The 72,089-nt window shown below is 44.5% G+C and overlaps 1 protein-coding gene and 1 pseudogene across 1 annotated transcript; one reads left to right on the forward strand and one right to left on the reverse strand.

The window, feature by feature from the left end:
* Window positions 1-10,688: 10,688 nt before the first annotated feature.
* dipk2ab (divergent protein kinase domain 2Ab) lies at window positions 10,689-40,107 on the reverse strand. The gene is made up of 4 exons (XM_034108798.1): window positions 39,472-40,107; window positions 29,323-30,163; window positions 16,372-16,675; window positions 10,689-12,761 (listed from the first exon to the last, which is right to left on the reverse strand). The coding sequence occupies exons 2-4, from the start codon at window positions 29,974-29,976 to the stop codon at window positions 12,415-12,417; spliced, it is 1,305 nt and encodes a 434-aa protein (XP_033964689.1). The 5' UTR covers window positions 29,977-30,163; window positions 39,472-40,107; the 3' UTR covers window positions 10,689-12,414.
* Window positions 40,108-44,148: 4,041 nt separating this feature from the next.
* The window catches only part of LOC117465590 (sodium/hydrogen exchanger 7-like), a 47,855-nt pseudogene continuing 19,914 nt past the window's right edge, over window positions 44,149-72,089 (forward strand).

A 72,089-nucleotide genomic window follows, 5' to 3' on the forward strand; every position in this document is an offset into this window, starting at 1 on the left:
ACTCAAATATCTGTACTTTCTACTTCTCTCATGTTGAACACAAATACCTGTACTTTCTACTTCTCTCATTTCCCAAACAGCTGGTTCCTTTAGTCTGAATGTGTGTTTGGTGCGTGATCATTATTCTTTAGAGTCACTGCGTGCCTATTGGTTGGAACACGATCCGTGTATCCATCACTTCCTGGTCTTCTCTAAAGAAGAGGGACCAATGGAAACGTTGTCATGTTGCCGTTGTTCACATGGAAACATTCATTAGCTAACAATGACATTATTGTTCTATTGATATAAAGGGAGGTCAGGTACTCTTTAAAGCAGCTTCTAGCTATGGGTACTTTTTACTGAAGTACACTTCAAAGCCTCTTTACTATTACTTGAGTAAAGAAGTTTAGTCAGTACTTCTACTTTCACCAGAGTATTGTTAAACACGAGTATCTGTACTTCTACTTGAGTAAAGGATGTGTGTACTTTTGCCATCTCTGCTGATAGTCTTGTCATCCAGCCTCTGACTCAGAAGCATGTCACCACAATCAGTTCAAGTGTCACCTCATATCATCTCCAACTTGCTAAATGCTTATTACATCTCGTCTGAGTCACAGCGCACCATATGGTGAATGCTAAGATTTTGAATTAAAAAAAAAACTGCATCCCAGCCTCGCTCTGAGAAACACATTGAAATAGAGCCTCCATTCTGAACAGATGTGCACATCACAATGTGATTCATCGGGCCAGAATTGGCATTCTCTGCTACATCCCGACCGCCGCTGCTCGTACACTGGTCTGCGTGCACGCCGGATAATATGCTGTCTTTAGCTGGGATGAATACAAGCCCAGATAAGAGAGTCTGCTGAATAAATGATGTTTATAATCATAGCCCAGGGTGTCAGCTAATATGCCCGGGGAGACGAGCGTGGGGGATGAAGAGTTTCAAATCATCTGTCCACGCAAGCCCCTCCAAGGCAGATGATAATGGGGCTAAACTGCAGCACGGGTGGGTAATGGGATTGTGTGCATGCTGCTGTCCTGCTGGATAAGCTCCCCTGATAGCCCCACTGACCTCTTCCCTGACTCACAGAGGGAGGCAGATACACGTGTTTAGGTTGAATACAGGAGACAAAAGGGCAACTGTAGGTGGGCCGGCGGGGAAGGTGAAGAGGAGGTGTGTGCATTTCCCCGGGCGGAAAGTATAGGGGAAGAACAAATACAAATAAGGGAGGACGGGTTATATTTCCTGTGAATAGATTTGTCAGATATATGTCTAAAGTTCAAGGAGGACTCGTGTTCGAGCAACTACAGGAAGAAGTAGGCTGAAATATTCCAGCAGAATAACCATTTAAACTGTGTAATAAAAGCTAGTTTCAACCCGTGACCCGTGTTCCTCTTTCTGGAGGCAGTTTGTGTGCGCTGGTCCATGTTGCAACTGTTATCCAGACAGTTCCTCTTGACATATTGAGCAATTTTCAGATTTGGACACGGAAGATTTGTCCTCTGTTTGCTGCCTTGCTTTGAAAACTGCAAACTGCTGATTGCTAGATATCTTCTCTGGCTGACATATAAGCATTCGACTGAATATGACGCACCTTTGAAATTAATTCAAAGATGAACCGAAAAGGTCATAAAGTGAAGACTGCCAATGTGTGTGTATGTATATGAAGCTTTTATTTTTATCATAATCATCAAATTCTGCCCAAAGCTTTGATGATAAGTCGCTGACTCGCTCCAGCAGAGAAGCGTTCACACCCCGGTAATAAAGATTCCTGATCGGCACTTTGAAGGGAAACTGTGACGGAGGTGTGGCTCGTTCTGAGCGCCCTTGGCCTTTACTGACAAGATTGCTTTCACACATTGCAGTTTTTCACATAAATTCTGTCTTTGACTGACTTTTAGCACCTTCCGATGTCAAAATGTAGATCTGCGGAAACCGGTGAAACACGCTACAGCGGCCCAAAACACGTCCATTATGAGAAACGCGCTGCATTAACGAAACTCTGCAAGAAGCTCGAAACATAACGGAGACCAGGGGACACTAAAAAGTGATGCACACAGCTGGGAGACCAGGGGACACTAAAAAGTGATGCACACAGCTGGGAGACCAGGGGACACTAAAAAGTGATGCACACAGCTGGGAGACCAGGGGACACTGAAGAGTGACGCACACAGCTGGGAGACCAGGGGACACTAAAGAGTGACGCACACAGCTGGGAGACCAGGGGACATTAAAGAGTGATGCACACAGCTGGGAGACCAGGGGACACTAAAAAGTGATGCACACAGCTGGGAGACCAGGGGACACTAAAAAGTGATGCACACAGCTGAGACACCAGGGGACACTGAAGAGTGACGCACACAGCTGGGAGACCAGGGGACACTAAAGAGTGACGCACACAACTGGGAGACCAGGGGACACTAAAAAGTGACGCACAAAGCTGAGAGACCAGGGGATACTGAAGAGTGGCGCACACAGCTGAGAGACCAGGGGATAGATACTGAAGAGTGGCACACACAGCTGGGAGACCAGGGACACTGAAGAGTGACGCACACAGCTGGGAGACCAGGGACACTAAAGAGTGACGCACACAGCTGGGAGACCAGGGACACTAAAGAGTGACGCACACAGCTGAGAGACCAGGGGATAGATACTGAAGAGTGGCACACACAGCTGGGAGACCAGGGACACTGAAGAGTGACGCACACAGCTGGGAGACCAGGGGACACTAAAGAGTGACGCACGGCACACAGCTGGGAGACCAGGGGACACTAAAAAGTGGCGCACATAGCTGGGAGACCAGGGACACTGAAGAGTGACGCACACAACTGGGAGACCAGGGGATACTGAAGAGTGGCACACACAGCTGGGAGACCAGGGGACACTAAAGAGTGACGCACGGCACATAGCTGGGAGACCAGGGGACACTGAAGAGTGACGCACACAGCTGGGAGACCAGGGGACACTAAAGAGTGACGCACACAGCTGGGAGACCAGGGGACATTAAAGAGTGATGCACACAGCTGGGAGACCAGGGGACACTGAAGAGTGACGCACATAGCTGGGAGACCAGGGGACACTAAAGAGTGACGCACACAGCTGGGAGGCCAGGGGTCACTAAAAAGTGACGCACACAACTGGGAGACCAGGGGACATTAACTAGGGACGCACACAGCTGGGAGACCAGGGGACACTAAAAAGTGACGCACACAGATGGGAGACCAGGGGACACTAAAAAGTGACGCACACAGCTGGGAGACCAGGGGACACTAAAGAGTGACGCACACAGCTGGGAGACCAGGGGACACTGAAGAGTGCCGCACACAGCTGGGAGACCAGGGGACATTAAAGAGTGATGCACACAGCTGGGAGACCAGGGGACACTGAAGAGTGACGCACACAGCTGGGAGGCCAGGGGACACTAAAGAGTGACGCACATAGCTGGGAGACCAGGGGACACTAAAGAGTGACGCACACAGCTGGGAGGCCAGGGGACACTAAAGAGTGACGCACAGAGATGGGAGACCAGGGGACACTAAAAAGTGACGCACACAGGTGGGAGACCAGGGGTCACTAAAAAGTGACGAACACAACTGGGAGACCAGGGGACACTGAAGAGTGACGCACACAGCTGGGAGACCAGGGGACACTAAAAAGTGACGCACACAGCTGGGAGACCAGGGGACACTAAAAAGTGACGCACACAGCTGGGAGACCAGGGGACACTAAAAAGTGACGCACACAGCTGGGACGGAGTGCTTGGTGACGTTCAGAATTATAAAGCTGAACAACTGGCCGTTTCTCAATCTCGAGGATACTGGCTTGGTAGTCGCGTACTTCCAAGTCACTTCCTTCAGAAACGAAGCAAGTATGCTTCTAAGCCACGGCTTCGGAAAACGAAGACGAATGGAACAGGCTAACAAGTGTGCCACTCTCTCTAACGGTTTCAACATAAACTGTACCGAAAGTAAATACCTCACGATGTCTATCTAGTTATGAACTTGCTTTACTTTCACGGAACACAGTTTTGGTGATAACAAACAAATGTGACAAAGTAACATATTTACCAACACATGTTCTACGTCACTACATGCTCAACACAGTCTCACGGCATTTCGTGTTATAGTCACAAAATTAATCTATTGATTCGTTGATCTATTGACCAACACGATTTTCACTTTTTTTCACATCACACAGAACGATTTTAAAAGCAATGCAAATAATAACAAATTACAAGGACATTTTTTTTTTTTTTTTTTTAAAACAGATTTCAGTATTCTGAGGCCCTTTGCCCCATTTCTTTTCCTCGCGGACGGCAACAAAACATTATACATTATACAATTTAAAATTATACAATTTAAAATAAAAGGGTTAGGGCTTCTGGTCTTCCAAGACCCGACCGGACAAAAAGACGTGGTGCAGGCACGAAATATACTACCAATAAAATACATTGCTTTTAAAATCATTCTGTGAGACACGAAAAAAATGGGAAAATCGTGTCGGTGAACACGAATCAATCGATTAAATCAATTTCGTGACTATAACACAAAATGCCGTGAGACTGGGTTGACATACTTACATTTCAATGTGTGCTGCGTCGGTTCAGCAATTCTCCACAAGGGTTTTTGAAATTGGTCCGTGCGCAAAGCATTGTGGGGATTTTAAGGACGCGAAGTCTACCCATATGCAGCCTCGACATTTCCCCCAAACCAAGAACGCGGCCTCGGTGGAATTTCAAGTATGCTGGACATTGGAACGGTCCTGCACCACTTGATGACGTAGCATCCTTGAAATAGGCTTGGAAGGCAGTATCCTCGAGATTGAGAAACGGACACTGTCTGTTGTTGGAAACTCTGTTGTATGGGCTTATTTTAACAATGTGATCACATGACACCGATGCAGATCTGCTGTAAACTAGCTAGCTACCTGGTTTCCGTTGTGTTTTGAGCTTCTTGCAGCGCTTTTAGTAAACCCTGCACATGTGTTGTCAAGTTGGTGAAGATGTTTCTTCATCTGCATGCGTCACATTTGTGTTTTTATATATTTCTGAAGCTGCAGCATGTTTCTCCTAGGTGGAATGTTTTGGGCCGTTGTAGCTTATTTTCACTTGTCGGCAGATCACACTAAAACCAGATTACCTAAACATTCAAACAACCTTTTAGTTCCTGTCAGGCATACTACTTTCAAACTTCACCCGTGGATTTCTGTGCTGGCTTGAAGTGTGCGACAGCTTTAAGAAGCAAAAAAGACTCTTTAAAACCAGCTGCGCGGTATCTGAATGAGGCATAATAGATGTGAGAGTGACATAACCATGTTGAAGGGATGTAAGCAGCCTGACAGGAACATTGCTTCGAGCAACTCCTGTGTTGCATTAGTGATGGCTTTCCAGGAGGCGCTCACAAAGAGTCTTCAGAGCGACTCCTGAGCATGGATGTGTACAGGGCCGCCCCTCCCTACAGACCAATCACGCAGGCTGCATGGGGCCCCGCCTTGCGCAGGGGCCCCCGCCCAGAGGGCCTCAGTTGCTGTGCTCAGTTCTCCTCGCACCCCCCGCGAGAGTGAGGCCCATTCCCAAACCGCCCCCTACACCCTACCCCTCCGTTTGCGCGTTCACGCGGAGGGTCCGCCATATTGAGGGCTGTTCCAAAGCAACGTGTGTGGAGGGGGAGTGGGCTATCAAGCCCTCAAACAGCGAGTCTGCAGCGGTGCTGACTGGAGACCGGTCTCTACCTGACCGGAGTCACGCTGTGTGTGTCCGTCAGGAAACACGCTGCTTACAAGTAGTTCCAGCAAACATCCACTGATAAACTGCGATGTTAACAACCTCATGATAACCTCATATGTTTTTAACTTAGGATCATATTTGTGTTTAGTCGAGAAAAAGGTAAATGTGTGCATTTTATTATAAAGTTGTGTATATTTACAGACCGTTGCAAAAACTAAGAAGCTTATAAACATCAGGTTTAAAACTAAAAGAGCTTTGAAACACAATGAAAGATGTTTGGAGTTTTATTTGAGTTATTAATTTACTTTTTTTGTCTAAGAGATGCTGATTTGAAACCGTTGTTAGATACAGTTACGGCATTTCCTGTTTCTGCCGGAGAGAGGGGAGGCCGTCCCAAAGCTTGCTGCTGTGTTTACTCCCTCCATCTGACAGGAGGAGCCTCGTTGAGCTGCGAGTGCGGCTACAGACGGAGTGGTTTGGGATTGGGCCTGAGAGTGAGAGGTTACAAGGGGAGCACGCCTGTAACCCGACACCGTTGCAATGAATCAACATCTGACCAATCACGGCTTTGTTACGGCCACTAGTGCAGGTGAAGAGATGTCGGTGAAAAGACAGTTTCAGTCCGGCGCAAGCAAGAGGGGGAAAAAACAAAACATGAAGAAACTAGAGTATCACTCGAAGGTGGGTTATTGTATGAGTCAAATGTACAACTTGCGAATGTTTTATAAGTCAAATTGCCATCAGCTGCAATTCACGACATGAAGGAGGCAGTCTCTGCATAGCATATAGGCTAATGGAGATGCAGTTATTTCCAGCATTCTTTATTTACCATTCATTCAAGTATGTTATGCCTTGTATCTGCTAATGTCCAGGAGGAAGAGTGATAAACTGTCTGTCTAAAAAACATGGAGCATTTTTATGTAAATGTTCACATGTCATGGTGATGCTCAGCCTCTCCCCTTAACTCCTAACAGTCATCATCATGTCAACCACAACACAGAGAAATACTGATAGAACTGTGTGGGAACTACATTTGAATACAGATTTAAGAAATATCAGTTTTTGAGCATGTCATAAGCATGTTTTGTCTTGACTATATTATAATAAAATAATATAGTATTTATATTATTGAATTGATTATGATTATTAGTATTAGTAGTTTATTTGTATTAATTATATTTTAATCTTTTTGAGGCTAGTATTTGGCAGGAAATGCAGACGTATTCACCTGTAAACGCATACTGAACGACATACATGCACATTCACCATTGACCTCACTGTATAAAAAAAGTAACTGTGTTGATAATAATAATAAACAGGAATTATATTTGCAAAGTAGCATACTTTGTTTCCAAAAAATGTGTTTCACTCCTGTCGGTTGTGGGGGGGGGGGGGGGCCCCCTCATCACACAATGTCGCTTCGGGCCCCAAATTGGCCTGGGGCGGCCCTGGATATATAAGCTCTCCTGAGCCGCAGCCAAACCCGGAAAAGCCCCAAAACAACAGGCCATGTGCACAAGGCCTCGACACCGCCTCCTGTTGTTATTCTTCATAACCCGCCCTCAACCCGGGGCAAATCTATTTCCCCCCTTCACAAAAATATATAGGTCATTCCGGTTCTAAAAATGGCTGCCTCTCCCTGGGGCTTGCCAGAGCATGAAATAGACTTTACACCACGTTAGCCAAGCAACGGCAAACCAGGAAACGTTCCCTTTTTTTGGGGTGGTTGCTCATTTTTCATCCCCCTTTTGTTGTTGTAATCTAACATATGGCGCTTCTCTCACTCTCCCAGTTTATGACCTGAATAAGATATCAGCAGTTTGCCAGGTTTGGAATATGACAGGCGAGGCAAAAGCAATGTAGAGATTTAGATAATATGGTTTCGGGAACACTTCACACTGGTTCCCACCTCTGTCTTCCAGACTTCCCTCCACGCTGATAAGCAGGAATTCGGGGGTGGATTTCAAAAACGCTTCGGATTTGCAAAGTGCATGCTGATATGGCGAAGGCAGTCACATGATGATAGACAGCACAATTACTTCCTACCTGTTTAAAATGCTGCCTGTCCCCTCAACCAGTCGCAGATTAATTGCAAAATCCACTCTTACTTTGGGTAGTGGCTCCAGAACACAATATGCAAAAATAAGCTGCTCTTTCCTCCATTGTGGTTTTTGACAACACAATTTATGGAGGCATGCTCACTTGCAGCAAATTGGATAATGCAGTGAGGAAATTTGCTGTTGATTTTAAACACATTTCCAGATGCTCTTTCCTCCACAACCATATCATTTAAGTTTTTAATTTCTCCTACCACCCTATGTCCAATGCATAAATTCCCTGGTGACCGTCCCTTGAAATGGCCTCATGTTTATTTAAACTCAGAAGGCGGCGGTTGAAGCGCCCGCTGCCCCGTTCCCTTTATTTCTGCGGTGTTTTTCTTTTAGCCAGCAAACCTCGGAGCCATTCATCAGCCGGGCTAAGTGTAGCTACAACGCAGAAAGGGCTTCACCACAAGGAGTGTGACATCAGCACAAACCAGCGGGCGTGTCAAAGAGAAGCACAATTACAGAGGAAGGGAAGAGGTGGAGAAACGGTCAAGAACGGGGATAAGGCAAAACGATATAAAGGGGCAGGGTCAGTCGTGTAGCTTCTAATTGTGGTTGTGGCTCGAGGACTACTTTGTTCCACCAAAGGCTTTCATGTTACCAGCAAGACCGACGGACAGACGAGCTACTGAATTAGCAAAGATCACTAGAAAATACCAAGCACACACACACAGGGAAGTTTAGTGAAGGAGGCCCTCTGCAACTTGTTTGGGGGTTTCCCAGTGTGTTAGAAAGGTTTAATGGTCTGTAAGGGTGAAATAAAAAAGTTCCTGAACATAATGACATCACTATGGGACACTCACGCTGCTATTGGCTAGCACTTGATATTTGTATGTACGTGACAGAGACGGCCAGCTAACCAATCAGAGCAGACTGGGCTCTGGTTTCAGACAGAGGGTTAAAAGAGGTGCTGCAGCACAGGCAGTATGAGAACAATAAAGAGCTTTTTGAAAATTAAAGCATGGAGACATGTAGAGACACTACATACTGATATACACCTGAACATCAGCAGGAGAGGACTCTTTAAAGTAGAGACACTACATACTGATATACACCTGAACATCAGCAGGAGAGGACTCTTTAAAGTAGAGACACTACATACTGATATACACCTGAACATCAGCAGGAGAGGACTCTTTAAAGTAGAGACACTACATACTGATATACACCTGAACATCAGCAGCAGAGGACTCTTTAAAGTAGAGACACTACATACTGATATACACCTGAACATCAGCAGGAGAGGACTCTTTAAAGTAGAGACACTACACACTGATATACACCTGAACATCAGCAGGAGAGGACTCTTTAAAGTAGAGACACTACATACTGATATACACCTGAACATCAGCAGGAGAGGACTCTTTAAAGTAGAGACCCTACATACTGATATACACCTGAACATCAGCAGCAGAGGACTCTTTAAAGTAGAGACACTACATACTGATATACACCTGAACATCAGCAGGAGAGGACTCTTTAAAGTAGAGACACTACGTACTGATATACACCTGGACATCAGCAGGAGAGGACTCTTTAAAGTAGAGACACTACATACTGATATACACCTGAACATCAGCAGGAGAGGACTCTTTAAAGTAGAGACACTACGTACTGATATACACCTGAACACCAGCAGGAGAGGACTCTTTAAAGTAGAGACACTACATACTGATATACACCTGAACATCAGCAGGAGAGGACTCTTTAAAGTAGAGACACTACATACTGATATACACCTGAACATCAGCAGGAGAGGACTCTTTAAAGTAGAGACACTACATACTGATATACACCTGAACATCAGCAGCAGAGGACTCTTTAAAGTAGAGACACTACATACTGATATACACCTGAACATCAGCAGGAGAGGACTCTTTAAAGTAGAGACACTACACACTGATATACACCTGAACATCAGCAGGAGAGGACTCTTTAAAGTAGAGACACTACATACTGATATACACCTGAACATCAGCAGGAGAGGACTCTTTAAAGTAGAGACCCTACATACTGATATACACCTGAACATCAGCAGCAGAGGACTCTTTAAAGTAGAGACACTACATACTGATATACACCTGAACATCAGCAGGAGAGGACTCTTTAAAGTAGAGACACTACATACTGATATACACCTGAACATCAGCAGGAGAGGACTCTTTAAAGTAGAGACACTACATACTGATATACACCTGAACATCAGCAGGAGAGGACTCTTTAAAGTAGAGACACTACATACTGATATACACCTGAACATCAGCAGGATAGGACTCTTTAAAGTAGAGACGCTACATACTGATTTACACCTGAACATCAGCAGGAGAGGACTCTTTAAAGTAGAGACACTACATACTGATATACACCTGAACATCAGCAGGAGAGGACTCTTTAAAGTAGAGACACTACATACTGATATACACCTGAACATCAGCAGGAGAGGACTCTTTAAAGTAGAGACACTACATACTGATATACACTCTTTAGTGTTTATGTTGTGTATTTTATAATGAAAAAAAAATCGAATTGTCACAAAACATCTCACACTGCCAGTAAACCAGTTATAAAATCATCTCCCAAATGGATAAAAGAGAAGGATCCTAGTTGAGTGGAGAGCACAACAAAGGAAGCCCGGGCTTGGATCCAAATGAGAGGAAAGATGAAGATGTGAAAAGATCAAACCCGAGATGAGGAATGAGAAAAAAGGGAGAGGAATTGGCGAAAGCTGACATCCAGCTGAGCCTCACTGAATCAAATTGCCGAGGCGATGTCGACTCGAGGCAAAAATCGCCTGCAACTTACTCGGGGAAATAATGAGAAGAATCAAGAAAGAGCCCACACACAGAGTAAGTGTATATATCTATATATATCTTCATTTATTTTAATATTTAAACCCACTAAAAGTTGTCAATACAACTTTTGAATGAAAGGCACAGGAAAAAATCAGACACTGCTGATATAATACTCAAAGAAAACAAAGAAAGTACAGTACAAAAGTGGACAGTTAGTTACGCACGTACAAATCCCTCCAGGTCCTCCATTCAGAGGGAATATCTCCGACACATCAAAAGGGGGGGGGGGGGGGCCGAACTTGTCCTTATTGCTTTTCCTCATCGACAAGTTTAACGTCAGCTCCCAGGGTTTCGCAAATTGCAAAAAAGCAACCGCTGTGCTTTCCAGTTTCCCCCGAACATGGTACTCATGGTTACTTGATTATCTTTCGACCGAGCGACACCCAACCGGGCCTGAGTCACGACATCTAGAACAGATGAAATACGAAACACACCAAGCCGACGAGAGTTTTCTTTAAGACCTCTCGTACTCCGTTACCAAACAAGCCTGGATTTGTGATTTAATTCGTTGAGTGTAAAATCATCCAAAACCGCTAAGTGAGATTTCTGGGCTGCGACATTTTAAAAGCGCAGGTCAGAAGCCGTTTCTGGAGCAGCGAATCATTTGGCATCCTTTTTTAACATCGACTCGATGGAGGTGAGTGCGCTCAACACCGGCGGGCGGCGTGTGACGGTGGGATTCAGTTATCAATTAAACACGTGTAAGGAGAACTCGACGCTGCTTTGCTTTTATTGTGTTTTCTGGACCTCTTAAGAATCACTTCCTTTCCCTCTTTCATTAAGATGTTTTTAGCAGAAAGAAAAAGCATCCATCATTAGGGACGTCGACAAAGCAGAGGGGACGTCTTTGAAATCAGCCTGCCATCTTTTATAGGATTGTGTACACGTTGCTTTGGACAGCTCTACTGGGGAACAACTGGAGGGAGAGGTGCCGTCTCTGTACTGCTCAGGTTCTTAATATTACATATAGCCTCTTTGGTATAGGCACATCTGCATCAAGGGACCACCGTCCACTATTTCCCTTCCGTTTCCTATGTGCAGCTGTCTCGCTCTTCCTCTTGGAAAGGAACAAAAGAACACTCAAAAAGATGATTGCCAACTGGAACCTGGAATCAAGTGATTGATTGGAGCAGCAGGAAATTAGACTTATATAGCCGTCGAGGGTTTTCTTTTGCTCCTGCATGAAAAACCAACCCCCCCCCCACCCCGACCCCCTGCCTCTCCTCTCGACCTGCCGCCTGACAGCAGGAGATTCATGCTGCTCCGCCTCCCCTGCAGCAGAAATGTTGACGCACCAGTATGCTTAAGCTCAGCCCTGAATAAAATAAAGAGATCCTGGGTGCGAAATAAAACAGACTCAATGTTATAAAACAGCAGTTCAGGGGGGGGATGTGGTCGGTGCGACGTCGCTGCCCTTGTTGCTAGGATACTCTGGTTTGCGGTAGCTCGAGTCCAATGTAGCGTGAGTACCAGAGCCCCTTTCCCCCGACCCACGGATGGCAGCCCACCCTGGGAGAGGAGAGGTCGCCTCACCCCCTCTCTGCCCTGGTTCTGAAGAGGCCACGCTCCTCTTCACCACAGTCAGGGGAAAGCTTAATCTGCTTTTCACGTTTGGATTCTTACACTTCCTGATGCAAGACCCTCCGACTGCACAAAGGGGAGCGACTGACATCACGTAGGGGAACCGGGAGCGTGAGAGTTCGGAGATGAAGAGCACAGTCTCTCTGGGGCGAACGCCGACTACGTTCATTACCTGGCCGTGACGGAGGAGGACGAGGCGGCCAGCTGGGTGAGGTACTCCCGCAGCTCTTTGGCCGCCTGGAAGCGTCCGTATCGCTTTTTGGGTCTGGTGCACTCGTCCAGCAGGCTCTCCAGCTGTCCGTCTTTGGCTATGTGGGCGGGGGGGTCGTGGAGGAGACCCCCCGTGGTGCCGCGCCACGTAGCGTAGCGCGACAGCAGGTTCTGGCACACGGCGTAGTAGTTGTGGTCCACGGTGACCCGGGTGCAGAGCGAGTCTTTGGAGAAGGACAGGCAGGCCTCGCGGTCGCACTCCTCGAAGCGACTCTCGTACCACACGTCGAAGTTCTCCGGCTTATCTGCGAGGGGGCGGGAGAGGAGGGTCGATTAAAACAATGATCAAAATGAATGTCCTGGTTCTAACACGGAGCACATGGGACATATAACCAACCTTCCACTTCTCAGAGATCATCTTTCTTTAACGGTTATTAAAATGTCAAACGTCAAGAATGCACCCTATTGTTGGACAGCATATGATTAGTAACTATTCTAGTAAAGGTTTGTGCAAATTATTAGCCAAGAAATCAACGTGACTAGAAGGGTAAGGTGCCATATTCGACAACCCAAGGGCGCTAACGGGAAATTATTTCCTCCCCACACGCAGCCAAACAACTCATCTGCACTTTTATTTGACAGAAATTAACCACTTTCCAGATTTATGGGGCAAATAAAGATTCTTTCTCAATCTCATTTCCCCCAGCTGTTCCTCTTTCGGGATTGTGCCGTTCGGTTCGTGCATTAAAACGCAGATCGATAGTGTTGTCGGGCGGCAGAGGAGGGGGCGGGGCCCAGAGGACGCAGAGACGTAATCAGCGTCTGTAATGCACTTTCCCTCCGGCTCATCAACTCAAACACCCAGCGCGGCCCTGTTAGCACGGGGCCCCCGAAGAGGAGGGGCCCGTCAACCTCAATCAGTGGAGGCGATGGAGATGGATCTGAGTGCGTGTGCATGAACACGAGCGCACACACACACACACACACACACACACGCAAATAGAGACGTTAGCGTGGCAGCAGCAAGGTGAGGTGAAAGCAATTAATGTTTCAGAGCCGGCCATGCATCAAACCGCAGCACTGATTGACAGATGGCATCGGGGGAACACACACACACACACACACACACACACGGGAAGGTTCAAACTCAAGGACACACACACACACACACACACACAGGGAGGGGAAGGTTCAACCTCAAGGACGACGATGAGCACATCAGAAAAAGTACTTTCAACGGCAAGCTGTCTGAGGTCTGTGTACTCGCACCCCGATCCCCTCTGCTCGGCTCTCACAGCTGACCTGAGACCTGTGAGCGGGGGCCACCTCGCCTCTCGCCTCCCGCACCTTCCCTGTTAAGCAGCGCGGGTCAGAGTCGCATACGTTCACCTCGCCCTTCTTCTCCCGTCGGCGGCGAGGAGGGACACCGGTCTGAAACGCTCGTCCGCGCGGCCTTACTTGCATTCAGGAGTACGGGCATGTTCGAGTGCTTTATTGAACGTGGGAGAAAGAAAGAAGAGCGAGTGTGTGAAGTGTGCGTGTGTGTGTGTGTGTGTGTGTGTGTGTGTTACATTATACAGCATGTGTCTCACTGGGGGTGAACCCGTCCTCAAACACTATAAACCCAATGACGGGGGATGGTTCTTCCGCTCCACTGGACTGAGCACACACAACTTGGAGACACAGTTTCATCTCGCTGCATCCATGTGAAGGCCCCGGACAAGAGGGGTGTGTGTTCCGTGTGTCTCTGCGTGTTTGCAGATCAATTGGCCTCGGTTACGACTGATGAGATCACACACACTTTAACGCGCCTTCAATCTCGGCCTCTAATTGTAAGGGATTGGATTTTCTGCTTGTGGAGCCTCGGGGGTTACGGCGCCTGTTTCCTGTCCGACACGCAGCCTCTTAATATTCATCATTACCACCCGCTCCTTTGGTGCTGGACACACACACACACACACACACACACACACACACACACACACACACACACACACACACACACACACACACACACACACACACACACACACACACACACACACACACACACACACACCACACACACACACACACACACACACACACACACACACACACACACACACACACACACACACACACACACACACACACACACCACACACACACACACACACACACACACACACACACACACACACCACACACACACACACACACACACACACACACACACACACACACACACACACACACACACACACACACACACACACACACACACACACGTTATGAGGTTATTCTGAGAGGGAAACTAGGGCAGCAGAGATGGCTTGTTATCCGAACGTTGCTTTGATTGGGACGCGTGTCGGAGGGGTTGCTGGAGGAGTGTATTCTTAGAAGAAGAGGGAGAATTTGAGCATGTGTACATTTGCACACGGCCTTTCAGTCCCCTGAGACCTTTCCTCGAAGCTTGCATCATAAAGTGCAGTCGATGGTAGAGACATGAGGTCAACATGTGGTCAGTGTCTGAATCAAAGCCAGGCTTTGGAGGAACAACGACTGCACGGGAAGACAAGGGAAGAACCGGTGGTGTCAAGTTATACATTTACTCAAGTACTGTACTACAGATCTCCATTTTCTGCTACTGTGTACTTCTACTCCTCTACAGTTCAGAGGTACATGGTGTACTTTTCCTCCACTCCATGTATTAATACCTTTAGTTACTTCACAGATGTGAAGGATGTGAAATATAATCAAGTGTTAACTTGAGTTCCACCTGGAGTAAATCCACCAGCTACCCTGCAGTCTACAAAGTACTTCAGACTAGCTGCACCTCCACCAGCTTTGAGAACACTTTCATGATCAATCATTATAAAACATATCAGATATATTATTCTGAAATGGACCAATCTGCACAACGACTACTTTCACTGTCTTTCACTATATTTAGATGAGAATACTTTCTACTTTCACTTGAGGAACATTTTGAATGCAGGACTTTTACTGTAAAAGAGTATTCCTACACTCTGGTACTTCTACTTGTACTGAACTACAATACCTGAGTACTTCTACTTGTACTCAAGTACAAGATCTGAGTACTTCTACTTTAACTCAAGTACAAGATCTGAGTACTTCTACTTTTACTCAAGTACAAGATTTGAGTACTTCTACTTTTACTCAAGTACAAGATCTGAGTACTTCTTCCACCTCTGCTACAGTAATTTGTAGGGGTGTCCTGAATATCCTTTTTCGGGCTCCGGTAGTAATCAGCGGCGAACCACTTCAACACGAGTATTTCGGTTTATTCACGGAATTCATTTTGTTGTTCTACAGTATTGTTGTTTTATAGTTATTTGGTAATGTATATAACCCAATTTGTGTTCTTTGAAATGGAAAAGGATATCGCATTGTGTTCGTTACTTGCGTTGCAGTTGTATATGTCTTAAGTGTAATTTGGCTTGGCTTTCTATTTTGTACGGACATGCTTTCATTTTGAAGGAGAGGTAGCGCTGTTGACAGGAAGTTGTTGTTGCTATGGAAACAACGTGACGGAGATTAACGGAGAAAAAGTAAAATCTACATATAAAGACGGAGAAAGTAAACGAAAACGTTTATGGTTACGTGTGAGCACCCCCCGAAGAGGCACAAGCTCTTACGTTGATATTGGAGATCTCAATCAATTTAATTTGGCTGCCGCAACTCGAATAGTACTCCAACGAACGAATATTCGGGTACAGCCCTAGCAATTTGTATAAGATGTAGTTTTAGTGTAATGTAAACACTGTCCTGGAAAAGGGAGCATTTCCTTCCTCTCCAGCTAAAGGTGTAACCCACATGGCATTGTCATAGCAACAGGGGAAATAAGGAATCGCCGGCAGACACATGGATGTAAACACCCACACATACAGCACAGGAGGTGTCGGTACTCACTCTGCTTGATCAGCCTTTTGTCTGCCACCAGAACGTTCTCCGCGTCCACGACGATGACCTTCCCGTCGCGCGGGCCGACCGCAAAGTTATCGAAGCTGACGTCGAGCAGGTAGAGGGCGAACTCAAAGTCGTTGTTGGTGAGCTGCTCGGCGATGTCCATGAGCTGACGCGCCAAGTCCACCCTCTTCTCCCAGGGCGCGTTGTAGAAGCTCCACAGCTCCTCGCCCACGTAGTTGACGGCGACCATGCGCCCACACGCTCCCAGGTACTTGGCGAACGGCCACCCTTCGTCTGAGGGGAAGCTCTGCGGGGGGAGAATGTTGTTTTTAGAAACAGATAAAAGACATGAAGTACGAGGACCTTCGCAGTGTCAGAAAACATTTGTTTGACTTGCACAGTATCTAAATAAAGAGATGGAAAGGAAAAGAAACCCCAGACATCAAACACTGCGAGCTGCGGGCAGCCGGGGGGGACGTTCGAAACACAACGCTAAGCACAACCAAAGCATCCCATGAATCCGAGCCAGCACAGGTTATAAGGGATTAGATTTAATAAAAGAAAAGAGCCAGTTTGTGTTTAACCGGTTAAAACCGATTAATAATACCCAGGTAGTGGCATCACCGCTGCAGAGCCTAATCTCTCTCATGTTTTTAAGCTCAAATATAGGCAGCCATTATGTGCCAAGTCGAATGGAAAACTTACGAGTTGGCTGTGAGGCAGCTGCGTTGCTAAGGGACTGCTTTCTGTATGTCTGCTGCTTCCCTCCCTCTCATGAGCTCAGGTGACTCACGCCCGCCATACATCACTTTCTTTTCCTGCCGCTCCAAACCCCCCGTTCTGGCAGCCCACGAGCGATAAGCTCCCATCTTTTACAATAAACCCCCCCGCCATAGGCCCCCTATCTCTCTCCACAAACACCCGGCCATATGCTAGCCCGCAAGTTCTATGTGACAAATCTCTCCTCGGCTGCTGTTCCTGACAGGCAGCCGCCGCACAGACAGAATCGGGACTTCATGTTTCACGGTACCCACCCTCCCCTTCCGAAAACTCGGGTTGCATCGGAGATAAGGCAGCGAACGCGCCGTGTCACTGCAGGTAAGGTGTGAACTCCTATGACTGCCGAGTCTCACTTTACACATGGAGGTAATTCAATACTTCGCCAGCCTTCAATTCATGTCCAGAGGGGGGGTTTAAATATGCATGGCTGCCCTAACTCCCTTTAAATTTTAATGCAATACAAATTATTTAAAAACATACATTCTAACCCACCCGCTGGCCAACCGGCTGCTGTATCTCAAAGAAACCAGCTGGACCTCTGCCACATACAGGCGGTGGTGCAAAATGTGACAAAGAAATCACCGCGGATATGCTGCGAAATGAAATTAGAGCCACGTTGATTCGTGTTTGGACATTTCCTCTCAAACCACGCTGCTCTTAAGCTTCTTCATTACATCTCTTGACTGGGATTTAATTTTCTGAGTGCCAGAGTTGGGAGAAGTACTCAGATCTTGAAATGTACTTCGTTACTTTACTGCTTGAACACCAAAGCAGAGGACCCCACCTGTGCCATCGAACACCGAAACCCAATTAAGGCGTGGCAAGGGGCCTTCGATGGACAACACCCTTGGGAAACAATACTTTCACACTGCGTCTATACCATAGGTGGCTCTTAGATGCCCCACCAAGAGAAGGGGGAGGGACAATTATAAGTTACAGTCTTGGCTGAGCCCATTTCCCTGAGGTGACCCAATCAATTGCAGGCCAGACAAAAGTCTTTCCAGGAAGCGCTGCCATCTTCCAGAAGCCCGCCCGCCCGTCTGTCTGTCACACTTACGCTTGGCAATGACTCACCTCAACCTCCTTGGAAAAACCTCTCGTCTAATAGCATACCTCTACATTTTCTGATATAGCAAACTCGACAGGAAGGGGAATCTGAGGAAGCAGATATGTCTCGGGAAATAATAATGTTTAAAGGAGAATGGTGGGCTGACTGACTGCACTCCCAGATACTGAGCGTACGTACGTGTATCCTGCCAATGGGCATTCCTACACAGGAGATTTTAGGATTAGTGAATTAACAGGCTAAATATCTAAAATGGCTTTCTCGTTTTTTTTTTAAGTATACACAGATTAGGCTGGATCAGCCGGATCCCTATTAGGCCCGCTTCCCTTTGACCCAGATTCAAACCTTCGGATCGCTTTATGTTCTGGGCCAATCCAAGCGGCTCTCGGTCTTGTTGACAAAACGTAGCCTATTTGTAAAAAATAAAAAGCCATCCTCTCTCTCCCTCTCTCTCTCTCTCTCTCCCTCTCCCTCTCTCTCTCTCCCTCTCCCTCTCCCCTGGATGGGTAAATATGTTGGGAGAGGAGAAGCGAAAAGAGAACGACAAACAGAAGAGACAAACAAGACTGTCTTTCACTTCCTCGCTCCAGTGGACAGAAGGAATAAACCCGCAAAGACCTGCCTGCTAAACACATCTCTCTCTTTGTTGTCAGGTCGCTGCCTGAATGGGAGGAAAAGTCGAGAGACGGCAGATGGGGGCGGGAGGGGAAGGACGAATGCCCCGAGGCTACTTTCAGACACTGTCAACGGCTGTTATGAGAACGCCTTCATGTCTGTCCGGCCCTCGTCCGCGGCCCTTAACAAATATGTCGCTCATTCTCCGCCTCAATTAGCGAGGTCTTGACAACTCGTACCTATTTTTATGAGCCTCCTATATTTAATACGTCTAAAAAGTGAGCGCTATTTAACAGGCAGACAGTGTCCAAAATGATGTGTGGAGAAAACCTTCCTTTTTTAAAGATGTGTGTCCTCCTGAGCCCTACATGTTATGGCATGTCGTGTATTTTTATTGTATTTTTACTGTCTTTTTGTATTTCACATGACTTATTTATAATTTTCTTGCATCTGTTATCTGTGTGTGTTAATCTGTAAAGCACACCAATGTCGTGCTATTTAAATAAACTTTGATTTGACAGCGTAAGCAGGCACATGGAAGTGGGCATCTCGAGCAGCATTCGGATTTAAAACGGCCCAATGCAGAGCTTGATAAATACTCCACAAGTCCAACCAATCATTCTCCCTTAGTGCGCTTTAAACGGTTACTCCGCAGAAGCCATTAACGTCCGCAATGAGGCGTTGAGGCGGGGGGGCTGGGGGCGGAGGAAATAAATTGGAAAGCCCAGTCTCCATGCATGCGTGTGAGCTTGCATGTGTGTGAGCTTGCACGTGTGTGGCCTCGCAGGCAGGGCGTTTTGCAAGTCGTCTCTCTCCGTGTGATTCACAAATGCTGATGGTGCAAATCTGCCAAAGTCACATCTCGGCGACTTTTACGGCTTTAAAAAAGGTCTGATCACTTCTTGTTCCCGTCACTGGATAAAAAACCTTTCATCTCCAGCTTAGCAAAACCTTTGACTTATAGAACCTCATTTATTTTGTACGTTTTATGGCATTTCTCGCAGTGTTAGAGAAAGAGACGAGGAGAGCGAGAGTGGGAAAACAGGATAGTCATTACAGACGACCTTACGGTGACTTCCAGGTTCAAGTCCGACTAATCTAATCTTAAAGGTTGTGTCGGTGCACTAGAGTAGCCTTGACGGGTAGGGAGGGGCTGTTTCCCCCTCCCCCCCCCTCACTGTAAGAGAACAGACACACAGGCGTCCTCTCGGGGTGGGATTGGAGAGGGCTGAAATGAAACCGGCCCACAGACAAACGGGCAGCCTCTGGAGTGGAGGATGAAACGAACGGAGCGAGCGGCACAGGAACACACACCTGCGTCCTGACATCTGCTGACAAAGGCATGCCCTTCTACTCAGCCACTCGGGGGAGGGCGTGTGCGCGTGTGTGTGTGTGTGTGTGTGTGTGTGTGTGTGTGTGTGTGTGTGTGTGTGTGTGTGTGTGTGTGTGTGTGTGTGTGTGTGTGTGTGTGTGTGTGTGTGTGTGAGAGAGTTAAAAAGGGGCTCTTTGTGTGTCTGTGTGAAACTGTATCCAAGTGCACGTGAATGAGAACATGCAACGTGACCAGGGCTGATAACAACCTCCATTCAGTGGCCGAGTAAACACGAGCGGCTCCCAAGATATTGCCTTGGCTGGTCTGCGAAGAACACTGGACACACACACACACACACACACACACATTAGTAGTTTCCCACAGAGGTGTTTCGTGTGTGTGTGTGTGTGTGTGTGTGTGTGTGTGTGTGTCTCGTTAAAGCTTCGAGCAGGGTGTGGTGGAAAATTCTCAACATTTTCTGTCCTCTTCAAAATCCCACTGCATCACAGCAAACAAGTTGGGACGGGACTCGACACGAGTGCAGGGATCAGACGGTAGAAGTTGAGGAAGCGTGGCGGACAGATGCTACGCTCACTGAGACACAACAACAACAACAGCAGCACAGCAAAGAGAAAGCCGTTTAACCCCGATGCTGCAAAATGAACATGGCTGTTTATCAGAAGGGGCTGAGCGCTAAGAAGGACTCGCATCTGCTCCGCGAGGCTCGACACGCTGCTTTCTGTGCGGCTCTCCCGCTGACCTCGCGTGTCTGAGGACGGAGGCGAGCCGTCTGGCATTCTGCCGGCCATTTCAGTTTCACATCCAGTTGGTTAGTTTGCAGCGACAGCTCAGGCCCCACAGGGTAGCCGAGTCCAGCTCCTGGTTCCGGCACACATGGCGATCTCCCTTTCTGCCCGTATGCTGCCGTTTCTCCCGCTAACCCCGCGTTCTCTCCCTCGCTTTGCTCCACCCCCAGAAACCTGCAATACAGGGCCGTGATGCGGTCCGGTCCAGACACGCGGCATCTACGGCACGTGTGTCCGTCCTGGGAGAGGGATCCCTCCTCTGCTGCTCTCCCTGAGGTTTCTCCCATGGTCCCCTTTAAAAACTGTGGAAGTTTTTCCTTGTACGATGTGAGGGTCTAAGGACAGAGGGTCTAAGGACAGAGGGTCTAAGGACAGAGGGTGTCGTATTGTCATACTGATATTCTGTACACACTGTGAAGACCACATGTAACATTTGTGATATTGGGCTGTATAAATAAACATTGATTGATTGATTGATTGATTGACATGCAAGCCAGGAAATGCCTAGTCAGAGCAGTGTGTGTGTGTGTGTGTGTGTGTGTGTGTGTGTGTGTGTGTGTGTGTGTGTGTGTGTGTGTGTGTGTGTGTGTGTGTGTGTGGAAAGCAGAGAAGGGAGTGATGGAGACCGCTTGCATCTCAATCTGGAATAGGCCCGGCCCCTTTTAGCAGACATGTGGTTCAACGGGTGCAAAGTCAGTCAGTCAGTGGAGCTGGCAGCAGTCTTGGGAAAATCGTTGAATGAAGAAGACGGAGAGTAGAAAGGACTGCTGGTGTGTGTGTGTGTGTGTGTGTGTGTGTGTGTGTGTGTGTGTGTGTGTGTGTGTGTGTGTGTGTGTGTGTGTGTGTGTGTGTGTGTGTGTGTGTGTGTGTGGACATCTGGAGGTCACTTAGAATACCAAGACCATGCAGTGTTCCTCGATATGCATTCAGCTGAGCCACTGCTATATACAAATCTCCCCGAATGCATTAATCTGCACTTTCTACTTCTTCAAAAATGTGGAGCTGGCCATTTCAAATATGGCCAATACGTTAAGAGAGTATGGAACAGATGAAGGGCAGAAATATCATTAGTAATTTAATTAATTAATGTAATGTAGTGCGAGTCTTGAATAGGTTACGTTTTCTATTACGACTGGTTAATAATATTAAACATCTAATAAACATCTTTGGGACATCCATAATCTCCACTAGTTCTTGACACATGTTCATTAAACACATGACAGACATTTTAATACATTTCAACATGTGAATTGACTTCACTTGATTCATGTGTGGCACATTTTGACAGACTCGTGAATCGATGCACTTAGTACGTAGTTGTTAGTCAAAGCAGGATGAGGAAGCTGGATATTGTGTCGACTGTATGTGAAATGTGAAAATGCCAAGCAGGAGTTATTGGATTTCCTTCCTTAATGAAGTACTTTACTTCATGTACTTAATTATCGGACAGGATGACAGGATGTACGGGTGAGTCTGCAAAGAGAGGCGAGGGGAGGACAGCAGAGAGACGGAGGACTCTTGAAGCCCTTTTGTTAAACTTAATTCGACATCTACAACCGTGTGCAGATACTCGTCTAAAGCCGCGTCGTGTCAGCACACACACTAAGTATCGAAAACTAAACTTCAGCACCGGTGCTCCAACAATTCCCAGCGGTAAATACTGCCATGTGCAGCTCGGAAGAGCCTGCCCAGGACTCAGTGAGTCTGCATGCTGGGATAGAAATGGGTTAGCCAAGTCTTAGAGGGAGAACGAGAGCACAGACATGCTGCGGCACAGAGGTGGGAAGAAGTGGAGTGCAAATACTTCGTTACTGTACTTAAGTACATGTTTCTGGTATCAGTACTTTACTCCACTAATTATTTTTCTGACGACTTTCTACTTCTTACATGTTGAACACAAATACCTGTACTTTCTACTTCTTACATGTTGAACTCAAATACCTGTACTTTCTACTTCTTACATGTTGAACACAAATACCTGTACTTTCTACTTCTTACATGTTGAACTCAAATACCTGTACTTTCTACTTCTTACATGTTGAACTCAAATACCTGTACTTTCTACTTCTTACATGTTGAACTCAAATACCTGTACTTTCTACTTCTTACATGTTGAACACAAATACATGAACTTTCTACTTCTTACATGTTGAACTCAAATACCTGTACTTTCTACTTCTTACATGTTGAACTCAAATACCTGTACTTTCTACTTCTTACATGTTGAACACAAATACATGAACTTTCTACTTCTTACATGTTGAACACAAATACCTGTACTTTCTACTTCTTATATGTTGAACACAAATACCTGTACTTTCTACTTCTCACATGTTGAACACAAATACATGAACTTTCTACTTCTTACATGTTGAACTCAAATACCTGTACTTTCTACTTCTCACATGTTGAACTCAAATACCTGTACTTTCTACTTCTTACATGTTGAACTCAAATACCTGTACTTTCTACTTCTCACATGTTGAACACAAATACCTGTACTTTCTACTTCTCACATGTTGAACTCAAATACCTGTACTTTCTACTTCTTACATGTTGAACTCAAATACCTGTACTTTTACTGAAGTACACTTCAAAGCCTCTTTACTTTCACTTGAGTAAAGAAGTTTAGTCAGTACTTCTACCAGAGTATTTTTAAACACGAGTATCTGTACTTCTACTTGAGTAAAGGACGTGTGTACTTTTGCCATCTCTGCTACTACGAGCTAGCTGAAGCCCTTTGCCGACTTGAACTGGAGCCACATCATAAAGCCGCCCCACTGGAAGCGGAGGAATGCGTGGAGTCACGGTTGGCGGCGGTGTTGACTCAGTCTAGGTGGTATCGCCGCCCACATGGCAGGGGAGGAACCCGAGAGAAGCTTGGCCTCAGACCTGAAGGGCTGCGGGTTTGAGGCCTACATCAAGGGTGGTGTGTTTCAGAGCCCGTGCCAATTACGTTGGAGGAAGTCGAGGGGGGGGGGGGGGGTAGTGATCCTGCTGCCACTGACCCTGCACTCCAACCTCTCTGCAGAACACACACAACTTCCCCGACGAGCAGCCATTACAACCGAAAAGGTAACTTAATAAGCGGCGTGCGCCTATGACCAAAACCAGCGCCGTTAAATCCACTTTAAGATGCGTCGGCGGATCCCTGACCTCTCGTATTTTCTCTTAAGGTGCCTGACGCTTTAATGCAGTGGGCGATTTTATTACCGCAGACGAGCTGATGTGCTAAAAAGCATATTCTATTAAGCTCTCGGCTCCCGCGGGGGCTCGGCAGCACGGTGAAGAACGACTTGTTCCTGGTCCGTAGTGGAGTTTGGGTGGGTTAGGGTGGAACAGTAGGAAGCTGGGGGGGGGGGGGGGGGGGGAGACATCTAAAAAAGGAGCTCGGTATTGAGAGAGGGGGGGGGGGGTTCAGCCACAGGCATTTACCTAACCAAACACAGCTGTCGTGTGTGTGTGTGTGTGTGTGTGTGTGTGTGGAGAGCGGGAGAAAGGATTATGGTAACTAGCAGTCTGGCTCATTCAAACACCACAAGGCTCTGGTTTGTACACACACACACACACACACACACACACACACACACACACACACACACACACACACACACACACACACACACACACACACACACACACACACACACACACACACACACACACTCGCACAAACCCTCCTCCTCTCTCTCTCCCCTTTCCACCGGGGCCTCCGTCCAGCGAGGGAAGCCAAGAGAGGGGAGTCGGGCCCAGATAGCTCCCCGTCTTATCCTAACAGGATTCCGTCTGTACACAAAGGCCTATAAGAATAATGAAAGGGGGTTTGGGAGCACTTGACGCGGGGTTAAGCGGCGTACACAACCTCCTCTCTTCTGCGCCGAGAGCGTCCCAATCCCCCAGACCCAAAAACAAAGGGTCCTAATCACAGAGCAGCAACTTAAACACTACTTGCCGGTGGACCTCGGCCACCGAGCGGCCGCGGAGACACAAGGCCGCACTTAAGCCGGGATAGCACGCCGTGTCTGTGATTAGATGGAAATAAATAAACAGGCTTTGATCCTCTTTGCGAGGAGGCATGACGCAGAAAGTCAGGCCGTACGGCTGCAGAGCTCGTCTCCTGCACAGACGGTTTGAGACGTGAGCAGCCGTCGTCAGAACATGCCCAACAAGTTGTAGACACATATTTGCTTTTGTGTTGCAGATGTGTAAAAACGATTCTTTATTATATCATCCAGCCGCTTTCCTTTTCTTAATTAAACACGTCTTGACGCCCTCCATCCCCACTGGACTCCTAGCTAATGTAGCCTGGTTCTGTTTACGACTCGGTTAATTGTATTTCCCATTAAATATGAATGACGGTTCGGTCGGTCACGGTGGGGGAAAGTTACCACCGTAACTTTGTGCCAAGAACAATTGATAACATATACTTTGGCTCGGCTTCCCAGAGCGGATAAGCATCGTAATAGATTATGTAGAGCCTCATTAAATCAACAGCAAAGAGAGACGTCCCCCGTACATTTGAGAAACATTCAAACAAGCTGCTGGTGTGTTTGCTCACAGCACTGAATATGTACGCTCGCATTATGCTGCTGTCATCACACCGTAGAAAGGAACGGGAGAAAAGGTCATTCATCTCTGATTTAGCATCAGTGTCAGGACGTGTGTGTTCGGGGAGAGAACAGACGGTGTTACGTGAGAGGTGTGTGTCTTTGTGTCAGGTGAGGGTGCCGTTGTGAATAGATAGTTTCGATGCCAGCTTAGTGAACGCAGAAATGTTCAATACCCCAAAGTTCAATGATAGAAACGTATAGTACGAGTACAGAGAAACTGCTGCAGGCTAACTTGCATATGTTGGGCGATTTCCACAATAGCATGAATTACCATTATAGCCTATGGCAACAGTAGTTAAAAAGAAAATGGCTTGGCCGACTTGGACAACTATGGAGTGGTTTTTGGCGACATTTTCTGTGTTAAAAATGCAGTTTTAACCAGAAAATACTATTAGTTGTCCTCTGTGGGCTGATTTGTGTACATTTTGGGTCGATTTGGACGATGTAGGGAACATTGGATCGGACAGATTGCCTGTCTGTACATGTGTCCACTTTCTGGTTAAAACCGGCATTTTTTTATCCTGAAAATGTCCTCGATATATTGAGCATCCTCAATAACCTCCAAAATGGTCAAAATTGAATTAAGGTTACTTAACTGTGCAAAATGCCCAACATATGCACGTTAGCATCTGGCCGTTCCCACGTCCTAGGGACTAGGGTTGCCAGAAACTGACCATGATCAAAATCGATTATTCGGCAGTCCTGGCGAATAATAATCGATTATTCGACCCGCAGGCTTCCTCCAAGTTTACAGTAAAACAAACTGGTGGTGTGACCAATGGCCATTTACAATTATTAATACTATTACTATTATTAGCAGATATATATTTATATATATTTTGGTTTAAACTAAGCCAGAAAAAAAAAAATACATAAATAATAAAAAAAAAATATATAAATAAAATCGATTTTTAAAAATAATATTCGATTATGGAGACTGTAACGAATATTCGAATAATCGCTGGCATCCCTACTAGGGACCCATACTATAAATTTCTAACATAAAATCGTGGGGTTCTCATCATTTCTGGGTTCACTCTGCTGGCAACTAGACTGTGGGGTGAGGCGGTCGGTAATAAAAGGGGGGGCGGGCATCTGGAGATCTGAGTCTGGAGGAGATGACTGAGTTAACCTCGCAGGCCTGTCACATCCTATTCTCAGCTTCACTGAGCAAGACGGGGCGAAGGACCCAAAAGGTTTCGGCTCAGTCACATGCTCCTGGCAGGCTCGCCGAGCTTAATGATCTGGAAGGGAGGACTCGGCGAAATCGAACTAATTTAAAGTTGGGGGGCCAGATGCACTCCATCACACCCCACCATCACCTGATGAATCAGCCGAGGGGGAGAAGCCAAATCAGGTTGGAGCCGGGGGGAGATTAGGGGGATTTATTGCTCACTTCTCTTGCAAACAAAGTTACCGTCGAATGAGGTGAAATTAAAACGGCATCATGTCTGGTTGGAAAAGAGACAGACGCTTGCTTGACACGGGGAGATTCATCACGGTAACAGAAAGAGCTTTCCAGGCTAACTTCTCTTGTAAAACAACCGAATCGGAGGAGAAATAAGAGATACCAGACGAAGCTGCATACGGAGCCTCTCGTTGCACGAGGATGTTCTTGTTTGTCCGTCGTCATTCTGCCTTCCAAAGACAATATTCCCCAAAGTGGAATACAAAATCGTATTCCACGTGACACAGTAGTGGGGGTGGTGTGTGTGTGTGTGTGTGTGTGTACTGCAGAGCACACAGAAAACGCATTGTTGGACGGACCCACAACAACACAGCAGATTGTGTCCCACTGACAGAGGTCTGCTTTCTCATCGTGAAAACAGGGCCGACTTACGGCCTCTGAGGAAGGCTGGAAACAGAAGAGAGAGAGCAGCTCGCCGAGCAGACGGCACAGAGCGTTATTGACATGTTTTCGACTGTATGCAGCCAAAAGGAAGAGATGGGGGACGGAACCCAAAGCCACAGCGCTGGCAGCCAAACACACTAAGTAAATGTACTAAATATAGCACCTAGCGATACTGGTTTCTTCAGACGTGTTTAACTAGGAATCTGCGCTTGACAACAAGTTGAAATAAGGACTAATTTAATTGTTATACATTCTACCTCTCGGTTCAAGCATCACTCACGGCAAGGTGTTGTAGTACAGCACGTCTCCTGCTCAATCTCATTCATTCTTTATGCTCCACTGCTGCCCAGCCTCGTGGATAGGAGAGGGTCTCTCGGCAAATTGCATCCTCATAGTTCGAGTTCAGCGATGCCGATGAAGGCGCTCTGAATCTCTGAGCCGTCTGTCTTTACCTCTCCATCCCCCCTGACCTTGCTGCAAACACACACCCTCCGGTTGTTTCTCATACCCGCGGGTCACAAGTTCAGCGTGAGATCAACAATTCACGAGTCCCTGTAAACAAGCAAAGGCTAAGAGAGCCTGTGTGCGCATCGTTTGTTAGTGTGTGAGATAAAGACGAGGGTTAAAGGGGGGGAGGGGGATTCACCGAAGCCTCTGAACTGGGCATAATGGCATTCAAAATACTGATGGAATTATCCGGCTGGAGTTTGTGGAGCGCACGGGATAATATGGAAGAGAATGACTCAGACGGAAGAAAGGGAGAAGGGAGAAGGGAGAAGGGAAGGGGGAGGACACACGAGGCTAATCAGATTGTATAGATCGTCTGGACTAAAAGGCTGGTCGCGCCTTTTGTCCTCTGAATGCCTGGAGGTGCCGGCGCTATGTGTAAGAGGGGGGGGGGGGGGGGGTCGGAGGTCAGCATAGGGTATTGAATGTCGGCACAGGCCATGACCATTGTTGTTCTGACGCGGTCAATGTCAGGCTGAAATTGAAATTGATTGGCTGCTTGTAAACCAGAGAGAGAAAAGGGACACACACACACACACACACACACACACACACACACACACACACACACACACACACACACACACACACACACACACACACACACACACACACACACACACACACACACACACACACACACACACACACACACACACACACACACACACACACACACACACACACACACACACACACACACACACACACACACACACACACACACACACACACACACACACACACACACACAGTATGAAGAAATTAAAGGACTGTTAAAAACACGTGCTCAAAGTAAGCCGGATTTTGCCGATGTGTTTATGTGGATTCAAAAGTCGTGAATAATCTACAAAATGGAGGACACCGATCTGATCGGCGCGCCCGCCCCCCAGGTCGGGACCCACTGTTCTGCCACAAACCAAGAGAGTCCAGTGGATATCAAAATCAAAAACAACTTGGATCATTTACAGATGCATTCTTGAATTATTCAAAACCGCGCTACATGTAGTGTTAGATATGCAGCGAGACAACATCTCTCATCTTTCGGGAGGACACAGCTCCTCTACTCGAAGCAGAGGACGGTTCGTGCTCCAGATCGCGGCCGACATGTAGTCCTGATGCAGCCGGGAGTTTATGGGAGGGAGTAACCGCTGCCCTCAGATCTACGGAAGAGGAGGAAGAGGAGGAAGAGGAGGACTCCCACCCTGTAATTTACCGGGGGCTTTGAGGGGAGACGCCCTGACTCACTTTGTACTCATGGATACGCCATCGTCTCCGTAGCAAATCCAGGAGCCTTATCAACAACACCTGCGACCACAGATTAGCCGTCTGTATATATCTGCGACCCATAAGATATCGATTAGAGACGGTGTAATAAGGCGCCTTTAAGTTAAAACGGACGTTACCTGCAGTACGAGCGGCTCCGGGTTGAATGCCAAGGTCATGAGCAGCTGCATTCTCTCCGTGTCTTTGAGGTTCTTCAGCAGGAAGCTGCCTGAGTCTTTGGTCTCGGCGTACCTGCGGACCACCCTGTCCAGCAGCCTCTGAGAGGGGCAGTGCACCAGGTCGGACCAGCCCTCCACCACCTCGGGGGTGAGCAGGCGCACATCTCCGTTGATGCGGGCGAACTCGGTCTTGTACATGGCCTGGATCAGATCGCAGCGCGGTCGCCCCGTCGCTCTCTTGCAGATTTTCTGGTCTATCTCGGCGAGTTCTTGATTTGACCCGAGCCGCTTGAGCACCACTCGTCGAGTTCCCTCCCTGGGCTCCCCGTACTGAGCGAAATAAACATTCTTCACGTTGAAAACGTCCAGGAATCGCAGGCGACCCCACGTTTCGAAGGACACCTGGCCGTTCATGAACTTGCGGCACCAGCTCGTGCCAAAGCACGCGGGACACTTGTTGAGGTTGATGAAGCGTCTGTCGGTGAGCTCGTTCTTCTGGAAGGAGGCGAACAGGCTGTGGGTGTTCATCAGCAGGATGACGAACAGCCCCACGACCAGTAAGAGCTTCAGACAGCGGTACAGGCGGCCAACTTTGAGGGGCAGGAAGCGCAGCATGATGGGGGAGCTGTTCAGACGTCAGTGAGATAACTTCAAAGCCTCTCCGTCATGATGTAGCACGTTAGCTTCTAGATCGGCAGACCGGGGCGAGGTTGGCACAGCTGCCCCGTGCCAATCTCTGGCAGAGGCAAGCGAGTCATGTTCTCCCTCCCTGGTACTCGTGTGCGACCTCCAGCCAGCGGGCCTGAAACCGAGAAGAGAAAAGGAGAAGGAAACTCATTACATGGGAAAAAAAAAATCCAAAAACCCCACATTTCACGACACGGAAAAACGTGGATTACGAGACAAAAGGTTATTTTGCGAGGTCTGCAACTCCTTTACTGAAGTCCTAACATCCAATACCGGCTATCAAAGCAAAAAGCCCACTCTGGCACACAGAAATTGTCTCGCACATTTGAATTGCTTGGGTCATTTGAGAGTTAGATGGCCCACAGCCAATGCAATAAACCCGCATGTGCCGGATTGAGACGTTTCTCTTTGGGAAATCATTTCTCGTGAAAACAGATAATAAAAGTAAGGGGAAAATAAAGTGATCAAATTAAGAGCAAGTGAACAACATACTCTCCTAGTGTAAATAAGACGTGCTCTGTCTGCGGACCTTCCGCTGCCGCCACAGAAGTGAAGTACCCATCACTTACTCTTCCGAGGCACAGCGAAACAACACGCCGCCTGCACGAGAAGTCCCGCTGTGCCTCGTTTAACCTCTGATCAGAGATGCCCTGCTTCGTTTTATCCTGGCTTTGAAGTCGCTTCTTTGAAAATGGCTGGTGTCACTAAAATAAAGTCTTGGGTGAGGGGGTGAGGGGGAATCTGAATCCCTCTATTAGACGTGTTGATGTCAGCCGAGATGAGAAGTTTGAAAGACAGAAACAATCCGGCTCTCGGTATAAGAACATTGCTCCATGATGAAGCCATGCTAGACCCCCCAATCAGCTTCTTAGCCAAGAGTCTTGTAAGTCGCTTTAAGACAAGACAATGACTCGGGCCGTGCAAATTAGCAATCCTCAATTTGAGCTCATTAGCACATGCCTATTAGGACAGCCGACTTGAGAGGGCATGGCTAACAAGCAGCCACGCTGGTGTGATTAGCGCCCGTGTCGATGGGTTCCTCGCATTTTGCTTTCACGTCGAAAGTGGTTGAGATCTAGGAAGAGCCCTAGGCGGAAAGAGAGCAGCGCTCCTAAGAGATGTGCGTCTGCAGAGCGTCAGATAAGAAGTACAGTAGCTCACACCTCTGTCAGGAAGCACCTCGAGCGAATCAGGCGAACGTAGAGCGTATCCAAATGTGGGAACTAAAAGCGTTTCTAAGGAATAGGAAAATATCATTAATGCTTTTTCCTCGCCTCAAATCTAGAACTCCAGCGATGTGACTCGGAGCCTACGTGTATTTCTGATGCTGTTGGGTTTAGTATTTTATAGAATAACTCGTCTTTTCTGCTGTAGATATTTGCCGTTTATTCTGCTTGTACTTTATTCAACCTTTTAAATATGTTAATGCCTGAACACAGTGCTGCTGTAACGAGGAGTTTCCCATTTGGGATCAATAAAGTATCTCTCTCTCTTTCTCTCTACCTATCCATCCATCTATCTCTCTCTCTACCTCTCTCTCTCTCTCTCTACCTATCCATCCATCCATCCATCTATCTCTCTATCCATCCATCCATCCATCTACCTATCCATCCATCCATCCATCTCTCTACCTATCCATCCATCCATCCATCTATCTCTCTATCCATCCATCCATCTATCTCTCTCTCTATCCATCCATCCATCCATCCATCTCTCTCTCTACCTATCCATCCATCCATTCATCTCTCTACCTCTCTACCTATCCATCCATCCATCTCTCTCTCTACCTATCCATCCATATATCTCTCTCTCTACCTATCCATCCATCCATCCATCCATCTATCTCTCTATCCATCCATCCATCTATCTCTCTCTCTATCCATCCATCCATCTCTCTCTACCTATCCATCCATCCATCTATCTCTCTACCTATCTATCCATCCATCTATCTCTCTCTACCTATCTATCCATCCACCTATCTCTCTCTCTACCTATCCATCCATCCATCCATCTCTCTCTCTACCTATCCATCCATCCATCTATCTCTATCTCTCTATCCATCCATCTCTCTCTCTACCTATCCATCCATCTATCTCTCTTCCTATCCATCCATCCATCTCTCTCTCTCTCTCTCTACCTATCCATCCATCTATCTCTCTATCTATCCATCCATCTCTCTACCTATCCATCTATCTCTCTTCCTATCCATCCATCCATCTCTCTCTCTCTACCTATCTATCCATCTCTATACCTCTCCATCCATCCATCTATCTCTCCATCCATCCATCTATCCATCTCTCTACCTATCCATCCATCCATCCATCTATCTATCACTCTCTCTCTACCTATCCATCCATCTCTCTATCTATCCATCCATCCATCTATCCACCTCTCCATCCATCTATATATCTCTCTACCTATCCATCTATCTATCCATCCATCAATCTATCTCTCTACCTATCCATCCACCCATCCATCCATCTCTCTACCTATCCATCCATCTATCTCTCTACCCATCCATCCATCTATCCATCCATCCATCTATCTCTCTACCTATCCATCCATCCATCTCTCTACCTATCCATCCACCCATCCATCTATCTCTCTACCTATCCATCCATCCATCTCTCTACCTATCCAGCCACCCATCCATCCATCTCTCTACCCATCCATCCATCTATCCATCCATCCATCTATCTCTCTACCTATCCATCCATCCATCTCTCTACCTATCCATCCATCCATCCATCCACCCATCCATCCATCTATCTACCTATCCATCCATCCATCCATCCATTTATTGATCTATCCATCTCTCTATTTATTGATCTATCCATCCATCCATCTCTCTCTCTATTTATTAATCTATCCATCCATCTATCTATATATCTTTCTATTTATTTACCTACCTACGTCTCCATCAATCTATCTATCTATAAAGGTGTGGATGAAGCACAACTTCCTCCAGCTAAACAGCTCCAAGACTGAAGCCATTCTTATTGGCACTCCACATCAGGTCTGTTCATCTGCCATCACCAGCATCACCTTCTCCGGTCAGAACATTCCACTCTCAACAACGGTTACCAATCTGGGAGTTAAAATGGATCCTCACCTGACCTTTGAGGCCCACATCAAGCAAATATGCAAGACCTCTTTCTACCACCTGAGAAATATTGCGAAACTCCGCCCCACACTCAGTCTGCCAGATGCTGAAAAGCTTGTCCACGCCTTTGTCTCCTCCAGGCTGGACTACTGTAACGCACTTCTCATTGGGATTCCTAGCAAGAACATCCAGAAGCTGCAATACATCCAAAACACAGCTGCTAGGATCCTGATGAGAGTGCGGAAGTACGAACACATCACACCCATCCTCAAATCACTGCACTGGCTCCCGGTCTCACTCAGGATTGACTACAAAATCACCCTCTTCACTCATCAGTGCATATATGGAAATGCTCCCTCCTACATCAAGGAATTGCTCACCCCACAAACCTCCACGAGGAACCTACGTTCAGTAAAGGCAAACCTCCTCATCCCACCAAGGACAAAACTGAAGACCATGGGAGACCGAGCCTTCTGCTCCGCTTCTCCGAGATTGTGGAATGCCCTCCCAAGCCAGCTGAGGACACCACAGACTGTGGAGGCTTTCAAAAAAGGCCTAAAAACGCATCTTTTTAGAATAGCCTTTAACTAGATTTTTAAATCCCCCACATTATGCCATGCGGGCATGAATGTCACAGCTTTTATTATGTTGTTTTAATTGTTTTTTTGTTTTTATTGTTGTTTTGTTTCACCCTTTTTAATTTTTAATTTTGTAGCACTTTGAGTTTTGTTTACGCAAATGAAAAGTGCGCTTATAAATAAAATATATTATTATTATTATTATTATCCATCTCTCTCTCCATCTATGTCTCAACGGTGAGCAGATGCTCTTCTTCTCTGCACTATAAATAAGATGGGGATAATGTTACTTTACATCCTTTTAAATAGAAGCAATCTTAAATCATTCTCCGTGTTAAACCCAATAGCTACCGTCAATCTTTATGGTAATGTATTCCCCGAGATATGGGTCGGCATTTATTCCAGTATTAATGTTATCATCGTAATGAACAGCACACTGATATTAGTAATGTTACGCTTTCTGAATTAATCTTTTTAGAAGACTGTTATTAAATACTACTTTATATTTCACATAGTAGCCCACGTAGAATGAGATGTGGCAGAAGCGAAACACGTAAGGAAACGATGAGTCTTTATGCCTTTTGTGTGAATCTGCATTTCGTTGGACAACTTTGGGCTGACTTAAACAAAATGCCTCCAGTTTGAGAAACGGACAACAAATATCCCCTCGGATTGAGCTTAAAGAAAACAGCAATCAGCGTTCAAAACGGAAAAAGGACATCCCTCTGAGGGAGGGGCAAAGCAGTCTGGCGGGATATGTTCGCCCTCTCAGCCAAACACTGCCAGCAATACTTTTATTTAACAGAGCCTGGGAACAGTTTAGATTCTGCGATACATCCATATGGAATTGGGAAAGTAAGAAGCTTCGGGAGATGGAAAAAGAAGTCTGTATGTGGAGAACTCTCCAAAGACAACGATAGGAGCTCAAAGTATGTGTGCCTTCTTCAAAAGGGATTGAGGGGAAGCCGATTGCTTAGGGGGGGGGGGGAACTGAATATCCTATTGTTATAAAAGAAGCATTTGGCATCCAGTCGCAGCACAGACATGGCTGCAAGACTTTGGGAGCAGATCTGAGCTTTTAGGGATCAGAAAAGGGCTCAGAGGGGACAGAACATATCCTGATCCAGGATGTGGGGATGATCACTTCTTCACCCCTAAGGAAAAGCAGCGGAGAGCCGGGCCAACCGGAAAAAGGCCTGTAATGTGGCACAAGCTGGCGGCTAACATGGCGAGGACACGTGGCTTCCTCCTCCTCTGCAGAGAAACCGTTAGGCCTCAATTAGCTCGAGTGCGTTACCTGGATTACGTCGATGACCGTACTAATTGCCAAAGCGAAAGGATAAGCCACACGCTGCATTTAGTTTCCGTTAATGAGAGGCAACCGAGGTGTTCAATTGTCTGAAATGTGGACAGCGAGATGCACCGATCGGCCCCCGATGGCTTATCCTTGATCCGGTTATTTTGTTAAGCATGAAGCGGGAGGGTATAGGAATTAAAATGCGACTAGTGCTTTTTAAATCAAGCTGCTGAGACGGAGTGAACGTGGCGAACAGCTGCATGGTCATTTAAGGCGGGAACACGTTGCCCGTTCTTCTTGAGAATCAAACGCCTGCAAAATCATTTATTTAACTTATTTAACTGTTTAAAGAGACGGCAGAGAGGAAGGCCGACTGCACAGAGCTCAAGGTACTCAGGGTTGACAAGGTGAGAGTTCACTTAGACATTTAAAATCAAACCCAGATGTTTTGTGGTGAAACACAGATGCAAGAGCCGTGAAATGTAAAGCAGTGTTTTCTCTTGTGTCCACTGAAAACTTTAAATTAGCCTCCCTCCTCCAGTCCTCCCCCACGGTGCCTCTGCTCTGCGGTGATGAGGAAGAGGAGGAAGAGGGATGCACGACACGAAGAGTACAACAACCTCTCCACATAAACAGCCGCTGCCAAAACTGGGGAAAGAAAGTTTTTGAGCGCACTCGGTCTGCAAAGTAGTGCGGCGAGCGCTTGGAAGGAGAGGAGAAGAAAAGGGGCGAATCAAAGGATGCTTGCCTCCTCGTGCATGGGAGAGGAGTCTCGCATTCAAAATGTTCCAAGTTTGGCAGATGTTAAGAGCCGCAAAATGGCTCGTTACTGGCTCGGGATGAAGCCCCGTGTCGGCTTGAAACAGAATGCCAAGACCCTCCAGAAACATGCGGGCTAAAACCCTCGATTATGCGATTAAACATGCGGGGGTTTTATGTGGTGAAATTGCCGAAAGTTGTATAATATTTTTTGGGAAATATTGGGCTGTCTTATTTATTCTCTCTCACACACAACCTGCCACTAACGTTAAACCCTACTATTCAATTAAACACATTCAATGTTTATTTATTGTAAAAGCAATGGGGCTAACACACACACACACACACACACACACACACACACACACACACACACACACACACACACACACACACACACACACACACACACACACACACACACACACACACACACACACACACACACACACACACACACACACACACACACACACACACACACACACACACACACACACACACACACACACACACACACACACACACACACACACACACACACACACACACACACACACACACACACACACACACACACACACACACACACACACACACACACACACACACCTCATTCTGTTTTCATATACTCCTTCGTTATCTGACCAGCTTCAATCTCGTAGGCTTCTCACCTCGTTTCTTGTAGCCCTAGAAAGGGTTTTGGAGGTCGATGCCTCGGTGAACGTGAGCCGTTTGGCTTTCTTGTCGGCAGCAGCAGAAAGCCTTTTATAATGTTTGAATGAATCGAAGTGGGTCGTCACCGTCGATGTTCTCTTATGCTCCAACACACAGTTGCACGGGGTGCAGAATAGTTTCCCCCCACTTTCGTGCGAGACATCGGGAACTGCTTTGCCCGGTCTTTAGCAGAAACGTTCGTCGGTAAATGAGATGTTTTCATCTTGGTGAAGAGAAACTCTCGTGTGAGCTCCACACATTCACTCCACGGTGTTGTTTACCTTCTGTGATGCGCGAGCTGATGACGTCGCATCATCATCATCATCACTACTTCACGTCAAGACGAGTTCACTTTTTTTCCGTCTCAACTTTGTGTGGAAAAATGCGGGGAGTAAGCGGCCTTTTGATAAATATGCGGCCTTTTAAAAATCTGCGCCATTTTGCGGTAAATTCTGCGATGGCAGAATCGCGTTTTACCGGAGGGTCTAACAGACAAAAAGGACAGAGGGAAGATGACGGTGTATTATTCTAATATTTCAATGTTTTATTAAAACTTCGATGGAACGGAAACCAGATAAGAAAGAGAAGGACATTTCCACGCTTGAACGATCCGTTTGTGCGGTTCCTGGTAGTGGTGTGCGAGGCTACTCTGGGCTGACCCATTTCCTTCACTGCACCCGAGGCTAAACTTCATTACTGTATAATGAAGCCAAGCCTCAAATGAACATGGTTGATTAATTCCACTGCAAAGGAGGGCGACGCTTTGAAAGAGGGCTGGAACACGGTGAAAGGCTTTGGAGAATGTAAAGCTAATGGACGGCAAGGTGAGAGGACTTATTGCTCTTGGAAATGGAAGGCGATCAGCAGAATACAGAGCAGCCGCTGGATGCACTCACATATGAACGCCTGCGGAGACCGCCAGTATTAAAACCGACTCAGAAAATGCCTCCCCCCCCTTACTTTTCATTGCATCTAACGGAGGAGAGGAACTGCTGTTGCCAGGGTTATCGACAGAGGCGGTCAATAATGTTTGATCAAAAACACATTCAGCCACAGCCGGATTGCCTCGATGCAAGACGGCGAAGGATGGACACAAATGGCGGCTAATGGAAAACTGAGTACCAATTAACGGCACCCGCACTTCAACATCAGTCCGGTCATCTGTGGGCCAAAACCAAGCGCTGGAGGTTTTGAGCAGAATATCGATACCTTGTGGCAAAACCGATGCAGCTGTTCGGAAACCCTTCAGCTCAGGAGTCTTCCACGTGATGGGTTATTAGAAAACAGCTGTCTTTATTAGTGTGAAAAGCTGTCACTAACACTATTGCAAAAGAAGTGTCATCAAAGTGAAAGCGGATGAAACATAAACTGTCAAAAGAAAGGCGGAGTTTGTTTGCAGTGGGGGGGGGGGAATACAATTGATTATCCGACAGATGTTATTTAATTTAAGGTCACTCCTCATGTTGCTCCATTAATCCCAGTTTGATTGAGTGAGGTCAAAGGCACCGGTGGGAGCTGTTGAGGCTACACTTACACAACATGTCCCCGCTGAGCGCCGAGACACATCCGAATCAACCACCAGCAGATACATCTCAAAGTGCCTCGCGCTATTTTCCCTTTGACTAGCCTTGGAGGAAAGGCTCCACCCGCTATGGAAAGATGATCCCCAAGCAGCCTGTTCTATTCATTAACTGAACACAGACATTCCAGAGGACTCGTTGTGGACTTTGTAACAGAAAGGCTTTGTGGTAATCTGCTTCTCTTCAAATAAATCAAGGACAGAAGTTGCGAGGAGCGTATAATCATAGAAATCTCAGGGTCAAGCGATTCTTTTACTTTCGTTTTCACACCTCTGGATGGATAAGCAGTTCAACCTGATGTCAACAACAACAACAACAATAACAACGCAAATCAATCGAGCGACACCTGTTGACGTTGAGCACTCACAAACTACAGTGCTATATTCATGGTAGGAGACACATGCCGTGTTGATTACATAGTTGTAATGGCCAATTGAAAACTAAGCCTGCTGCCTCGGGCTAATAAATCCTCCTTTAACCGCAATGGTGTTGCAAGAGTATAATATGTTCTGACAAAAGAAATACATGCTTAGAGGTTTGTTTGGATGTCATTGCCTATTCATTATTAAAGAATGGTTTATGTTGGACACCTCGCATGCCTGGAAATAGATTAAATAGAGAAAACGACTGCTATTGTTTTGTTGCAGCGGATCTAATAGTAGAAATATAAAAGTCTCCAATCGGTGGATTTAGGCATCTGATAAGAGTTTATTAATAGAAAAACTCAAAATACTATAGTTTAGAGTCTTATCTCAACATTGCATCATGGCTGAGGTAGCAACAGTGTAAAGCATGTGCTCAATACTGAACAACTAAGACATCTGTTAGGAGACGGTGGTGCGAAGAATCTACTGTAAGAATTGAGCTACTTTCCCATTTTACTAGATTTTGTGGGCAAATGTTCCGCTTTTTACTGCACTACATTTCATTGACATAGTTAGTTACTATGCAGATTGATGTTATTAATACAAAATAACATTATATTGTAATATTAAAGGATGACTTAGTTACCCAGTAGTGTATACATTCATTCCAATAAACTAGACATTTACCAAGTGATAAACGCAAATGCAACAATGACTTTTATCAAATAATTTCAACATATCTGGTGCTTAATTGTTTGCACAACGAGTACTTTTGGTACTTAAAGTATTTTTTTTTAATGCCAATTCATTTTTAGAATGCAGGATTTTTTAATTGTAACAGAGTATTTCAACATTGTAGTATTGCTACTTTTATTAAATAAGACATCCGAGTGCTTCTTCCACCTGCGGTATAACCCTTTATTACAGGAAAAATGATCCTAAAATTCACACTAAGGCATGCATGAGTACAGACTTAGTTCAGCGTGCAAACGGACTGAGAGAAGCAGAAAACTGTGGAACAAACCTGAATGACTTTCTTTCCTCTCCGGGTGTGCAGTCCTGTAAAGCTTATCGCTCCCTGGAAATCATTCCCTGAAGTTGCAGCTTCCCGCAGACATTGTGCAAAGAGAAAAACAGCTCGACGGAGATCTCTATCAGGAAAACTCACACGGGCTTCCCATGTCTAGCTCCTGGGTTGCTAACCAGCTAGCTGCAGGAATAAACAGTTGTGATGTCGGGGTTTAACTCTTCCTGTACCGGGTCTTTCTGCATGGAAAACACGGTGCTCTTCACTCATGTTGCGGTGCATTACGGTCCATATCTGTCCGCAGATCACGCGTCCTTTGTGGTCACAGTATTGCCTCTTTCTGGCTCTTCTTCTGTCTGCAGCTCAGTCCTCTCCAACACCACAATGGGTTCTGTTTCCACTCTTTTTTACATCACCAGCCTCTATGCGCTTTACGACACCCGCTTACGGTTTACGGCGCTGGTTGCTAAGCGATTATTCTAATATTGTCATGGAATGGAACACCGCCCCCTGAGCGAGGTGCACCAAATGCTCTGTTTTTACTGATGTAAACAGCAGATATTTGACTCTTACTCAGCAGATATGTGACTCTTTAAACAGGATTTATTGTACTCTTAAACAGGATATATTTTACTCTTATTTTAAAGCTATTTTACACACTTTTGTAATGTATATAGTACAATATATATGTATAATAGTAGTGTTTATATGTTCAGTAGATTGGTATATCGGGGAGTATTCTAATTAATTCTGTATATTTTATCATGTTTAGATACTCCTCTGAATACATATCTTTTTTACTGAGAATATATAGTATCAAATATATATTTAGATAATTGTGCAATTCTTGTAGATATATCTAGCTTTGTGAAATATATTAATGGAAATGTTGACATAATTTAAACTAAATTGCAAATGTAAACAAAGACATATGAAAAGTGATTATGTACACAATGTAATAAACAACCTGCAGCATCAGAGGTGTCAACATTGCTCTTAATCCCTGATTTGGACGATATTATCCGGCCAAAAACACTAAAAAACATCCGCTCATAAATATTTCAGGGTGTTGTGAACCTCGTGAAACAACAGCCCATTGCTTTCTTTATCAGATAACACAGTAGTAAGTTTGACCTCTCTATACACCATCAACTACACGTCTAATATAACATAACACCTCCTTTAGCTGTGGTATATACAGTCAACACGAGGGCATGTTCAAGTGTTTCTATTTGTGGGGATTCTGGGTTACATTTGAAGTAAATAAAATGCTAAATGGGTCACCAACAAACAAACAAACCAACATGTAATTAAAACTGCTAATTAAGGCTCATTACTAATTCACTCATCGCTGAGGGACAGACAGCCCGTTAGTTTGCTTTCACTGCCACCTGCTGGACAAGAAGAGGATGACAGATACACTGAGATGCGTTCAGGAAACAACGGAATTATTTTATAGCATAGTAAAGACACATGAGCCATGCTATTCGGAAATAGCGATCTATATTGCAAAACAGGCTTTACGGCTCATTGGATATTATTATGTATCATGGATTTAGGTTGGTATTGCATTTTATTCAGACTGTTGTGCAATAAACCAATTGTAGTGTGCAATGATCCCGGTTAATACATTATGTATTTACATGTTGTACTCCCTTGGGCCAATAACAACAATCAATGTTTGACAAAGGACCTTACCGTTTGGGTTAGGGATGTTTTTATTAAATATTAGCCTCTACCAAGCGGTTGAAATGTCATTAAAAAGAAGGTGAATTTTATTTTATTTTTCAGTATATGAACATGACTATTCTCCTAAATTAGAGCAGGGTATAAAACACACCTGGCGTTCTTTTCTTTGGCTCTTTTGTCATGGTCGGTGATACAGGTAGTCTGCATAATGTATTACTAAGGATACATCATTGAGTCATGCATGCTAGTATTATAGGCTCACTTACTGCTTCCTTTCAGATTGTCCTGAAGTTCAGTAGTTTTCCAAAATCTCTTCCTGTGGTGAGTAGGGCTACCTCAATTGTTTGTATGCCACATAGTTTCTATGCCACATTTTTAACCTTAATTTAACCATTGCGTGTAGGTTCACCTGCTGCTGTTTTGTTTGCTAACTATGTTTTAGTTTATATTTTTGATTAATTTTGCATTTGTCTTGCTTTTATACTTAACCATCCTTTTAGTTTAACCTTGTAGTTTTTCTAACAAACAATTTTTATCGTATAGCAACATTTCCTGAGTTCCTTTTCTTTTGAGTGCCTTTAAATAAAAATGACTTTACCGTGAAACATGTCTCTGCCCTTCATTTAACGAACCTGTGTCCTGATTTCTTGCATTGTCTTTTTGTGTCTGCCTGCATCTCATACTGATGTGTGTCATCCAGTATTTCATTGATTTGCATTAAATAAACAATAAATGTGTTTTATTTTTATATAAATATAGCAAAGAGTATTTTGAAAAACTAATCATATATTTCATTTATATTGTTGGGGAATGAGTTAAAGACATATAAGGAATTGTGTATGTTGAATTTAATTCTGTATTTTTCCCCGAACATTACCAAAGGGTGCGGAATGTGAACATAACACAAGGGTTAACTAAGATTCTCTTCAACCTGCTATGCAACGTTTGCGTACCACCGTAAATGTCCCCGCTGTGGGACTCTAATGGGATTCTGATTCTCCTCATGCACATGTGTTGCATCAATAGCTTATTGTAGCCAATAAAATATCTTTACACTGTTTATTTATATTAAATAAACTTATACTCACTCATATATACTTGTAGTTATTGTTTCACATAGGGATAAACTGGTTACTCCGTTAAATTCAGTAACACTTCCTGAACGCACAGCTTTAACATGTATCAGGATGTTGAAATAACCACAGTTTGTGTCGACTTTTGGGCTTTACGAGGATTCTAGTGGTCTTAAATTAGCTATTTTAGCTTTAGTCACCATTGCTATTGTTTATCTGTATTCATAATTAACTATCAATGAGTTCCAGGTTCGCTTAAATTGCTAACAGCCAAAACACATTAAGGATATTTGAGATGTAAGTGATCCATAGGTAGGAGAATGAGATGTATATGTATGATACTTAATTGGTTTCTGGCTTTATGGTGATGATGGCAGTGGTGTGAAGTAACTAAGTAGCACTTCTACTCCACTACAGTTCAGAGGTCAATGGTGTACTTTTCCTCCACTACATGTATTTAACACCTTTAGTTACTTCACAGATGAATGATGTGAAATATAACCAAGTGTTGAATCAGACTTTAGTTCCACCTGGAGTAAATCCACCAGCTACCCTGCAGTCTACAAAGTACTTCAGACTAGCTGCACCTCCACCAGCTACCCTGCAGTCTACAAAGTACTTCAGACTAGCTGCACCTCCACCAGCTACCCTGCAGTCTACAAAGTACTTCAGACTAGCTGCACCTTCACCAGCTTTGAGAACACTTTCATGATCAATCATTATAAAACATATCATATATATTATTCTGAAATGGACCAATCTGCACAACGACTACTTTCACTGTCTTTCACTATATTTAGATGAGAATACTTTTATACTTTTACTACAAGATCTGAGTACTTCTACTTTTACTCAAGTACAATATCTGAGTACTTCTACTTTTACTCAAGTACAATATCTGAGTACTTCTACTTTTACTCAAGTACAAGATCTAAGATATTGTACTTTCACAAAAGTACAAGACCTGAGTACTTCTACTTTTACTCAAGTACAAGATCTGAGTACTTCTACTTTCACAAAAGTACAAGATCTGAGTACTTCTACTTTTACTCAAGTACAAGATCTGAGTACTTCTACTTTTACTCAAGAACAAGATCTGAGTACTTCTACTTTTACTCAAGTACAAGATCTGAGTACTTCTACTTTTACTCAAGTACAATATCTGAGTACTTCTACTGTTACTCAAGTACAAGATCTGAGTACTTCTACTTTTACTCAAGTACAAGATCTGAGTACTTCTACTTTTACTCAAGTACAATATCTGAGTACTTCTACTTTTACTCAAGTACAATATCTGAGTACTTCTACTTTTACTCAAGTACAAGATCTGAGTACTTCTACTTTTACTCAAGTACGATATCTGAGTACTTCTACTTTTACTCAAGTACAAGATCTGAGTACTTTTACTCAAGAACAAGATCTGAGTACTTCTACTTTTACTCAAGATCTGAGTACTTCTACTTTTACTCAAGTACAAGATCTGAGTACTTCTACTTTGACTCAAGTACACGATCTGAGTACTTCTACTTTGACTCAAGTACACGATCTGAGTACTTCTACTTTGACTCAAGTGCACGATCTGAGTACTTCTACTTCATTGAGGCGGTCATTACACCAAACAGGCTGCATATATTGCTCCAGACTCCACACTACTAAAGTCTCACCAGTGAGCATGCTATCCTCCTTCAATCATGCAATATTAACTTTGCATTTCAAAGTGTCGTCTCTATAGCAACATGTATTTTAGACGTTTTCTTATAGGCGTTGTCGTACAGGGTTGTGTCTCTCCAGGACTGTCACCACAAGTCGTTGTTTGCATTCTAGTAGCTGCACCATGATGTATTTATGTATTATTCATAATGTATCGTGTTTACAGCAGCAGCAATACGTCTGTGTTGCTCATGTTGCCGGCATGCTCGTGGGGCTAACGGTGTCATTTCACCGGGGAGAGAACCTGGACCACGTGGAGGCATCGTGCGACTGCAGAGGTCTTAACATCACATCTCAATCTCCACGACACGTTGGGGAGTCAGTGATGGAGTCCCAGCGCTCTAACGCCTCATATGGTGATTTGACTTGACCTGCATTTCAAATACATGCAACACAAAGTGAATTATTATTGTGGAGCGGTGCTGCAGGGTGTGCCACCACACAGTCTCAATGGAAGGTGAAGCCGTCTTAATAAAACATTCACTTTACAAAAGTACAAAATCAATGTTGCAGAGGAACAAGTGGGAACAAAGTGCTCCGTGAAGGATGCTTTCTCTCCCACTGATGCACTTTTATTTGCTCTCAAATAACACGTTTTCTTCCTACACCGATATGTTGCCCCGGTGTGTTTCCGCAGAGACCGTCTCCGTCCTCTAATGGAGCTCAGCTATTGCTTCCTCTAAATTACCTGCATGGCCTGTTTGCTATTAGGGAGGCAGGAGAGTGGCGGTGCAGCGAGGAAAATAGAGAGCCATTTAACCTGTGTGTGTGTGTGTGTGTGTGTGTGTGTGTGTGTGTGTGTGTGTGTGTGTGTGTGTGTGTGTGTGTGTGTGTGTGTGTGTGTGTGTGTGTGTGTGTGTGTGTGTGTGTGTGTGTGTGTGTGTGTGTGTGTGTGTGTGTGTGTGTGTGTGTGTGTGTGTGTGTGAGACAATGTTTTCATTATATGGTAATTTTGTTTTGCTTGTTTCCCTTGTTGTTGTTACAAGGATTTGCGCCGGACATTTTTCTCACAATCTACTGTTTACCTCTATATTTGTTTATCTGTCTATCCAATGTGAAACACACACACACACACACACACACACACACACACACACACACACACACACACACACACACACACACACACACTACCTAGATACAACAATGCCTGTATCTTGCAGAAGGAGATACTTGCGGTGTCACAGAGTGTCGAGCTGACAGTCAGTGTCAGTATTCCTCTCGTCAGTCACTGTGTGTGTGTGTGTGTGTGTGTGTGTGTGTGTGTGTGTGTGTGTGTGTGTGTGTGTGTGTGTGTGTGTGTGTGTGTGTGTGTGTGTGTGTGTGTGTGTGTGTGTGTGTGTGTGTGTGTGTCCTAGCATTACTATACTTGTGGGGACCTACATCTGTCTACACAGTCACGTGTGGGGACTCGCGTCCCTTATGGGGACAAAATGGAGGTCCCCATGAGGGGGATCATTAATTTTAGGGTGAAGACTTGGTTAAGGTTAGGCATGTGTTGGTTATGGTTAAGGTTAGGATAAGTCTCTAGGAAATGCATGTTAGTCAATGTAATGAAGTACAAGTAATGTAATGATCCTTTATACATGGTGTGGGTGTGTGTGTGTGTGTGTGTGTGTGTGTGTGTGTGTGTGTGTGTGTGTGTGTGTGTGTGTGTGTGTGGCTTTATTCTAACAACATCTTAAAGGTATGTCCCTGCAAACAATGGATAACATAATAATAATAATTCCTTACATTTATTATAGCATAGCGCTTTTCCAGTGCTCAAAATGCTTTACAGATACACATTATACATATTTTATACATGCGTCACTGTGGACAATACCCACAGGAGCAAGTGCAGGTGAAGGGTCTTGCCCAAGGACACACCGGCTTTACAGACGCAGCAGCGGCGGCGGGTTTCACCTCTTGATCTGATGATCATTGCACAGCGCACTGCGCCACACCGTCCATCTTCACGCCTCGAGGTCATCGAGGCGCTTTTACAAGTACACATTGATATCATACATGTAATGCAAATCCGGGTGAAGTGTCTTGCCCAAGGACACAAGGAGCGGGTTTCGAACCGGAGTTCCCCAGCACCCCCCTTGATCTGATGATCAGATGCACAGACCACTGCGCCATCCGTCCCGTACATACATTGAACACAACTAGATTAGATATACTTTATTGATGCAAATGTGGGATTGTGTTTCATTTTAGCAGCATGAAGACAAGGCATTGCACATGAAGGAAAATAATAAGAGATAGGAAAGATATACATCTATAGAGCATCTCTACCGAATAAACAATATTAATATACAGAATTGTCAGCGTACACTATGATAGACGAAGGTACCACAACATAAGATACTTTTTTTGGTGTTTTTATTCCATCAAAGTACTCGTAATAATAATAAATGATAAGAAAGCACTTTGCAATGTGATTTACAGGGTAAGAGCACAAAAGCACTAAATCCTAAAACATTTAAAATAAAGCAATAAGACATCAAATATGGTCAAAAAAGCTTTTAAAAAATCTAATTTAAAGCAATAAAAGATATAGTGTGTGAAGTTAAGATTAGAAGGATCATAAAAAAAGGTTTTTTAAGGACACATTCGGAGGACTCCCGGACGTGAGGAGTTAAGAAAAGGGAGCTGCTCTAATGTTACGATTTAAATGAGAAGCAATTTCAAGGTTTTCGGGTGGAATCAAATTGTTATATTTTATCTTTTAACCAGGAAGCGTTATGTTTTTCTAATGCTTATTTAAAAATTCTACATGCATAAACCCTTTATCAAAGTATATGTGTGTAATGTGTGTCCTCTAATGCGCAGCAGGAATACTTGAGCTGGAAACTCCTCACAGCTTTATCAGTTCAGAATGAATGAATCAGAGACTCTAATAAGTAGAAGCCTTTACTGTGGGTTTCATAGCCTCGATTGCAACACAAATGAATACAAAAGAAAGGAAGTATCAATAAGATTTGTTTTACTTAAGTGTATTGTGTAAGACGACAGAACAATGTGACCGCAGAAAAGTAGAAACTAAGATATTTAGGATCAAAAATGATTTTATTGATAGCGAAACCTGCCTTTCATGACGCAGATTCAGCCGAAACACCAACAGTGAAACACATAGTTTCAGACTAGTTCAAACAAGCAGAAAATGCTCTGTTTTCGTTTAACACACACAGGCCGTTTCTCAATGTCGAGGATTCTGGCTTCCAAGCCAATATTTCAAGCATGCTACGTCATCGAGTGCCGCCGAATGACTGTTCCAATCTCCAGCATACTTGGAATTCCACCGAGGCCGCGTCCTTGGTTTGGGGGTAATTTCGAGGCTGCACGTGGGTAGACTTCGCGTCCTTAAAATCCCCACAATGCTTTGCGCATGGACCAATTTCCCCAAATCTGTGGCGGAAAATGTAATGCGGGGCCTCTCATATGACTCACACCTGCACACTTGCTCGCCTGTTCCACTCTTTGTTTTCCGAATGCCAGGAAGGATTCTTGCCTAGGAAGGAAGTGACTCGGAAGACATGTGCTACCAGGCAAGCATCCTCGCGATTGAGAAACGGCCACAGTTAAGCTCACACACACTATTGTATGAACACATCGGTTCACCTGCTGAATTAAAACCAGAACACATGAAGCAAAGAAAGTGAAAACCATGAAGCAGATCCAGGCAGCAGAAGATTCACTCTGAACGTATTACCCTACAGAACAGAACAGCTGACAGAGAAGAGATACCATCTGATCCTTTACGACACACACTATAGGATGTTGTTAGGTTGTTACTAACACTGTAATGATTCTAGTAATCTCCAATTCTTTGAAATGTGACATTAATCATATCTTTTTTATATATCTAAGGGAATACAGCCACTTTCTTTTTGTATTCTGATCAGTTATTCCCCGAGCTTAAATATCAAAAAGCACCCACGCATCGAGCCATGGCCCCTCGGATGTGAAACGAGCGTATTTGAAAAGTGTATTTCCAGCGATATTTCACCCCGAGAGAGAAAAGGGAGTAAGTGATCCGTGGACCTTGCAAATCATCCGGGGCCAAGTGTAAGTCTCCACTAATGGCTCGGACTCTTCGGCCCCCGTCGGATGCTCGGCTCTCATTAGCAAACCAGCAGAGGCTACCGAGAAGACCATTACATTGGTCAGAGCGCTGTGTCGCCATTAAGCCCGATGCATATGGGGACCGAGCTGCGAGAGAGATAAGAATTTCATTGCATTACCGAGTCCATTACGTGCCTCTCGGGAGTAAAGCATTAAAGTTTGTGGTCTGATTAAGTGTAGTGCTGCTCAGCTGAAGAGGCAATTAGTGTACACAACACCTCCGTCCTTCAGTCTGTGGTGCAGGTGGCCCTGGAACAAAACCACCAGTCATTTATTGATGACACGGTCTGTAGTGTGCCATTTTATATTTGACATGCACAGATATATTCTGCTGTGTGGGTAATTGCAGCCGCGGAAAAGTAATTTATATTGAGCCGCGTGATAGGAAACCGTTTTAAGTGTGAATTACGGAGAAGAAGCACGGTGGATTTCCAGACCCAATAGAAAGGGCTTCGCAGCATCAATCTTACACATCGATTTAATAATGCAATATCTTGTAGAAACATTTGTCCATTCTCATTTGTCCAAACTTCAAAAGGTCTGTGACGCACGGCATCCATACATCTCTGAAGATGGAATTGAGCTGGAATTTAATTTAAGACCCGGGGGGGGGGGGGGGGGGGGTGTAGGGATCAGGAAAAAGTTGCGTTACTTTCTTTTTAATGGAATATTGGTGCCGTTTGATCCTACCCACAATAGACATGAGAAGGACTGGAGGATGAATTACAATTATTGACCCAAATAATCCAGATTATGATTTTTGCCATAATCGAGCAGCCCTCGTGTGTGTGTATAATATCCCTTGGTGATAAAGGGTCTTGTTCTGTTTGTCTTCTCCTTCTATGTTTTGTATGTTAACAGGTCGGCTTCTCACTTTTTAATACGCTTTTCTCCCCATTGCAGTACATAGTAATTATATTATAGGTACATTTAAGAGATTATTTGTATACATACATTGGTTGCTAACTCTTTGTTCGTGGGTGGGTAAAAAAAGCCTGCATTGCCACTCTTTATTTTGTACTACTAACGATGTGGAATAGTGTTTTTAGTATGGAGGACAGATAAGGTTGTCACGGTACCCAGAGACTATTGTAACACTGGGATCCAAAGGGAAAACAGAAGCGCTGAAGTGAACCACGGTTGTGTAATATCCGTCTGTCAGTCTGTCACATTCGCTAAGCGGAGACCTCTCCTCCCCACGGAGCGCTGCCACTCACCGACACAACGGCTCTGTCTTTTACAGGAGACCTTTGATCCCGAGGTCCTTTTCAATCTGTTCCTGCCACCCGTCATCTTCCACGGGCTCAAGTCAGTATTTGCAATGTAATTAAATACACGCCCCCCTTGACAGTGAAACGCCACGTGTGAGGTTTAGATTATCTCCCTGTCTCAATCCAAATGGAACTGTATGAAATAAAACTGCATATTTGTCTTGTAGTGAATAAAAAGCGATCACTGTGAACGTGACGTATGGTCGTTGAAGATCCAAAGGGGATACTGAATGGCGGTTCCACTGATCTCAATCAGTAAGGCATGACGCAGACCCCACGTTTCGTTGCTCTGATTGGCTGTAGGTTTATTCAAATTGTATTCGGAGGCATTTTGATCCGACCGCGCTGATATTATAACGCCAGAGAATTTCCGCACCTTGAGTGAATAAAACCCCCCCACTACTTGGACTATTCCTTGGTCCCCTCTTCTAGCATAACCCCGAATGGTCTCAACCATATTGCATCAGTCACGTGCACTTGTTGTTACAGCAGGATCACTTTGTGTGTTGTGGACACGACCCTTATATCTTTGCAATCCGTGTTCTCAACATTTAGCGTATTATTTAATTGAATTTGAATACTTTAACATCATTTTTCATGGTGGGGCTAAGCCATTTCTTGGTGTGGCTGTAGCCTACCCCAGCCATACCCTGGCGCCGCCACTGGGGTGCACAGATGAAAGAGATACTGGGTACTTCACATAGTTCCACTGTGCATAATTTAAATTAATTGGCTCATAACAGCATAAACTTTAATAAAATATAAGACTTTCTGGCATAAATCAATTTACGTCCATGGAGTAATTTCACTTGCAGTCTCTGTAAGCACGGGGATTTAACATTTATCAAGATGTGCGCAGGCATCTAGTGTCAAATATATTAGAAACTACCATCTGTGAGTCTTTTAACACGCACATAACGCTGTATAAGTGTTCATTTTTGTATCATATTATAGTTAAACTGTTCACTAGCAGTTGCACAAAAACATAGATACATAAAAAACAATGTATTTTACTCAGAAGAAAGCTGGTGCAAAGATGTTATGGATATCTCTTGGTAGATGTGTCATCATGTCCGCAATTACCTCAAACTGTTCACAGCTGTGAGGAGCTTCTCTCGCTGCAATGCATTGTGGTAAAATGGGCCTCAGTAGGAAATGAACAGGTGTGAGTAATCACGTTAATTACTGCTCTGTTTGAAGCTGTCCAATGAGATCTTTCAGGGTGTCCGCGGGGTCTTAAAAAGTATTAAAAGTTGATAAATCAATTTAGCGAAAATTAAGGCTATTAAAAAATATTAAACGGCATTCTCCAAGGTGTTTTCAATAAGTATGTAAATGGTCCAGAGAGGTTGTGTTCTACAGTGTGCCTGAATGTAATCATGGCGTAGGTGTGTAGTGTGATTCTGTGTCGTTTATTGATGGCATCCCGTTGGGTTTGACGTCATCTGAACAGGACGTCGCGCGCTCACTGCTCGCTAGCGCGCGACGGTCCGTTTACGCCGGTTGTTAAGCAACATCGTTATGGGGAAATGCAAGTCTGCGTGCAAATGGTTGGAAGATAAGGAGGAAGGACAATCAATACTGTATATAGTCAATGTGAGGTGAAGTGTGTCGCCATGGTAACCGGTTAAAACTCCAAGTGGCGATGAGGTGTTAAAATGTATGGAAAGGGTCTTAAAAAAGGTTTTACATTTGACTTCAGGATTCCTGCAGATACCCCGTCTTTAAGGTTTACTGAATGACAATGGTGCTTTCTTTGCGACTATAAGTCAGAATACTGAATGAAAGGTTCTGCAGAGTGCGTTAAGAGCATGGTAAACTGATGAAAACATGCTTAGACTTTGTATGGAAATGGGGTGCTATTCCAGCCTCTCACCGCCAGATGGCGCTGTCAGTCTTTGGAGGAAATTAAGCTCTTTGGTGTCTTTCTTCATACCTGGAAAAAACAGTTGTTTATAATACACACACTTTGCTGTAAACACAGAGACTGTAAAAAAAAAAAACACTTTGTTTTTGTTGAAACTCCAGGATCCTTTGTCAAAAATATTGAATTGCCGTTGATTTTATTAAAAACCTTCCAAAGGATTATACATTACATTTTTTAGATTTCATATAAAAACGGTAGCCTATAATTCACTCCAGTTTATTCCTGTAGGTACACCTATATAATGCAATACAGTGCAATTCCACTGCTATGAAGTCAACTTGTATCGATTAGATTCAATGTTATTGTCATCACACACAGTACAACATATGCAGCTTGCATCTAACCAGACCGAAGAATGTAGATTAAGAAGGTCCACAGCAACGACAACATGAAACACCCTTTAATTTACTGCAACGACATGTCGGGAAACCCCCTCAAGGCGACCCCATGCATAGCGCCGTAAAATGCTGCTTCTGATCTTAAGTTGTGTTGCCTTGCTGTCGGCTGTGCGTGGTGATGAAAAGTTGGTTCGAGGGGCCCCCAGTGAATGCCTAGGGCCCCCACCGACTCTAGGATCGCCGCTGGAGGCAAGATGCCGACTATTTTGTATAAATGGGAAACTAATATTAACAGATATTGCAGGTGCAGTTTGGAGCATGGATAAAGTGCAGGGCTTCGGCATATATAAATTGTAACATATGAAATACAGATAGTGTATTTGATATATTTCCCACATGTAATATCAATATTTACTCATATTCTGACCCTCTTTAAAGCTGCTACCTAGTACTACAATATTTCCACATTTCCTTTGTTTACAGATGTTACGTCCATGAGAAAAGGATCATACCTCTAGATATTATAGCCTCTCCCCAGGCCGGGCCTGACCAATCAGGGGGCTTGTTAGAGAGTCTGCTATGTCTCCTGGGGAAAGAGAGAGAGAGAGAGAGGGAGAGAGAGAGAGTCTCAGGGGAGCGAGGGAGCCTTACTGACTCAACTGACACAGTAAATCCACTTCCTGTCTATCTCTGTCTGTGACACACACACACACACACACACACACACACACACACACACACACACACACACACACACACGTCATTAGCATAACTTCAAATAACTCGGTAAAGATACATGAATTAAAACGGATTAGCTGCGCGACCTCAGGGCAGTCTTTTAAATCCCAGCCATGGGGACAGGTCATGTGCGGTCACCATGGTAACATAAGTATGCCAATGGTTAGATAGTTGGTGTACTGACATTATGGGATGCTTCAATCTAACAGGATTCGTTCATGTGTTCTGTTAGAATTACTAGTTAGTTATCTGAGTATGAAAATGTAAGTAACCTGATTACTTTCTTTTGGCAAAAGATTTCTTATTTGTTTTAATGTACCTGTAAGAATATCCAGTTACCTCAGTAACCAGTGAAGGGCTGGAAAGCAGAATGGAAAGTTGTTGCTCAAAGTCACAGTCATATTTCCGTTGCCCTTTTATTATTATTAATAATAATAGTGGCATCAAAGGACGAAGATGGATAGGTGCTGCGGTGTCTTAAAAAGAAAGTATTTGTCGTTTGTCTTTGCATTATGCAGGTGGCAGCATGTAGATCCACACACACACACACACACACACACACACACACACACACACGCACACACACACACACACACACACACAGTATACTGGTAAACATGGTTCAGTTAAAGGTCCCCTATTATACTGTTTTTCATCAATATATTACAGCTCTCAGATATATCCAGAACCTGTCTCTGATTGGCTGAAACACCAAACAGATCATTGCAGCATTACCCATAATCCCCTCTGTTTCAGCCCTGTTTCCAAAGTGCTGATTCTCTGTCTGTTACTTTAGATGAAAATAAGGAGCCCCTCCCCCACGCCCCTCCATTCACACCAAGTGTTTCAGGGCCGGTTCGGAGGTGGAGCTTGAAAAGCACCGGGTTTTCCTGTTCACACCGCAGCGGAGCCGCCTCTTAGCTCCGGAATCCGGTTCGTTTCAAGCACCGAAAAATTGTCCGGCCAGAGCAAAAGCACCGCATACGTCACGCTTACGTCGAGGCGGGGGCAGGGGCGGGATCAACTCCTGAACAACAACAACAAGCCGGCGTTGTATCCAGTTTGTACACAACGATGGAGAAACTTAACAAGCACTAAAGAGACCAGCTACCTACTGGGAACCTGGTCTTCTGAAGAGGTGCAGAGGAAGCTGGAGCACAATCGGCCATTGTTGTTGTTGTTGTTGCTGTTGTTGTTGTTATCGGTGTGAGGGGTTTCCGCGCAGTTTGGCTTTATGAAGCAGGCACGCAAACGGCTACGTCATGACGCAATGACGCAGCACCAGTCGGACTCTGGGCGGTGTGAAAAGAGCCGGAGCTAAACCGAAGAACCGGTTCTGAACCTGAAAAGCTCTAGCACGGAGCTGGAACCGGAGTTGAGTTGGTGTGAATGAGGTCTGAGAGACATTTGGTGCTCTAGGAGGAGATTCAGGGGATAAGGGGGGGGGGGGGGTTACCTTGTTGCTGATTGGCTAATGGCTACACAAGACAACACATCGTTATGACATCACAAAGTGGCCAAAATCTGATCAGCTGATTTTCAGACAGGTTTTTATATAAATGGATCAAAAAGAGAGAGAATCTTTCAGAATCTCTCTCCACCAGTGGATTTGCATAATAGGTGACCTTTAAAGCGGGGGAACTTGTGCTAAGCAGCTGCTGCCAGCTCGCCTGCTGGTAGCATCTGGCCCTTATTACCCAGACTGCCCTGGGGGAAGCCCTGCTGTGGTTAGAGGGAAGACTGATATACTGACCTCATTATCGGTCCTTCTGTCCTCCATCACAGGTCCTGCGTCTACGGCGTCACCAGACTGATGGTGCTGATGGGCCGAGCCGCTGATGGAGACTTCCTCCTCACTGACTGCCTCCTGTTTGGTGCCATTGTCTCTGCAACTGACCCAGGTAGCACAAAGAAACATACACCTCTTAAACAGAGAGGGCAAAAGTACACATCCTGTACTCAAGTAGAAGTACAGATACTCGTGTTTAAAAATACTCTGGTAAAAGTAGAAGTACTGACTAAACTTCTTTACTAGGGTTATATACACCTGAACATCAGCAGAATATGTCCTCTTTAAAATGTTGTTTCAACCCTTTACTCATAAAACTCTGCTCACGCCATCCTTGTCGTCACGGTAATATGGAACAAAGATTGATAGCTGAGTCTAAATGCCTGATCAAAGTCGCAATGCCCTCTCAGTCTGAATCACTGCTTTGAACTACGAGGAACCGCAATTTATTCTGTGTTCCTCAAGAGCATTCAAGTGGGATGTCGTAAGGCAGCGCTGATGTTAATGTCTTCATTTGGTGATGAATTATTTATACCAGTAAGTGGTTGATCTGAGTGAGTGACAAAGAGGAGATGATGATGCAGCTGTCGTTCTGGCTGACGTGATTGTCCCATGCCACGCTCCTCACTTTGATTACAATCACAACACGATGCATCTCTAACCCTGGACCCCACGGCCTCGTGACTTTCACCGTCTCACAATGTCCGAATATAGCGCTGGCTTTCTGATTTCCTGAAAGACGGTCATTAAAATGTCCCCGTCTTCTCTGCCTGGCATTAAAAGGACCAAAAGATATTCCTTAAAACAGTGCTTCTCAAAGTGTGGTCCGCGGACCACTGGTGGTCCGTGAGCGCCCCCTAGTGGTCCGTGAGTATATTGGTAACATTTCACATTTGAAATAAATAAATGTATTTAAGTTTTCCGCACTCTCGCGGGAATATCTCCGCAATGGAACAAGCTTAAGTTTCACTTTCGATTGCATGATATAGCCCAGATAAGCACCTTCATCACACATGTTGCCACTTGTTTGTACAATTTTCAGGCGATTTGTAAAAAACGATGTGTTTTTGGATATTTGTGGAGTTAGGTGGTCCTCGGTATGAAAAAGTTTGAGAAACACTGCCTTAAAACAAGGCACAAAAGCATAGATCTTAAACTATGCAGTGTGTATGTGGTTCTCATTTCAGTGATGGTGCATTCAGGAACCAATGCCAATAGTCTTTTTTTTTTACTATTTATTTACCGACTGATGGAGTGACATGTGGTCGAGGAAAATGTGTGTGATGTTTTATGACTTTTTTAGTCATATATATATATATCCTTTATTTAACCAGGTAAAAGTCTCATTGAGATTCAAATCTGTTTTTCAAGAGCGACGCGCGTGCCAATAGGGCAGCATGAACAAAGCTCCAGCAAGTGAGCACAAAAAATGAAACGGCACAGTCCATATGCAAATAAAATAAACCATTATATCCACTATGTGTATGTCATGTAAAGTGCTTTGAGCACTTGAAAAAGCACTCGTTATTATAATTATAAAACGTAAAAAAACTGGCATAATTTAAAAACGACTTCAATTATGGGATATACGAGCAATCATATCGACCGATGGATTCTTGTTCTGTCCTTTAAGATGGACTTGAACTCCCCCAAAGTGATCAAATCTGAGAGTTTCAGCTCCTTCTGCAGTCAAAGTCAACCTCAACATATGTTTGTACTCACAGAAAGATCGAAATACTATTTCCCACGGTCCCGAGGTATACAAAAACTCACATTAAAATGCAAGAACACTCAATAATTTACAGAAAAAACACAAAATAACCGTTTACTTCAAGTAAGCAGGATATATATAAAAAAGATGTGCAAAGTAGGGATGGGAATTTGAAAGCAAATGTATATTCGAATTTTCGAGCCCCAAAAAAACGGTTAACCGAAATATATATCCTATAAAAAAAATGTGGGAAAAATGTTTACAAATTTTATTTTTTTTTAAATATTATTAAATAAATGAATACATGTTCAAATAAGTATAAAAACCAAGTCAAATTTGTCAAATGTATTGAACTGGTGATGACAGTTTGAACAGTTGACAGCTATAAGCCTAACGCTTTCATGCTTAAAACATAACTTGGTTTTTAAATGAAAGAGGGATCAAACACCAACAACATAACGGGTTAGGGTAACGTAACCCGTGACAACAGAGATCAACAACCTGTAACACGGCCTACGCACAGAATGCAGCTATTCAATACTCATTCTTCTTTAAGAATATGAGCATGCTCAGGGGAGAGGCGGGTGCGGAGGCGATTCACAATCAGGCCAGCTGGAGAGAAGACCCTCTCAGCTGGAATCTGGGCATAAGATGAGGCTTGAGTCTGCGTGATCTGCGTGTAGGGAGGGGCAGCAGCCGTATCATTATCTCGAACTAGCTAGATCTGATGGATTTGGACATAAACGCGAGTGAAGTATAACCGGACGCGAGAGAGAGAGATCAGCACCTGCAGCTCTGCCCGCTGTGAGGGGCCGGTGAGCGGAGCAAAACACACCTTTAGACCTGACACACTTAGCTATGGCACTGCCGTATACATTGAATTATTCCATTTGATAATATGTAATCAACTTAGGCACCCCTCCCAAAAGAACTTAAAAAAAATTACAATAATAAAAATATTCATAACTCATATTCGAATACCTGAATAATTTCGAATATTCGATTAATCGTTCCCATCCCTGGTGCATAGTGCAAAAGGTGCATCATCATCGTCTTCTGTATATTATTCCAAGCAGAACAGTGGGTGAATTCGGTGTTGACGAATACGACTTTGTCCCCCTGATGTCATAGCCTCTCGTGTGACGATGACTCGTTGTGTCACGTACGGACTGAAATGATGGAGATCTGGAGAACGCAGGCGGGCAGCCCGGCTTTGTGTGGAACTGGAGCCCAATAATTGTGCCACTTTGCCTGCACTGGAAGATGCAATATTAGAGGTATTTGATGGGCTGGATTCTCAATGCAGCCATCATGAATGCATGGACATTCCTCTGAGAGCAGCAGAAGCATGGCATGCCGTATGTTGCCTTTGCTTTATTCATGTGGATGCTAATTTAGGGATGCAGATGTCGACACTGTGCTATAGTGTTCCTGGAGATTTGAAAGAACTATGGAGTAGACATTTTTTAAATGGCAGATTACAAATGGTGGTCTTTTTAACGGAGGCGATAAGATATCAGTCAATATGACTAATGTTTCTTATTTTTAAACTAGATTGTGAGCAGGGTAGACTATTACTTTAAGCTGAATTGACGAATGAATATGTGAGCTCGATTTTCTACTTTTCTCAATTTCGTATTTATGTAACGCCTCTAAAAGCACTTGATAAATACAATTTATTTGATTGTTTTATTTGTATAATTATAATGAATGGATAGGTAAAAATATATATAATAAATACTATTCGATATATTCGGACATTTCCTAGTAATTACATCACATCACTTGTTAGACGCTTTTATCCAAAGCGACTTACATACTCAATACTTGCAATTTGGGGTGAAGGGTCTTGCCCAGCCAGGGACACAACGACATGCTGACTACAGTGGGGTTTGAACCTGTGACCCACTAGTCCTAACACCAACCCACTGCGCCACACACCTCTGTAGTAATACCACCAGCTGATTTAAAGCTAGAAACAGTATCTATGTTTACAACCCGTTCCAGTGTTGTCCCATTCTCCCTGAGCAAGTATAGATTGTATTAAGACTTTTGTTGACAACAGAAGCCTTGAAAGTAAGACACACGGCTCAGGTCGCAAAGTGGAACGCCTGCTGCGCTCCATCCTCTCGCCTCAGGGATGGTTACGAAAGGTCGGAGAAAAACCGTCGTTAACTCCTCAAAGGGAAAAGGCTTCTGGTATGTCGGAACGACCTGTTAAATATGCAGGCCTGGTGTCAGCAGTAACTAACGTGATTTAAAGCAAATACTTAAACTTAGTTAAACATGCACTTAACTCGATTCTCCCGGAACAACATCGTACACAGAACTGAGGATTCATAGGGCAGCGAAGGAGTGGGAGCAGAGATTTAATTGGCTGAACAAGTGGAGAAATGTTATGTATGGAAAAAAGATAGGCAGCCAAATTTGCAGTTGTCTCATCATGGGTGCCTGTCCAAGTAAAACACCTTTTCTGTGCCACCTGCTTGGATACATTTCTAAGTGTTACAAAATCTCAAAAGCAATATCTTGAGTACGTCCTTCAGGTTTAATTAGCGTTTTCTCCATTTATTATTAAAAGGTACCTACAAAGAACTCCTGTACGCCCGGTTCAGAGTACAAAAGCACAGCTGGAAAACTCCTAATTATAAAGTGCTGGTTTGCTTTTAAACTGTGATAAATATCTTCGCCTGCTGCAGTATTTCAACCCGTCGGTGCACTTTGCAATGCCTCAAAAATATGTCGCCTTCCTTTACGCAGCGCTGGGGAGATTATAGTAATTCCCCGTTGACCGTTAGCTACTCTGTCGGTGTTAAATCTGCCTAATTTGGTGCAATCAGAGAGCAAATCCCGTGCTCTCGCTCTGACTGAGGCGGCCGCCAGCTTTTTGCCTCTGCAGCGCCGGGTAATTTGACCTAATAAGGCTTCCATTAGAGCCTTTTGTATTATGTCTGAAATAATTGTCTACTCTCTTCCACCTTATGGTGTTGCTGTGGAAACTGATGAACACTTGACAGCTGTAAGGACAGCGTAACCATGACAACGCAGCCAACCTGCGTGCATGCTTGTGTGTGTGTGTGTGTGTGTGTGTGTGTGTGTGTGTGTGTGTGTGTGTGTGTGTGTGTGTGTGTGTGTGTGTGTGTGTGTGTGTGTGTGTGTGTGTGTGTGTGGGCAGTGCTTTGTGTTATCTTTTCCCTGCAGTGACATGCTATCATCAGCAAAGCATTATGGGAGCAGGCAGATGGAACCGGCCTGGCTTTAAGGGCCTAACTTGAACCCCTTGAGATAACGGGTTGGTCCCCGTCCAAAACAGGAAGTAGTCGAAACCTTTCTTAAGACCAAAGAGCCCGATATGTCAAAACATGTCCTGAGGCTGCTCTCTTCTTATCAGTCTGCTCAAATGCTGCCCTCCCTGACCTGGCGTTCACTACAGACACACTCGGTATTCATATCACAGATTTCCCTGAAACTTATGAAACAGTTTTTGGTCAACAGGTGGAATAGTAATCTACCGGGTGCTGTTGTTGTTTTGGATGTGATATTGTCCTTCAGAATGGCATCGCTCTGAGTCTCTGTTTATGTATCCTCATAGATACGTGTGCGGGTGGTGTCTTTCTCCACACCTGGCAATGTTTTCATTATATGCTAATTTTGTTTGGCTTGTTTCCCTTGTGGCAGTTACAACAAGGACATTTTCTTCCAATCGACTGTTTACTATATCTGTTTATCTACATCTATCCAATGTGAAACACACACACACACACACACACACACACACACACACACACACACACACACACACCTAGATACAACAATGCCTGTATCTTGCAGAAGGTGATACTTGCGGTGTCACCGAGTGTCGAGCTGACAGTCAGTGTCAGTATTCCTCTCGTCACTCACTGTCAACACTGAGCCGTGTGTGTGTGTGTGTGTGTGTGTGTGTGTGTGTGTGTGTGTGTGTGTGTGTGTGTGTGTGTGTGTGTGTGTGTGTGTGTGTGTGTGTGTGTGTGTGTGTGTGTGTGTGTGTGTGTGTGTGTGTGTGTGTGTGTGTGTGTGTGTGTGTGTGTGTGTGTGTGTGTGTGTGTGTGTGTGTGTGTGTGTGTGTGTGTGTGTGTGTGTGTGTGTGTGTGTGTGTGTGTGTGTGTTTAGAGGGACCTATTAGCAGAAATTGAAAATAATATCCATGGTTATGTTTTGATTGGTGTATAATCACTTGAAACCAAGGATAAGTAATCGTAAAATTGACTGTTTTCGCTTAAGCCCCTGTCACACTGTCCCGAAGTTGACACCCGATGGACACACGAATATGGAATTGGGAATTTCGCACGAAGATGGCCCCGAACCCCACACGAAGGCAACATCTACATTACATTTAAGACAGTGCTATGATACTGTACTGATATCTTCAGACTTTGTTCTTTACTTTCTCCGTCTTTATATGTAGAAGATATTACGTTTTCTCCGTCATGTTGTTTCCATAGCAACAACAACTTCCTGTCAACTCGCCTTCAAAATAATATATTACATCCTTTTTAGTTTCACAGAACACAAATTGGGTTATTTACATAATATGTTTACATGATTTTGTTGTGCAATGAAACAACCCGATGGACACACGATAAAGGAAATGTTCAAATTCGGCTGTGATCGTAGCAACATCGGGCCGTTCGTGAGGGCATCTTAAGCCATCGTATGACCGCCGGTGGAGTTTCTCAGGCTCCGGCAGCAACTTTGTGAGCGGCGGCAAAATCTTCGGCATGCCAACAAATTGCCGAAGGACCTTGAGAAGGTTCATTTTCGTGTTGAATTCGTGTTTCAATGTTGCCCTTCGTAAGGCCATCGTGAGGGCATCTTCTTATCCTCGGTGCCATCGGGCATTCGCCCCGATCAGAGTGAGGGCGAATGCACCGATGATAACACGAAGATGACACGACTTGACAAGATGCCCTCACGAGTGCCTCACGAAGTTGCCGCCGGAGTCTGAGAAACTCCACCGGCGGTCACACGATGGCTTGGACGCCCTCACGAACGGCCCGATGTTGCTACGATCACAGCCGAATTTCAACATTTCCTTTATCGTGTGTCCATCAGGTGTCCATTTCGGGACAGTGTGACAGGGGCTTTACAGTTGCCCAAAAAAAGACATAATCAGATTGTTACATATCTTAAAATTGGGGATTAGTAGCAGGATTACAATGTTAGTGAAAAACAAAAAATAGCTATTGTGTTAGTTGTAAGAGGATCAGACTGCCTGAATATGCTTAATGAAAAGCAGGTTTTCCTATAAACAAAATCATTTTTGATCCTAAATATCTTGGTTTATCCTAATGGTCTTTAAATCAGTGGCTATTTGACTTTTTGTTGCATTGATTTGCCACAAATCTCAGACTTGTCATCAGCTTTACTGAGTGGTTGTGGCTTCCCAGCATTTAACCTCTGTACATGATTCACACCATGACATCACATGGTAGCTGAATCATCTGCAGACGTTACAGTACATCCTGGAGGCTCCCTCCCAGTCTCCAGTGCTGATGAAACTCAGAAAAATAGCCTTTGACCTATCAAAGTCCATTCTTCTCAGGATTCAAATCAGCCTTAGGTGGATAGAGGCTAGGATACACGTTTGAAAAATCAGTCCAACTTTGCAGCTAACGTACATTTCTAGTGATAATTTATATCAGTATGTAGTGTCTCTACTTTAAAGAGTCCTCTCCTGCTGATGTTCAGGTGTATATCAGTATGTAGTGTCTCTACTTTAAAGAGTCCTCTCCTGCTGATGTTCAGGTGTATATCAGTATGTAGTGTCTCTACTTTAAAGAGTCCTCTCCTGCTGATGTTCAGGTGTATATCAGTATGTAGTGTCTCTACTTTAAAGAGTCCTCTCCTGCTGATGTTCAGGTGTATATCAGTATGTAGTGTCTCTACTTTAAAGAGTCCTCTCCTGCTGATGTTCAGGTGTATATCAGTATGTAGTGTCTCTACTTTAAAGAGTCCTCTCCTGCTGATGTTCAGGTGTATATCAGTAGGTAGTGTCTCTACTTTAAAGAGTCCTCTCCTGCTGATGTTCAGGTATGTATCAGTATGTAGTGTCTGTACTTTAAAGAGTCCTCTCCTGCTGATGTTCAGGTGTATATCAGTATGTAGTGTCTCTACTTTAAAGAGTCCTCTCCTGCTGATGTTCAGGTGTATATCAGTGTGTAGTGTCTCTACTTTAAAGAGTCCTCTCCTGCTGATGTTCAGGTGTATATCAGTATGTAGTGTCTCTACTTTAAAGAGTCCTCTCCTGCTGATGTTCAGGTGTATATCAGTATGTAGTGTCTCTACTTTAAAGAGTCCTCTCCTGCTGATGTTCAGGTGTATATCAGTAGGTAGTGTCTCTACTTTAAAGAGTCCTCTCCTGCTGATGTTCAGGTATGTATCAGTATGTAGTGTCTGTACTTTAAAGAGTCCTCTCCTGCTGATGTTCAGGTGTATATCAGTATGTAGTGTCTCTACTTTAAAGAGTCCTCTCCTGCTGATGTTCAGGTGTATATCAGTGTGTAGTGTCTCTACTTTAAAGAGTCCTCTCCTGCTGATGTTCAGGTGTATATCAGTATGTAGTGTCTCTACTTTAAAGAGTCCTCTCCTGCTGATGTTCAGGTGTATATCAGTATGTAGTGTCTCTACTTTAAAGAGTCCTCTCCTGCTGATGTTCAGGTGTATATCAGTATGTAGTGTCTCTACTTTAAAGAGTCCTCTCCTGCTGATGTTCAGGTGTATATCAGTATGTAGTGTCTCTACTTTAAAGAGTCCTCTCCTGCTGATGTTCAGGTGTATATCAGTATGTAGTGTCTCTACTTTAAAGAGTCCTCGTCTCTACTTAAGACTTAAGTGTATGTTGCATTATTTAAAGCAGGGCTGCCTGTAAGTGGCTCCTTTTGGATGTTTTAACCAGCTGCAGCATCGTAGCTCCAAGCCGTCTCCCAGAATCCTTGTTGCTATTTCCCTCGAAGGTGAAAACTGCAGCAATGCTCTCGGCTAATAAATACACCCCCCCCCCCCCATGTATATACACTTTTAACTAACACAGAAAACGGTAAACATAAAAACCTGCCGCTCTTACGATAAGGAAACTGTAACTGCCACATTTCTAATATATGAAAAAGGTCACTGTACTCGGATGATTTGCAATAAGGCTGCACGGTTAGGAAAATGGATTCATTGACCTATAGTGTGATGTGCTCTTTAGTGTTGAATCATTCGATGATACCATACAAAGGCAAACGTTCACTTATATGTGTGTGCACTTGCATGACAATCTCATCATAAGTCTCAATAATCAGCATTGACTGCTTTCTTTGTACTTCCCAGAGCTTTGTGAATGTCCTTCTGCTTGGGCTCGACAGGTCTTTCTAGGTTTCGTTGCCCCGGCTGTTCAAAGTGTCAGAACCCTCTTTCTGGGCTGCCAGTGTGTAGTACAGGTAATCCCCCTGATGCTCCGGTGTGTGGAGGTGATCGACCGCACCACTTCTGCTGTGGGATTAGCAGAGGAGTTATTGTGCTTCATGCGGTCTTCAACAGCCGTAACTCATGTTTGTTTCTCTTTGTAGTCGCGGTCCTGGGCCTGTTGTCTGAGCCGCGTTTGGACCTGGATCTGCGCGGCCTGCTGTTTGGAGAGAGTGTCCTGAATGATGCCGTGGCCATCGTCCTGACAGTGAGAATGTCGTTTTAGGATTTGTCTCTGCCCGCCAAGTGTGATATATCTTCGAGGATAATTGTGTGGGAGCTCAGTCGGTGTTTTTGCAATTGGTGGCAAGGGGGTGGAAGTGAGGGGGCGGACATGGATGCTGCCAGCTGTAGGGAAAGTGGGCGATTTGGCAAAACCGCATTAGTGCTTTCGATGCTATGCAGTGGACTAAGCGAGTTGCCCGTGGCACTGTCAGCATCTCATTAAAGTTCTCCCTGCCAGGGAAGAGACACGCTCGCAGCTAACAGATCCGCCTGACACAGATCCTGTCGAACTCGGACACAATACAGCATGAAACCCTCGGTGAGGTCGCCACCATGCAGTCATGCTTCCTTCATGCATTTCATTTGCTTCTCTACTTTTCCCTTTCTCCACGTTCGCACTCAAATATGTTTGTTTGTCCTGCTCACAAACATTGCAGCCATTGTCTGCTCTATTTACACATTGCTAGTGGATACAACTATTCAAGTAGACGTCCTGACAGATGGCACGAAGGAGACAGAGGGGAGAAACCTCACACCGGTCCTCATTAGATTCAAGATGCAAAGGCTTTATTGTCACAGTTTCTACGGTGTAATGAAAAGTCACAGGCTCCTCCAACAATGCAACATAAATATATATAAGACATAAAACAATAAAGCTAATTTAAAAAACAGTAACATCGTGCAAGAAGAAACGGAGTAGAATAGCAAGATTACCGTATGTTGCAAGACCAATGTGCAAGAAGTAAACTATTCAGTATACGTACGTCAAAAAATACAATAAGTAACATTTTGCAGAGAATGTTGTAAGTGAATAAGTAAATGCATGAGTCTATCCCCGTGGAAATGGAATAAGATAAACATTAAAGTCCAGGGACTGAATAGAGGTGGGAAGGAGAAGATATGTGTGCATATTGTGTTCCCACAGAGCGACGCCCCGCATGCACACGTCCCTCTGCGATCGGCCCAGACAGGCAGGCAGGTGGAGGGGAAAGGAGGCGAGTGATTGTGTTCACACTGTGGCTGCCGTCTCTGTGTACTTTGAAGTGCAGAGGAGGGACAAACGGCCACATAGGGCTGCGCTTGTTTCTGGAGTGGCGTGACCGGCCTTCATGCCGTCGCCTGTCACTCGCCTGGCTGCCGGTCGCCTGGCTCCACTCACAAAGCTGGCTCTTATTAGCGAGCCACGCGGGGCCCTGGCACTGGAATTTTAACAAGCTCCCCGAGCAGCTAAGCTTCACGCTGATGTGCCCTCTCTCCCCGAATGTCCTGCTCCAGAAAGCCCTGACCCAGATACCACTCAGCCAGGTTCACGGACGTCTTGACAGAGATGGCAAAAGTACACACATCCTTTTCTCAAGTAGAAGTACAGATACTCGTGTTTAACAATACTCTGGTGAAAGTAGAAGTACTGACTGAACTTCTTTACTCAAGTGAAAGTAAAGAGGCTTTGAAGTGTCCTTCAGTAAAAAGTACCCATAGCTAGCAGCTGCTTTAAAGAGTACCTGACCTCCCTTTATATCAATAGAACAATAATGTCATTGTTAGCTAATGAATGTTTCCATGCTGAACAACGGCAACATGACAACGTTTCCATTGGTCCCTCTTCTTTAGAGAAGACCAGGAAGTGATGGATACACGGATCGTGTTCCAACCAATAGGCACGCAGTGACTCTAAAGAATAATGATCACGCCCCAAACACACATTCAGACTAAAGGAACCAGCTGTTTGGGAAATGAGAGAAGTAGAAAGTACAGGTATTTGTGTTCAACATGAGAGAAGTAGAAAGTACAGGTATTTGAGTTCAACATGAGAGAAGTAGAAAGTACAGGTATTTGAGTTCAACATGTAAGAAGTAGAAAGTACAGGTATTTGAGTTCAACATGTAAGAAGTAGAAAGTACAGGTATTTGGGTTCAACATGTAGGAAGTAGAAAGTACAGGTATTTGAGTTCAACATGTAAGAAGTAGAAAGTACAGGTATTTGAGTTCAACATGTAAGAAGTAGAAAGTACAGGTATTTGAGTTCAACATGTGAGAAGTAGAAAGTACAGGTATTTGTGTTGAACATGTAAGAAGTAGAAAGTACAGGTATTTGAGTTCAACATGTAAGAAGTAGAAAGTACAGGTATTTGAGTTCAACATGTAAGAAGTAGAAAGTACAGGTATTTGGGTTCAACATGTAGGAAGTAGAAAGTACAGGTATTTGAGTTCAACATGTAAGAAGTAGAAAGTACAGGTATTTGAGTTCAACATGTAAGAAGTAGAAAGTACAGGTATTTGAGTTCAACATGTAGTAAGTAGAAAGTACAGGTATTTGTGTTCAACATGTAAGAAGTAGAAAGTACAGGTATTTGGGTTCAACATGTAAGAAGTAGAAAGTACATGTATTTGGGTTCAACATGTAAGAAGTAGAAAGTACAGGTATTTGAGTTCAACATGTAAGAAGTAGAAAGTACAGGTATTTGAGTTCAACATGTAAGAAGTAGAAAGTACAGGTATTTGAGTTCAACATGTAGTAAGTAGAAAGTACAGGTATTTGTGTTCAATATGTAAGAAGTAGAAAGTACAGGTATTTGTGTTCAACATGTAAGAAGTAGAAAGTACAGGTATTTGAGTTCAACATGTAGGAAGTAGAAAGTACAGGTATTTGGGTTCAACATGTAAGAAGTAGAAAGTACAGGTATTTGAGTTCAACATGTAGGAAGTAGAAAGTACAGGTATTTGAGTTCAACATGTAAGAAGTAGAAAGTACAGGTATTTGAGTTCAACATGTAAGAAGTAGAAAGTACAGGTATTTGTGTTCAACATGTAGGAAGTAGAAAGTACAGGTATTTGTGTTCAACATGTAAGAAGTAGAAAGTACAGGTATTTGAGTTCAACATGTGAGAAGTAGAAAGTACAGGTATTTGAGTTCAACATGTGAGAAGTAGAAAGTACAGGTATTTGTGTTCAACATGTAAGAAGTAGAAAGTACAGGTATTTGTGTTCAACATGTGAGAAGTAGAAAGTACAGGTATTTGTGTTGAACATGTAAGAAGTAGAAAGTACAGGTATTTGAGTTCAACATGTGAGAAGTAGAAAGTACAGGTATTTGTGTTCAACATGTAAGAAGTAGAAAGTACAGGTATTTGTGTTCAACATGTAAGAAGTAGAAAGTACAGGTATTTGGGTTCAACATGTAAGAAGTAGAAAGTACAGGTATTTGTGTTCAAAATGTTAAAAGTATAAAGTCGTCATAAAAATAAGGAGTGGAGTAAAGTACTGATACCAGAAAAATGTACTTAAATACAGTAACGAAGTATTTGTACTCCACTACTTCCCACCTCAGGTAACAGATACTCTCCTCAGAGGCTCACGCTGACCGGAGACAAGCAGCCGGATGTAACGTGCTAACAGAACTGGAGGCTTTATTGTCACGGACGGGATAATAGATGTTCCCCTTCAGCTTGCTGAGCTCATTAGCGATAACTTGATTGATTCTTCCTCTCTTGCTGTGCAGATTAAAGCATGTTGTGCTACTGCTAGCTCATTTCAACCTGATGGCATGAAAAGTGAAGTACACAGTTCATGTGTCAGAGATGTGGGCACACCCACAGCCAATCAGCGCGTCATAGCGATAGTTGACATTCCTGACAAGCGGCAAACTCTGGGGCAGAGCCGGGAAGCCCAGAAGGAAGTGCCACAAACTGCAGTTCCTCTAGTGGCCAACAGGGGATGGCTGCAGAAAGGAGCCATTCCCATAGACCCCCAATTTAAAATGCCCAGCTTTACAGCAGAGATAAACATGTTTCTAGCCTGGATCCAATCAAACGTATTGAGTAAATTACTAAATAAAGTAAGTTTTGCCGTGAGTGAATGAAAGTCTTATTTCTTCTTGAGGTCTATATGAAAAGACTCTGTGTGCCCACTGTGCGACTGTCAAGGATAAACAACCTGTGGCGCCGAGCCAGTCGTGTGGATGTCAGTTTTACACATTCTGAGGCCGCCGTGCCTACAGTATGTTTTTGTTTTCACTGCTAGTTTATGCTCATGTTTAATCAGTGCATTAAAAAATAAATAAAATCATTAAAGAAGTTTCAGCTCAGAGCCCACGCTTAATAAGTCTCCCCCTGGCCCACCTACATTTCTCCAGGCCCACCCACACAGTAATTCCTGGCTACGCCACTGGTTCTGAAAAAAAGAAAACTCCCTCTGGATGGATTTGAGCCTTTGCAGACCATTTACATGCACAACACAACACCTATCTTTAAATAGTAGCTGGAGTATAAAGTAAGAGGAGTTTCATTCTTGCTCACAGAATGTGTGTCCCGTAAAATGTAGGAAAACAACAACCATCTCTTTCCCATTGTTTAGCTGACTCGATGCTTTGACATTAATTTGGAACGGTCTGAGGGGAGGGTAAGGGTAAAGAAATGTTGTCTCTGCTTGCTTCACCTCAGGCCCTCTCTCTCTCTCTCCCTCCCTCTCTTTAATGACTTCGATGTGGAAGTCTCCCCTTCCCCCCTCCATGTAAATATTTATAGTGCATAGACTCGCACGATGCCAACACAACAATAGTATTTCCCCCGTTTGCCACTAACTACTAGGGGGACGTCTCTTCGGCAAATAATTCAGCAGGGATTGTTTTTCAGGGAGGATTTCACTTCTAAAGAAGGCCGTGTATTCTTAGGAGTGACTCCAATAAATTGCACGTAAGGGCTTAGCTCAGCATAATAAGCAAGTGAATGAATGCTCGCTCACACCAAGGACCAAGAGGGCTGTATTCGTTCCAGAGCCATAAACCACGTTTTAATATCTCAGCATCTGTAACACTCTTATTTACTTCTGTTGCAATTGCACTATTGCCTTCTTTTTGTTCCATAACTGTTTTTATTGTGTGTCAATTTGTCTTGCCGTGGCATCACCACCTACAGCCAGATGGGCGCCGGGCGACCCTTCGACCCCCCCCTCCGTCCTCCTCTCAGTCGGTTATTTTCTTGCCGTGTTTGCCGGCTCCCTCCTCCTGGGTTTCACATTCACAATCACAACAGCCCTCATATCCTTCCATCCCCTCCCATCTCTGTGTCTTCACCCTAAACTCATTATCACCTCGGCATCCGCTGCAATCTATCCACTTCCTCCACTTGGTAATTGCCTCTAACTAAAGCCCCTACTGTACCACCTGAACTCAACTCCAAAGTGCTTCTGCGCCACAAATGGTTGCTCGTCAATCAAGCAAATCGCTTCTGATGAAACGTCGATGTCCAGCGTTTCCCTCTGATCTCCGAGTCATAAGACTTGAATGAAAAGCGAGGATGTGTGGGGCGCAGCTCGGCTAATCTCCGGGTGTGAGCAAAGCACAAAGTGAGCATTTATTAGATTTCGCTGATGCTAGCTTCAGCAACAGCCTGCTCTTTTGTGCTTCCTCCTCAAACAGTAGAGACTCGGTTTGACTTCCAGTTATCTTTTAATTACTCGCTGTACCTGTCCTTGTTAATTACCAAAAGCATCCAGACTTGGGAAGGTGTTTTCATTATTGTACGCTAACTGTTTCCAAGGGATAGCAGAATTAGCTGTCTTAATATTGTTATATTAATAGTAGGTAGGGAAGTTTGAGAAACCGTCTCGAGATAAACTTTTTGTTATAAAACGGACAAGTCAAATCAAGCAATCTGATTGGTTCTTAGCCGTGATATACTGAGCGTATACCACAGGTAGAATTGTAAGTTACTTTTCACAACAAGTCAGTATCCCTCCGCGTCTGAGAAAAACAGTATACCGTTGGGTTGAAAAGCAAACTGCCTGCAGTTTGCTTTTCATACTGGAACAAGAAAGCAGGAGAGAAGTAACGGGGCAGAAACCCTCCTTTTTACGCAGCGGTCCAGACATACACATCAAACGGCAAAACATATTCAGTGTGCAGTTCCTTTGGCATTAGGGCAGGGATATCTAGATACTTTCCAAGGTCTGACATCATGAATTGAGCTACTCTTAAAGCAATCAATGATGTTTTCAAATCTGTAATCAAAGAGGTCCGCAAAAATACTATCGGCCAATCAGATTGCTTGATTTTACTTGTCAGTTTTATAAATATATTTACATTTCTTCTGTTACGAAACAAACGTACAAAGCATAAGATGGAAACATTTAAGATTAACTTCGACCTCCGGGGGGTCTTACTATGGAGGAGTGGATTGAGGAGTGCCTATCTCCAGAAAAAAAAAGCACCTAAACGACGACATGCAGAGCTACGTGAAGAGCAGGTAGACCAACTGGAGAAGTACCACCATTCAAAAGCTTTCTGATGCGGGTCTTGAAACAAAGCAGAGAAAGTATGACCGTTAGTGGCCATAGGTGCGAAAGCTCTCTCCAGAGCTACTGGAAGCCAAATCTCGGGGACCGGAGAAAGTGGAGCAATATTCTCACCACGCCAAGCAACAGCCTAGAACAACCTCAACAAGTAACCACGTAAGCCATCAGGCCGTGATATATGCTCATTATATCACAGCTAAGGGGGTTGTCGACCCTCCGCTTCGCGTCGGGCCGAACCACGCCCCTTAGCTGTGATATAATGAGCATATACCACGGCCTGTCGTGAGCTATTGCTTCATTATATTCCATGGAATGCTCGTAACATCCCGATAGCAATGAATACATGAAGTGCTTTGACAACAAATCCATAAAAAATATCATCTGTGGAAGCCGTGGCGCTTTAAAAAGCACGACCAATCATCTGAGCCGGCTAAAGTAACTGGATGGCCTACCTGCCTGTCAGCCTTCCATCTGTGCCCTCATTGGTCATGTGTGTGTTGGAGGAGGGGCTCTGGAAGGAAGTCTGGAAGGAAGGGGCAGATTGTTTCCGGTTGTGTATTTTCAAATTCTAGCGCACTCGAGCTGGTTTCTCCGAAATTACCGACCTCAGCTTTAAGTTTCTTTGACTTATACAAGAACTGAACTTTCAACCTGTCGTTCTTTCTGGAACGGAGGGTAAAGTCTTGCTGTGTGCTTTAACAGGAAGTTGGATGTGGGATGTGGACTCTGTTATCTGTTGGTAAAGTTGCAGAAGAAGTCTTATTAAGACCCTTGGGTTACTCTTAACGGGGAAGACAGGTCTTAGTGAACAGTGGCAGGGAAACACAACACTCTTCATGAAAACTGACACAACAGGCAGACACATGCTGTTGCAACGCTAACAACAACTCCTGGCCCTGAAAGTTAGCCTGGTCACAAAAAAGGTCCTGGTATATAGAAGTCTGAGGTAATGACCTGATATCTCACTCCATTACCTCAGTAAACATGTTCCTGGAGAGGTTTCAGTCATGATAGGCCGTTTTAAGTCTTTCTAAATACAGCATTTTGTACATTGCGATCCTGTTTAGAGAGAAGTGGTTATACTTTCAGGTGTAGCTGTGACTTTTACAGTTTTTCCTGGTAGGGTGATCCAAAGTTGGAGAGTGGATAAAAGCTGCTTCTCCCATTTTATTTTGGGGCACTGTTGGAAGATTTTAAAAGCCTGCTGAAGAGGACCGTAGGGCGCAGGGACATAACACGACAGAGAATCAGTGATATCTGAGGGCGCCACGCCAGCTTGAAAAACCAGTCACATCTAAAAGATACAGAGAGACTTGCTCTCTTTTCCACAAACCAATTGGTGTTCTTACAGTTAATGCATCTGTATATGTTCCATCTATGTATTAGCATAAGTGTTAACTATTGTAAGATTTTCTTTAACGCTCTTTCCACCTCACCAAATTCACTCGGCTCCATGAGAACCCACTGCTGGAAACATCCGTCTTCTTCCTGCTGTGTGTGTGTGTGTGTGTGTGTGTGTGTGTGTGTGTGTGTGTGTGTGTGTGTGTGTGTGTGTGTGTGTGTGTGTGTGTGTGTGTGTGTGTGTGTGTGTGTGTGTGTGTGTGTGTGTGTGTGAAATCCCACCCCATCATGAGAGGAAGGTCTTTCCCTTTCTCCTCTACATGCATGCATCATACCCTCTGAGAGTCCTTGCCGTTGTCGCGAGTCAATAAGATGAGAAAGTATTAAGCTCTCTCTTCTCCACAGGGAGCTGCAGCTACCAATCCCATCCTGGGCTCAACCCCCATAACTCATTTGAACACGGCGTCCGCCCTCCTCTGTCTGAGCGTTCCTTTTTAGTCTGGAGATCTGCTCGGATAGGCAGCAAGCCATAAAGGGAATAATAGCATTCTTGGCCTCGCTGTTTGCACAGATTTCCTGGAAAGTCGAGTGTTCAGGGCACGTACAATTGGATACACCATGACCTTGCTTTTGTTGTTCTTTATCTGCCACCCAGGGGGAGGCTGCATTTCTATTAGATGCATTGTATCCGACATGTTGGGTAGCTTGAAACCAACAAGTACTCGGCTCCGCTGCCTGGGTTTGTCCTCATCTATATCCTCTCAAACATTAGTGTTGCTCCTGCCTGATTGTGTCGGAGGCATTCCTCTCATTGTGCTGATGTGGTCGATCTCCCTCCCACCCGTCAGTACCCCCTGTGGCCTGCGGGGGAGGAGGAGGCGCTTTTAATGAAATAGCGTAACCTCTGTCTATTGGAC

Source organism: Pseudochaenichthys georgianus, chromosome 20 (assembly GCF_902827115.2).
Source record: "Pseudochaenichthys georgianus chromosome 20, fPseGeo1.2, whole genome shotgun sequence".
Classification (NCBI taxonomy): Eukaryota; Metazoa; Chordata; class Actinopteri; order Perciformes; family Channichthyidae; genus Pseudochaenichthys; species Pseudochaenichthys georgianus.

Bases quoted from the DNA above. Each gene is read 5' to 3' on its own strand.
- dipk2ab (XM_034108798.1), bottom strand. From the start codon at position 29,976: ATGCTGCGCTTCCTGCCCCTCAAAGTTGGCCGCCTGTACCGCTGTCTG. The intron at 16,676-29,322 runs GTAACGTCCGTT...CTCCCCCCGCAG, and splicing joins CGGAGCCGCTCGTACTGCAG to AGCTTCCCCTCAGACGAAGG. The intron at 12,762-16,371 runs GTGAGTACCGAC...GCCCCCTCGCAG, and splicing joins CAAAAGGCTGATCAAGCAGA to ATAAGCCGGAGAACTTCGAC.